This window comes from Phragmites australis, chromosome 11 (assembly GCF_958298935.1).
Source record: "Phragmites australis chromosome 11, lpPhrAust1.1, whole genome shotgun sequence".
Lineage (NCBI taxonomy): Eukaryota > Viridiplantae > Streptophyta > Magnoliopsida > Poales > Poaceae > Phragmites > Phragmites australis.
The window spans coordinates 10,995,205-11,067,293 of NC_084931.1; the positions used below are offsets into that span (position 1 = coordinate 10,995,205).

Below are 72,089 nucleotides of genomic sequence, written 5' to 3' on the forward strand. Positions count from 1 at the left end.
CTAATAAATTTACATATACATTAACTATTTTCGGTGTGCACTAGTTAACCCCCCGTTGGTATAGGCTGGCAGTCAAACCGGATTGGTCATGGTTAGACCGCTGGGCATCTAGCTCTAAAACAAAGATAATATGTTACAGCTGTCAGATCAGGTCTCTCTAGGTAGAAAGATCAAGCTGATGAACCATATCACCACGGAGGCAAGGGATATCATCAAGATGATCGCCAAAAGTCAATGGTGGAGATCTAAATGCTCGACTCTACCCCCATCCACTGCAAAAGCTAAGAGCGTCCTTGAACGGAAGCTTGGCTCCATATCAACAAGATAAGACAGAAGTGAAGCCACTAAAGAAGAAGTGGTCAAAGTGACTGAAGCCCACTCAACTTGTGAAGAGTGTGTGGAATATGGTCACGTCCAGAAAAATTGCCCCAAAGAAGTCAATTTACTTAAATATATGAAGGAAGGATAGAAGAACCACCTGAAATTCCCACTATGGAAACAAGGGGAAGTCCAGTTTCACTATCAGATCTTCACTCCAAAACATCATTCCCCTTTGCATTTATTCAAGGTCAATAAGGAGGTCAGTGCTAAGTTCAAGGCTATTAATGACCATGTTTTTTGTAGGGATTGACATAAAGGTGATGAAAATTGGAAGCTCTAACCAGCAGGTACTTCACCTCATTAAGATACTTGACACCCAAATCACCAAACCCTCTGCAAGTATCTGAAGGGATGGTGAAAAACTCACAAGGTAGCCATAGAAGCCTTCTAAAGCCTTAAAAGTTATTGCTACTCACTTAGGGAAAGAAATCAAGGATCCAAAAATGGCAGTAGGTGCAAGAAAGCATGTTGCTGATCGGCATGCCCCCTATGCCGATCGGTAACACCCTAAGGAAATAGAAGTTGAAGAACTAAACGCCCCTAAAGCTCCTATACCTCTTGTTGATGATTCTAAAACCCTACCTTTTAAGCCACGCTTAAAATATAATCAAGATGAGAAATTCACCAAGTGTGTTGAAGTGATGAAGAAGCTTTATATCAATGTTCCTCTCTTTGATGGGATGCAAGTCCCAACTTACTCGTGTGATTTGAGGGACATCCTTAGTAGCAAACGTAGCCTGCCTACAGCTAAAGTGGTAAAAATGACATAAGACTTCACTGCCACTATCACCAATGAGAGACTGGAAAAGAAAACTTGGGGTGTCCTATATGATCTGGGAGCTAGTGTGTGTCATGCCCAGATGGTTTTCATGAAGCTAAATCTATTGGAACTTGAACCAACATCTATGTGCATCAAATTAACAGACAATTATATTTGCTAACTTGATGGGATTGCTGAAGACGTATCCATAAAAGCTAGGAATTACCTTGTCCCTGTAGGCTTTGTCATCCTAGAGATGGAGAGAAAACACAAGTCCCTGATGATATTGGGAAGACCTTTCCTAAGAACTGCTAATGCAAATATTGACGTTGGAAAGGGTGACATTAAGTTTGACACCAATGGAAAGGATTACACATTAAAATTCCACCCAAGAATTGAAGTTTGCAGCATGGTAGACACTAATTATAAGGAAATGCCCAAATATGTGCTACCTCACCGACATAAGACACAAGCTGCAAAGAAACCGAACCCAATTGTGGAAAACCCCAAAATTGAACAGCTCGTAAAAGAGAAAAAGAAGGTGCTAGGCAAATCCGTTAGAAGTTGAGTGGAAGAAAGAGCCAGTAGGCTCAACATCAGCAACCCCGACTGATGACACTGGAAAGAAGAACTAAAGGTACATGGATAGTTTTTAGCTGTCCTTATGCCTAATAAATCCACAAGTAGCCTTAGTTTCACGAAGGAGCATTCCTGGGCATCGAATCCACGAGGAATGAGGAGTGGTTCTAGGAACCTAGCCGATTTTAATTCTAAAGGTGGAGGTCAAGCAGGCTATATATTGGAAGAGAGAAGTATGAGATGACATATCTTTTGTCCTGGACTTCACGAGATGGTCATTTGTCTTTATGTATTTAGCGATAAACTTGTTTAAGTACTTATTTACTTCACGAAAGAATATTGGACCTTTTACAGGCCTACCTTCTACGGTCACCTACTAAAATAACTCGGACGTAGCTGATTTCATGATAGTTGTCACCTATATGCAGTCTCCCATGGGGGCTATGAGCATTCCAAGCTAACCTATAACTTAGGCACCACACCTATGTTATAAATTAACACTTTGATGAGCATGGAAAAGCAAAGTAACTAGACTTAGCAATGTAGATTAGCAATTGCAAATAAAATAACCAATAATATGAAAATTAAATAAATAGAAAAGATCACATAGAAAATTAAATTAAATCTCTGACACCTTCTCCAACTCTCCTCTCAATTCTCACTACTTTCTCTCTCCTAATACAATCTCTAAATAATGGAAACGTATAGTGAAATTAAGTGTAGGGTGTAGAGTGTTTGGTGAGAGTGAGACGGGAGCCCTAAAAATATCCCCTCCCCCAGTGTTGTACTGTTGCACATCCAACAACGGTACGGTGCAACTGACTCTGCAAATACTTTGCCCCTAAGATGCGATGGCATACAACAAACTCATGATTTGATTCTATATATTGTAATCCAGTCTCCATGATTGGCGCAAGAGCTAGTTTCCTTTTGTGTTAAGTCCATTCATGTAACCTATGTATTTCCCTCACTGACAATCAATCGAATTATGCAAAAAATTGAGTAATGTATGCAAGTGGAAATATGGAAAGAACACCCTATACAGAGACCAATAATATCTCTACCCAGAAGTATATCCTCAAGTATGTGCATCTAACAAATCAGGGTGATCGTAGACTGAAGCCATATGCATGGAGTGAAGTTATTTCTTGGTAAAGAGACACCACAAGAGTTTTATGTCTATCCTAAACACGTTCGATGATAAATCACCGCACATAACGCCTACTGACAGATAAATATCTCTATGTATATATCGTTTTGACTAGCAAGTGGTAACGTATTTTTTACTATGGCACGAATTAACGTCTGGAGGTGAACAAAAAGGATGGCAGGCAAAAGCAAACATTAATGCAAGTGTGCAACCGCAATTTGATTGCCTAAAGGACAACTTGGTGGTTCTTTTCCATCTAGAAGTACACTAGTGCTGAGACAGAGTCTTCTCTGTGAATCCAAAAGATAACAAACTAGATTCTTGACATGAATGTTGACTTGGACATCAAATTTAATCGATAGGAGCCACTTGTATGCCATGTTTTTCTATGGAGAATAGATGCTAGATAACAAGTTTGTCAAATATAGTCTTGACGTACTAGATAAAGCAGGTTCCAATTAACAGTTGCCATCCTAATGGCACAAAAGCTGATTTTCAATTAATTCTGGACCCTAGCTTGCACACACTAGCCTGAATCCTAATTTCATTCGAGAATTTTTCTAATTTCGTTTGTTTTTTCTTCTTAGTTTGTAAATAAAAGAAAAGATACAGGGCTCTAATCTTGTTCCTAGAGAATTCAACAAAAAAAGAGTTCATCAAAAAGGTTGCTTCAATTGATTATGTGTACTTGCATGAACCATGGACTAACATCATTTGATTGGTGTTCCTACCTGGAACAAACAATTACACATCGACAAAGCGAACAATAGCCAAGTAATCAAACATTTGCTTAGTCAAAATGTCACCATACATTTGAATCACTCCTGACTGGACCCAATAAAGCAAACCGTGATATGTCTTCTGACCAACAAGACTAGTGGTCACTAGCAATTTTATTCCATGCCACCACGTACACACACGTAAAATTAGCACCATAACAATATAAGACAGGCATCTAAAAGAAGGCCTTCATCTCATTCTTGAAGTCCATGAGATGCTTGTCCTCCACACACTGCGTCATAATACGAGTCCCCTTCTTAGGCACAGGTGGAGCCCCAAGAACAGCCACTGCCATGTAATCTGCATAAGTGAATGGTATGATATGGCTTGGTGCGCCCCACCCATAGTCAACCTCAAAGAATCCTAGCCTCGTCCAATCAGAGACAAATAGCACATTGTGCTCAAACGACAATTGGTATGGGTCCACCACCTTCACATCCCGTGACGCCCACTTGGCAAACTCCTGAGGAAGCCTAGCCTTCCCATCCCGAATCATCCTAATCACGTCAAGCAAACCTGCAGCAGTAACATCCTCGGTAGTAGCCGTCACAGTCACAGGGTAGAAGCAGTTACCATAGAAACCTCCGTCCCTAGGTAGCACCTGTGTGAGGAGGTGGCGGGTGTTGGCGAAGAAGCAAACATGGACCTCGTTCTCCGGGTTGTACTTGATAGCCCGAGTCCTAGCCTGCCAAACCTTGGCAATGGCGACATCAAAGGAGGAGCAGTACTGGCCAGTGGCCTGGAAGTACGCAGCCTTGACATGGGCAATACGGTCAGAGGTCACATCCGTGGCAAAGTGTTGGAACCCAAAGGACTGGAACGACGGTGGTGGCCCAGGAGGCAGCTTAGGTGGGTTCGGTATCAAGGCCCGAGCCCATACGGGTGCTATTGTAGGCTTGTCTAGTTCACGGGCATACTCAGAGATCGCGTTTATGAATTGAGCTGCCCCGAGGCCATCAGCAAGTGTGTGGACTGCTACAAGCCCGACAACAAATCCTCCACAGGCAAATTCTGTCACCTGGTACAGAGTTAAGATTTAGTATTAATTCGGATGATAGGAGTGTCAGAAAAAAAACTACTTTAGATTCTTAATGGATGTGTTAAGTAGGAAGTATGCAAGATTAAAACTAAATGGATGGAAAAGTTGGGAAATTTATGACATAATGACTTGATGAAGGCATGAAGATAAGATGTGGATATGCAAATGCATCATTGTTTAGAGTTAGTGGTTGTGAGGATTCCGACTACAAGGAGCAGGAGACAGTTGTACACTACCTAAAGCAATGACTTGTTAGTGCTTCATCAGTGGTTGAAAATATGGGGGCTGGCTCGTACTTTCTAGCTACCCCTATCAGGCGTGCACGATGGCACAATTTTCTAATCTCAAGAATTGTCTGGTACTTCCTGTGTGTTAGCCTGTTAGCTGTGCACATTTTGGAACTTCTGATTTAGGTCAATGGCGTTTTGGTAATATACAGATCAAAAATACATTTTCCTATGTAATTGATGATATTTTTGTTACTGAAAATATGTTGTCACTTGCTCATGGAATTATTAGAAAGAAACACATCGTGAGTAAAGTTTGACAAAGGTTGGACTAGCCACACAAAGTGTGAGGTACCAGATCTGTTGGAATGGTTGGCCTTATACGGAGGCAGGAACACGTCTCACTCTAATCCTAGTCACCTTTTGTCCAATATAATAGATGTATTAGACTTCTTGGCCACCAGAGATCAGTTTTTCTCTTGCACGCAACGGAATGACAATTACCCCATGAAAAAACAGCAAAGTAACTGCTGCAAGTGCATCACTCTCGTTTGTATACAAGACTACTACAAAACAAGACTACTCGGACATCGGAATTGCCAAAGTCTTCTAGATGACTGTAACATATATTCTCTGACTACAAAGTAGACTTCGACAAAAATTGACATCCAGTTGTCACGAATATTCGGGGGCTCTAAGCGATCACGAAAAGACGTATCTAGGTGAAAGCCCCAGTATTATTGAACATTATACCTATGACAAGGTCCCGTCGACTAACAACATGTACCATAACCTTAGAAACATACACCAAGCAAAGATTAAATAATCATGCCATATCAAATACAGTGGTTATCATGAGCACTAATAAGCGATGGTGATGATTTGATGTAATATGCACCATGTTAGACCTCATTGTGCGACAATAACTTGACTTTAGTGCGTCAATTATCCTAGCCCCCTTTCCAACATAGAAGAAGCAAAATCTGTGTATTACTGTTATTTTTATGTCCTTTTGAGGACGGAATACATACACAATTAAACACGAACGAGGCGGATGCTACCTGGACCATGACATCTCTTCCTAAAATACAAGCACATATTTTGATAGGCTTCAGGTGATGTGTACCTATGTAGTGGCTGTTGACATAACAAATTTGAATTTGCTTGCTTCCAATGATTGCATAAGCAGATGTCAATGATGTCTATTGTCATGGCTAACTATTGTATCTGGTAAACAATACAATGTATGGTCGGAAGTATGATTGCTGGCTCTTATTATACTCGGAAGTATGATTGCTGGCATCGAGGGTCTCAAGGACATATTTTGACTAACGGGTAAGTAATACTTCAAAATCTAACTGCTGCAGGGAACTGCCAGATAATGCTTTGGTTGTGGCTATAACACATTAATGAAGCCAAAGTACGTGCCATACATTGTCCTGACCCAAATATTTTCATTTAAATTTAAAATCCTTAAGTATGTGAGATTTGAGAAAACAAAATAGTATGGAGCCACACTTATATATCTTTTATCTAATTAAGCACGGAACCTCATCATTTATTGTTTGTTCATAGCAAATATTCCCATCTAAACTCAACGGAACACTTTGTGTTGCTGTTTTTTTCTTTCCCTGATTATCTAGCCTTTGAATGTTCAACACGTACTAATTAGAGAGGAACCGAGAATAATCTTATCATCCTTTTTCACCTCCGTGAAGTTCAATAAATATGGATTATGGAGTTTAGGATGTGCAAATGGCTCATGCCTGAAAATGCGACTTTTCTAACATCTTTGTGGTCTCCAAATGCAACTTCTCCACTAAATATGGAATAATATATTTTGATATTTTCTGTAAATTATATTTCGACCCATAATATAATAAAGGTATTATGAAACTACGTCTCAAGGTAAATCTACACATATTTTTTCACGATATCAAATGTACAAGTCAAAAAATATATTGATAGTCTAAATTTACCATGTTTGACTTATGCACCCTAAAACATTACTTTTTGGTAAGTAGTGTGAGCATTTGTATATTATGTCTATCATTTTCTTCATTTGATACTCTAAACATTACACACTTATTAAGAAAAAGCATAAGATGGCAACGTGCCCCTATTAAAATTATGTCTCTTACTGCATCATTAGATCCATTTGTCTCCTAAAACACTATTTTAAATGATGAACAATAGGACCGAGTCTTGCAAACTTATAGCACTCAAAAGGTAAGAACAATATATGAAAATGCGGATGTCTCTTCTCGAAATCCTTTAACATATAATAAAAATGAACAGAGGGAGTAGTAAAATTTACAACACAAAGTAATGGCACTAGGATTTTTCAAGGTTGATTTTATCCAACTACTCCTGGTGTATTTGTGAAAATTAGGATAAAACCACAATCAAATGATTTAGCTACTTGCAGAATGCAGCCTATTTCACAAAATATGAGATAAGTTGCTTTTTCCAGTGATATGTTAGTAATAAAATTGCTGAACGATGCTTGAAAATTTATTGCACGCTCCTTGATATCCATTATTTAATTGTGCGAGTTTTTTCCCATTATGGAAATTCTTTACACGAAAATTAAGAAAACTGGAAATTATACTCACATGAAAACCATCATGCATACCCTTTTTCAAAAAAGGAAGTTCGTCATGCAAAAGCAAAAATGGACACCACTATGATATACGCTGATTATCTAGTACCATCTAGTAGAGGGCGAAAGCTTAAAAGTTTTAAAGAAAAACTGTGATCAGTGCGAAGACATGCCTGCATCATGATCGGAATGCTGGTAGGGTCAACACCTTCCTCAGGAGCGGGCAGCAGGTCATCCTCGGAGACCATGAGCGGGTAGTCAAGACCGTTCACGTCCTCGAGGCTGCAGTTCGCGACGGCCTCAACGAACCACGCACCATCGTCGGTGCACTCGACGCAGGCCTCACCGGCCACCACCGAGCCCACGAAGCGGCCGGCGAATGGACGATAGTCCACCAGCGCGCGGGACAACGCCACGCGGATCACCTCGGCCGGCCTGGCGACGTCCCGGCGAGCGGCATCCTTGTGGCGGAATACGTGGAGGGATCGCACGGTGTGGCGCAGGCCCGGCACGCGGTCGATTGCCGACAGCTCGAGCGTCATCTCGGCCGGCGCCGGCACCGCGGACGGTGGCGCGACGAATGACTGGGACTTCCTTGTCACGGTGATGGTTACCATGTCGGCTAATTTACAGATGTGCGCGCTGGCTTTACTATGGTGCGATGGCCGTGCAGAGACACCACTGTGTGGGTGCGTGTAGGTGGTGCGCGCGTGAGGCTTCGATGCTGTGAACGATGCGTATTTATAGACGGGAAAAAGAACGGAAAGACAATCTGTGACCTCAGGAGTCAAGTGAAAAGTCACAGGTTAGGGCTCTAGTTACGCCTCATCTCCAAATTACACATTTGGAGACTTAACTATAATAAGAAAAAAAAATTCCTTTTGAGATTCCGCACAAAACTTATAACCAAACAGGTTTTTTTTATGAAGTTCAAACGAGGCAGAAATTTAGAGAAAATCCAGATATACCGAAAATATACACACACCTTGAACAAAATTTCTACTTCTCAAAGACGTGTAAAGCTTCTTTCCACATCTTTTTTTTTCTTTGAGAAATCCTACTGTTCGGTGCAAATTCAATTTGACAGGATGAACCATCTAATCCATATCAGCATACGGTTGAACATCACCATGTGTCCACTTGAACAGTCGAACTCCTGATCTCCAGGATGCAACTATCAATACTTCAATATGTTTTACCATAAATATATAAATGTACAATGTTATGAAAGTATCTTTGACAGTAAATATATTATATAGTAGTACTATATTTTTTTGGGATCCAAACACCTCGAGTAACTTGCAATTTATCTACCTCAAAATTGTCCCAAGTCTCAACAACACAGCTCTAAGAAATGTTTCAACGAAACTAAGGTATATTGCATATTTCTCTTAGAAAACTCTATGTTTGCACCGGATGTGTAGTACCGAGAATAACGACTAGAGGTAGGTAAATAAATGCATTATTAATTTCTTTTGAGACGGATGATCTTCTCCTATTTACTAACCCAATACACCTTAAAACAAATAGCTAAAGCAAAACCAGAGAGAAAAATATATTGCAACTAAACATATCAAAGAAGTCATATATATATATATATATATATATATATATATATTTGTAGATTCCTTTGAAACTTATTTTAAGAGTCATAGCCATAAAAAATAGCAACTAGAAGGAAAAACATTTAAATCAAAGAAAGAAGCACCTAGGAAGAAACTCTCCAAGTTGATAATTTAGACGCTAGAAAATTCAAGACCTAATTGTATATATATTTATATGTGAATTTTATACCTATAATAATAAGAAGAATTACTCCAATGAGATGAAAATTTTCAGCATAATAATGAAAACAAAAATCACCAAGAAAATCACATAACTTGCAACCAAAATAAGGGAGGTAATAGAAAAAGACTAGAATAAGATGAACACAAGCATGAGAGAAATCACAAGCTTCATTACCACTCAAATAGGAACACCCTATTTTTGCTGATTACAAAGTGTATTTGTTCTAAAAAGCTCTCACTTATTATAAAGACTAAGGTCTCCTCTCTTCCTCTCCTAAAATTCAGCCACATACAACTCAAATTGTTTGCTCACCCTCTCCCAACAGTCCTCCTACTCTTTTATTTATAAGTCTTGAGAGCTTCCTTGGATGCCAAATTTCCATATTCTCAAAATATACATCTTTTATAGTACACTTCTACCTACCACTGAGAGTATTTTGGTCTATTTTTCCTCCATCCATCAGACGATCATGGTGCCTTCATGACTTAGCTTCGTCTCGACGCAACTTTCGCGATGATACCACGTGCACTTCATCCTTTCTCAAAGCGTGACTCATTGCCACTTGTTTTCACCTGAATCAAGCATCCCGATATCGACACATATACTTTATTGTTGCGATCTTGACTACTGATAAGTCTATCTCGCTCCTAATCCCTTGGGTCGCTTTGTCATTTACACCGGCATCCTCTTCGCTTGACTTTGTCAACACATCGTCCTCATCTATCTTCTCATGATTTGCTTGACCTCCATATATACAACTAGGATCACCCTTGACTCTGTCTGACCTTCTTCATCGTCCGGCACCAAGCACCCTACTTGATCTCGATCACATCCCACCATCGACCACCAAATCGTATCTATCACCTGCACAGCATAAGACAAGCAAACTTGTATTGCCAACTCCATTTAATCTCATAACAAGTTAGTCGGAATCGAAATCTCTGTTGCAAAGCACATCCATAGAAAACGTGAACACTGGATGATACGGTGTTCACTCCTTCTAAACGTCGGACCATCCATCATATGTAATGTGCTCAACCAAACCACCTGCAATCTCTCTGGGAAAATTAGTTCGACATGCAAATCATCTCGTCACGTGACCATCTGGCGTGTACATCTCTACTAGACAACCATTTTGCAATCTCTCTGTTCACTCCTTTAAGCGCCGGATCATCAGGCGAGTGTAACTTCACCAGAGCCAACTTGCAACCTCTCTATAATAAATGCTCTAGCGTGCACTGCTGCCTAACGCCGAACTATCCGGCGTGTACTTCAACTTTTTCTTCTGAGTTGAAATGTTTCGGCGTAAAATCCTTCTGAACGTTGGACTATCTGGCGTATACGAAATCTCCGGTGAAGACTATCCGACGTGTATAATTTTCCTATGCTAAAAGATAAAACCGTCGACTCTATTTTCTCTGCAATTTTGATTAGTAAAGATCATGATTGCAGCACATAGGCAAGTTTATACAATCTTGAAATTATCAAACCAAATTAACAATATTATCAATCACAAATCACATATAAATTAAGACATATTTTAACTTGTTGTCATCGTATCATCGAGAGAATGCATACTGGCCCATTGTGTCCCATGCGTCGAAGATCAGCCACCCTCTCGATCAGCAGCCTAGCACCATAGCAGCGGAAAGCGTAGCTGGGTCGCATTGCTTCTGTACGCACAAAAACTTCCCACGATCAAGTGAGAACGCCGCAACCCAATGACGAGTTGACATCATTAATATCTCCAGAGTGCCAACACACGGGAAACTGTTCCGTAACGTCCAACCAAACATTTAGTAGTCTATTTCCCTGTGTGTTCTCCGTGGCATCTACACACGGAAAGGCTGTTCAGATTGTTATCGGCCTGTCCCGTATGTTTTTGCACCTTAGTGCTTAGCCTCCACCCTAATGGATTCATAGCTTCTGTGCTTGCTGCCGACTAGCGGCTCCTTCAACTCTGCACTGCTTTGAGGCTGACCTCACTTTCCTGTTGCCACATATATAGGCTGAATTTTTTAGCCACCGAGACAATGCAGCACATGCTCCCCTGACCAGACTCCTTCGAAGCTTGCTCTACGAGTATTGTCCCCATACCCTATAGCCACACCAAGCTTGACTACTACTTTTGGAAGTAATTCGGTGTCAAGACTCATGATGGATTGGGTGCACTTGCTCACCATAACACCTAGTCAACAACCCAAGAATTAGCTTTTGCAAAACAATGTCATTTCTAAAAGCATGGAGTACTTTTTGGCATGCACATATGTTGATCTCGGGAGAAAAAAATTGGTTCTCCGGATGTAGTATTTTAAAAAAGAATTATATATATAGATATAGTACTTTTTATACTCCCTGTATTTGTGTATATATATCCGGAGAACCAATTTTTTTCTCACGAGAACCAATTTTATATAGTATAAAAGGTATTAGATCTATCTATATATATAATTCTTTTTTAAAATACTATATCCGGAGAACCAATTTTTTCTCCTGAGATCAACATATGTGCATGCCCTTCATTTCTTATTATAGGGTGTATTAGGATTTATTTGACTAATTGTTGATTAAAAGTTACAAAGTTTTGAACTTTTCAAATCCTAATACGCCTTATAAAAAGAAATAGAGGGAGTATAAATTAGCACTGTTATATTTGTTTTGTCCTGAACTTCTTTATGCCAGTTGAAGAATAAAGATTGAGTTGTGTGGCCTCGCGATGTTGTTTCTTTAGATGTAGTAGTTGTGGAAACTTTGAATAGGTTGCCACTGGTAATCAGTCAAGACTAGCTACCAAATTCGACCTTATCTCATCTTATTTTGCTTCGTTTTTGGTTTAGTAGTTGGTTTGCTCACTAATCACAAGTGTTTGTATGCATCCACAAAAGAAAAGGGCAATTTAGGTCAACGGGAAGGATAAGATTTGGTTCGAAAACTAGGATTTTTGGTGCAACCACCGAACGTTTTGTTTTGTTGCATGTCAAGCATAAAGACACACAGCACATAACACTCCCAGTTTGTATATCATATTGGAAACTAATATATTCAGTGAGAGAGTATGTCGTAGTCGACTGTACTTATTCTTTATAAATATTTGTACACTACAGTTTGCGTGTCAAATTTATTCAGCTTTGACAACCAATGTATTATAATTATATGGATGGCAACATGAAAGTTAAAATGAATAGCTGAAGATGTCAATTCTACGCATATATACATTCATATGCATATGTAATTTTCCAAAATTCTTAACTAAAACTTTTTAGCACTATAGTTTTTTTTTTTCAATCTGAGCATCGACTCCATATGACTAATTTAGTGATCCTGATAGATAAGATAGCTTGTTTGTGATTTATGGAAGCAATGACTGGAATATTTGAGGATGCGTGTTAGGTTCAATTTGGACCAAGTACTTGACTAGCTACCAAACCTTGCCTAGCAAGAGTATGTGTTTGACAGACACTACAGTTACCGGATTACTCCTCATGGACTGCAATTTTATTGACGGGCCTGGCCGCACGGGAGACGCTAATATAAGGAATATTGAATTCTCCCGTGGGTTAAAGCAAAACTCAAGAAAATTAAACTTTCATGTGGGTTACCCGTCAGTCATCAGACAGTTGGAATTGTTTGTTCGTTCTAGCCGTGACAGGATTTGTCCTGTTAAAGGAAATCCCTGACAGTATCTTTTTTTTATTCACCATACAATTTTTTTTTACACTACTACAGAAAGGATTATCAGTGCCAGCTCAAAAACGCCATCAGCGGTAATTTTTTAACTAGCACTAATTACTCGGGACTATCTGTACTAGCTCGAGAACCGGCACTAATAATAAGTATCGATGTCGGTTTATAATAACTAAGAACTGGCACTGATACTCAGACTATCAGTGCCAGTTTGTGGAACAAATCAGCACTGATAGCCCCTCCCCCACGGTATATAATCTAGCTAATCTAATTAAAAATTACACATGCATCACAAATAGTTATCACGTACATTCATATCAAGAACACATATATATATCCAAATACTTCAATTTAACTCATGTCATTCATACAATATAGTTATACATACATTACGTACTAATCAAAATATCCATACATCATTACATTTGAGCATTTGCCTCGGCATATAACCTGAGATAATTTATATAGTTGAAAACTACAATATTGTATCCTAGTACTTCATCGATATATATTAGTGCATGAATTAGTGCACTCTCTTTCGTTTTAGATGGATGACCCGATGCTTTACCATAGATAGTAAATAATATCTTATTAGTTGATTCATTTTATCCTAAATGAAACCTTATATCATATCTAGAAGTTGCCTTCAGCAGTACGGACCCCTCTGAGGCCATATTAGCTTAACCCAAGTTGCTCCATAGGTTGAGCTAAGATAGCATGAAAGCTAACTGCTGCAAAGGTATCACCAAAAATATCCTACAAGCAAAGAAAAATTATGAAAATAATACAACCTAATAGTCATGTGTATCAAAACAACTAGATTACATATTATTGTACCATATCATATTCATTGAACTAAGCAAGCCTCTCACTGATCGAAGCAAAATCCTCTTCGCTCTCCTTAAGCGCTTTTACTTGAAAAGAGTTATAATTAGGCAAAAGGAACCTATGCTCCTCAAGCACTTTCAGATACCCTTCCATGATAGTTTTTTATATGCAATACAATCGTTGATGCATTACCAAATGCTCTAATAGTGATATCCCCAATACTTTCTCCCCTTGCACATATGTTAAAAGAGATAGGTAGCTTCATAAAATTCCTTCCATCTACCGTGGATTGCACCAAAGGTACAGTACCACCTATCGGACAGATTACCTCTTTGAGACATATTATCGGATTTAACACCTACATGATAGGATGATATGAATTGAGCCTAATGTACTATAAACTCAATTAAATTATTGTATCTTAATGAAAGTAGCAAGACCACATTCAGATCACAGCTTAGTAGATGCTACAATTACTAGAAAAACAATGAGGGAGAAAAAGAAAAGAGGTTACTATGCTCAGGCTCGTGCGTGGCCGGCGTGGGGTCGTCACCGGGGATGCCGCTAGTGGGGGAACACCTAGAGGGTAGTAGACACGTGACGCTTGAGCTGATGGAGGAGTCGTCGGGATTCATCCAAGACCACCACAGCCACAGTCTAGGCCCCTGCCGCTACCTTGATCCATTGCCCTAACCCTAGTGGGTGAAGGGGGCGACGTCGGGCTACAGTGGACGGGGGAGGATGGCGATAGAATCAGGTGGTGCAGTGCGAACGGCGACGGTGGTGGGAGGAGAAGGGCTCGCGCATCAGCGGCGGAGGAGGAGGGGCGTGGACGTGAGTGAAGATGAAAGTGGTCAAGAGAGAGATGAGTGGATGAGAGTGGTTGAGATGTGAGTGGAGATGAGCCGGCCAAGCGGACGGGAGCTAAAGGCCGATTGAACCAAAATTTCGGGTCCGTTCTAACCATTAGTGTCGGCTTGAATTATAAACCGACAGTGATAGTATCAGTGCCGGTTTTTCTCAAGAGCTGACACTGATATTGAGTATCAATATCAGTTTAACCTGGAACCAAAATTGATCGAGCACGGGATGTTACAAACTCAACTGATATTTCATCAATGCCGGTTCTAGCCGGCATTGATGACCTGGCTCAGATGATCTATTTTATTGTAGTGTTAGAAATAATCATGTATTCACTATTCTGGTAGCGAGAGTTCACAACATTACTCCGCCAAGAAAACTTGCTCAGATAAGCTGTAAGAAGAGCAATCACATTCGCTGTCTTATGTAGCTATCACATTCCCAAGTAACTTTTGAGCAATGCTTGTACATTTTCTTGGAACAGATGCGCTCACTTGAAGAAGGCAAAAGAATTAAGCACCCCTCTTTTCTAATCGGAAAAAAGAACCTGTGAGACCTTTGCATGACCTTTGTTTGAAATTTTGAAATGGTAAGAAGTTGCTGATTAATTAAAATGGTTGTTTATTAATTATGCGTGCTATTGAAAGGTTCAGGTAAAGTCTAAACTTCACAGATCTCGACATCTTATCTTTTCTTATTGGATGGTTCTTCCCTAGCAAAGCTTTGAGGGCAAGGGATAAAAAAAAAAGCATGCCATAGTGGTTTTACCATTGTATTCAACTCAGCTCTCTCATGTTCGAACATCTTGGGTTCGATACTAGTTTTCAGATCATTAATAGATTATAATTTATGACAATGTCGTTCTGTAGATACATTGTTGACTGCAACTTTGATTCTTGCGACATTATCCAGAAACATTACGTCGATCATGAGAAGATTTTTTTTCCTTTTTTGTACCTGCTACTTTGTTTCACCTAGCCTAATCATTTGCTCATACATTGGGATAATAAACTTTTGTGGCACTAAAGGTCAAATTTTTCAAATAAAGCTCCCAATGATGCTTCAATTTTCTTACAAAGTCTAGTTTGGTGTGACCATCTGTACTATTGTTCCCTTGCAGTGCTGTACGCAGAAAGTACCTTTTGTGGAAAAGTTGAAGTATGAATTGAACAGGGATCAGTGGGTTTTACTCTACTACATTATCTTTTTTTAAGAATCAGCTTAGCTCATATTACTAGATAATTGTACCATGCGGTCAAAAGAAATACTAAAAGGAGATTAATCTAAAGGGATAATTACTTCATTCTGTTGGGGCTCCCTTGATCATATTCTCTACCCACAAACTAGCAGACTAGCTACCAGAGTCTAATGGTCGGAACTCTAGTGTTTCGAGGAGGAGAAACGTCCTCCCTTTAGGTATGTTTGATTTATATATCACGCGGCGTGCCAATATATAAAACATTTATAAAATGAGTAAAAGATAATGAAGGAAGGAAACATTGATCTTTATTAATTCTTTTCAGAATTACAGAGTATAAGTTTTCATATTTTACATAGAACTACGCCATATAACATTTTCCTAACTAACTACAGACGATAACGTAGTTCTTGGTTACTATTGTTTCGTGAAGCCTCTGGTTAATTATATCTGCAGTGGAAACAATCTCTGATTAAATTGTGCTTGATGGTCGTCATCTCCGGTGGTCTCCAAGCCTACATAAGTTGTACAAGAGAACACAAGCATAAAGTTAAGATGCCAAAACCTCGTTGGTTCTTTATGTTGTTGAGTAGCAACGTTGGCCATACGTAAATATACTCATTATAGCATCATCGGTCTCAAAACATCATTGGCCTCAGCATAGAATATTGAGTCGCTAATCATGGGCCTCAGGCGAAATAATAGGCAACACCCACGAACTAGGAGCACAGTGTAATGCACAACATCACCAGTATCACAGGCGAACCTGCAACCAGGAGCACAGTATTGCACATAGCATCACTAGTTGTTTGATCTCAACTCATCATAATTGGTCAAACATCAACAAGGCAACAAATATTCGCAAACTAACAAGCAACAGCACCCCTAGACCTCAGTAATTATCATTGGCAAGCGAGCAGTTGATGAGCAGCAGGACCCATATCAGGCAGCAAAGAAACTAACAGCCAGGCACATCATCAACAGAGCAACCGGCAAACCATCAACAAAGTAACAATTGGCAATAGGCCTCTGTCCATAGCATGACTGGCACCAGTTCATCAAAAGTGTAGCAACACTAGCAATAGGCAGGGATCAACTCGTATGACAACAAAGGGATGGTGCCAGGAGCAGCATCGGTCATCGGCCACCACAAGCAGCAACAAAACAAGGCTATCAACAACACATGACCTCTTGGCAATAGAAGGAGCACAACAGCATCAACAGCGGAACAGGGTTGCCTGACAACAGAAACATGGACAAAAGAGATAAACACACCACACCAGTCGATTGGCATATGGCACGACCGTGACAGGCATACATCATCGGAGGCAACACCATCACCAGCGACCCAATGCACAACACTGATGGCAACAAATCAAACATAGCACGGCTAGTGACCAACATACAACATCGATAATAGAACGGACCAGCAACACCATCACCAGACTTAAGTCAACAACAGGAGCAGTGGCAATGTCAGAACTGTCCAAATCACACTCAGCTTAATCGACAGTGTTGGCTATCTATAAAGATAAGAACTAGCACACACCCGTAATTTAACGTGTCGAGTGCTAACACTTATCTAGAAACATCTATCGCAATCACTATTCAATTAAATGAGAGCAGTTCCGGTAATCCCGATATATGCTCAACGAACCCAAGATCATAGCATATATCATTTACAATATAGTTTCATCACAAGATATAAATAGAGTGTAAATGTCTAACTTATTACGTACCTTATTCACCATACAAGTTTCTACTTAATATCGTATTTTTCATATATAGCGGAAAGTATAAATAAATAAAAAAGACCAATGGTGCCATTGCCCAAATGGTCCCACTGTGATTAGCTTGATTAGACATCCTCTACTCCTGTCCATCGTCAGCATCGGCAAGATAGAAATATACATACACTAGTTCGTCAGTACCTACAACAACTTAAGGGCAGCACCCTAAGTATGACGTTACTCGCAAGACTTACACAATATGAGTATATTTCCAACTTCAAGGATAATACATTTAGATTAATAGCAAGGAATAAGGCCAGAAGTTAAATTGATTTAGCAAAAAAGCACTTTAACCAACATAATGACCTGAACAACTAGCATTAATCATCAATGATCATAATCTCCAAGAAATGTAAACTTGCTCAACTCAATAAGCATCGTCAAATACTTCTGAACAACCCACATAATCCCGTACCACAAACAAATGAAACTTTACGATGATTCCCAATGGACATTAAGCGTGCTCATGACAGAGAGCACGGATATTCGAATAGTTCTTACACCTCGTAGGGGAGTACTTCTTGACCCACATGACACGAGGCCATCCTCTTGGCACTCATGATAACAGTTCCTAATTAAGGCCTGACCGATAGGGACATGCGCCTCTCAGTGTGGAGGTCAGCTAGGTATACTCCCAGAGCAACCTAGATGCCTCTACAAGCCGCTCGCTCACACCGTAGACGTTCAAGCCAAAGGGTCACAAATACAAAAGGTATTCAGCTCATCCTTACCATATTCAGATATGTGGTAGTACAAAAAAGTGCTTAAGCCAAATAACACCACGTTCGGTGCTTAATCGATTCAAACAGGCCTATGATATCCGGGACTCCTTTCCCTAACTACCCCTACCACCTGCTCAAGTCTCTTCTCAGACTCACAAAGCTCATCATCCCAACTTGTCAATTCTCGTGAAACAATAATTGACAGTCCTATGACTCACGAACAATGGTGACATCCATCGCTTGACTTCTACTGAGGACCTATGCAAGGGCTAAGCAATTACAGCATCACTTTTAAGTTAGACCATGACACAAATATACCGAAGTTACAAGGATAAGGATTAACAACTTTATCAAGGTAGATACTATGCAACAAATAGGATCTACCCATATTCCCGACATCAACTCACTAAACATGCATATACGACACGTAGTAGTATCTAGCAAATTGACCAATAATTCACCAAAATATAGGAAAAATATGATAGATGCTTGCATGGTGCTTCCTATTCCTCACTCACGAATTTCACTGGTTTGTCTTCGAGTTCAAGCACATGACTCTTCAAAACGTCATTTTCTAAATAAAGGAACGATGCATCGCAATGTGTATGGTTGATATGCGATGAGAGATGCTCCACAATGCATGCTCCACATCATGTCATGAGTTTATAGCATCAATGATTTCTTAATTTGGGTTACCGTTAATTGTTTAACCTTTTTCCTGGATTGATTAAGCTTAAACCAAAGCTTAATCCTAAACAAAAACTTAATTATGTTTTATGTGAGGGTGAGTATTTTTAATGAACAGGGCAAAATATAACAAGATTAACAAAACTAGTTTCACCAATTTTGGACTTACCCAGAATTAATTATGAATTACTGAAGCTTAAACATATTTCATCCAAAAAAGGAATTTCAGTACATGTTTCATAGTTCCTAATATTTTTAATATGTAGAGCATGATTACACAAAGCTAACATAAGTGGCTTCATGATTATTGGAGCAATATACAATTCTCTATCCATTTTCTCAACCAATTTACAATGTAACAAATAATCTAGTTCACATTTTATTGAAATAATTGAACTAAACAAATTATCTAAAGGCCAACATTCCTTTTGCACCCAAAGCTAGCTAGCCACAACCATGACCGGTGGGGCTAGACCTGAGCTGACAAGGTCAAAATTGACTTGGGCCTAGCTCGCATAGTGTTGGTCATGGCGGCGGCACTTGTAGCTTTCGCCAGTGGCGAATGGCGGCTGAGGGCACCAAAAGCTAAAGCGCACCATTGGGAAACCGTCTAAGCAAGGCTCTACCAGAAGGCCTGGCCGAAGCATAGCCAGCGATGAGAAAAGAGGCAGCGACGGTGGGTGGCTCACGCGGATGGGCGCACCGGCGATGGGCCAAGACTAAAAACGCACGAGCAAAAGCTTCATGAGGGTATAGGGAAGCTCACCAAGCTGTGGATTCGGGAGATGGAGCAACGGAGAGACGACGTAATGGTGAGTGGCGGAGAAGGTTTTTCTGGCGCTGAGGAAGAAGGCGTCGATGCACCGGATCTGGTCGAGGAAAGGACTCAGTGACCTTCCTTCGTGCTCCATGAGGCTCGGTTGGGGCAGACATTTGCTTAGCGTTGCGGGTTTGGGTGGTGGATGCGTGTGCTCGGTTGGTCTATTAAGAATGGCCGAACGAGAGAGAAGAAAGGGGAGAGAGAGAGAGAGAGAGAGGAAGAGATAGAGAGAAGTAAGGCGGCAACCGGCCTTGCTTAGGGTCAGAGAAAGCGGTACCAGCCTGATGTCCTGAGTAGCTCCGTGGTAGCTGTGGTCGGCAAAGGGATGAGAAAGTCCAACGGTGAACAAAGAGAGGGAGGGAGGTGGGGATGATGACATGTGGGACTAAATGAATTGTGCCCAACATGAACCAAATATCTCCTTTCTTCTTTTCTGATCCAAAAGATCTTTCCAAGCCACAAAATTTTAGGAGAATTTTTGTGGGATACTATAGATTACTAGCTGAAGTGCCTACGCATTGCTATTGATCATAAATAAGTGTCTTCCAAATTTCTAAATTCAAAACATGCAAATTCCCTTGTATGATGTGATGACTTGACATCTTGCGACAATTTACCTTTACATAATGAAATTCAATATCCATTTACATGACTCCATATTTACTTGGCAAAAAATTGTTCCCTACTATAGTATTAGCCTTTTTAGCGTTGTTTGTCACACTCAAGCATATTTGGTCAATCAAAACAATTACTGAAAATGTAGATGCTCCAGAAGAAAAGACAAATGAGCTTAAGAATTTCAGCTATCATGCAGTACTCCATGTGACCATTTTGCAAACTCAATGTCTTGCAAACATTATGTCAGCATCGATGATTTGCTTTCTCACAGCAATAAACATAATAGTCAGATAAGCAGTCACATGAAGAATTATTTAGCTTGAAAAACTATTCACTCCCATACATAAATCCAATGTACTCACATTTCTGGCATCGAATATCATACAGGAAATAACAATAGAAACTACCATAACGTTCCACAAGCAGTGATAGTTCCATGTTGCTATAAAGCATTACACATCAAATCGGCCAAATGCAGCCGCTGCTAGGCCTTGCTATCCCTGCGATGGATAGTCAGAGGTTCCACTATGTTTCCCGTGCTATGCAGCATGGACTTTTATTGAATGTTAGTATAAAAAAATGATATATGAAATGTGTCTTTGTGAGGAACCGTCCAAATAGTATTCTAATTAATCATCAGGAGGATCATTATTCATAATCACAACCTCGACGATTAACCAGAATACCATTCCGGTAGTTCCGGCACGTGTTTTGTGCCCAGGATCGGAACACATGCCTTCCAACTCAAATATCACAATATAGTTTAATAGAGAGCAAATAATTAAACTGGATTATCATTATTAAACATGCAACTGCTTCCACAATTTACAACAAAAGAGGAACAACAACAACTACGCAGCGGAAGATAAACCTATACAATAAAAGAATATGGAGCCGTATGCCCTTAGGCTCCATACCACAAGCGCCGGAGTTCAGAGTAGAAGGTGCTACTTCTGCCCGTCACCCTGATCGGCAGGCACAAAGTAGCCGAACACTGCCTCTTCCTCGCCAACCTGCGAACCTGAAAGCAACTTAAGGGCAGCACCCCTTAGTACGAAGGTACTAGCAAGTCTTACGCAGTATGAGTATATATATTCTCGACTCCAAGGATCATGCATTTAAAGCTGTAGCAAGGATTAATACATGTTTAAGTTCATTAAGCGGTAAGCAACCTAGACTCTAAGTGTAAGCAACTGACTTAACCAACCACCGACTCAAACCCTGCCAACCAACTGATCAGAACAGATATATGAACAACAAGTGTATAAAAGCAAAACATTCCCACCAAACCACCAACCACATACCGACCAAACCACCCCAATCCAACCATGCCACAACCCACATCGAAACTCTACGACCAAAACATGGTCGCTCGGTGGAGATAAGCGATAGCGATGCTCATGACCGAGAGCGCGGCAGTTCGAACTGATTATACACCCTGCAGGGGGATACTCCTGGACCCACACGACACAGGGACCATACGGCTTGTGCCACCCGCTAAGATGCGCACAAGGGGGTACCCGTGACAACCTTTCCCAACCAGGCCCAACCATGTGGATCAACCATAGCTCGGCGAGGCGGTATTAGAACTACTCCCCGAGCAAACTAATACCGCTAAAAGCCCGGACTCAAACCGGACTCACACCGTCTATGACGAGGCCCACATGACCACGTCTGCGAAGGTAATCAGCTCGCCTACCATTATATCAGCATGTGGTGAGTAAGGTATGTGCTAAAGCCGACTACACCGATGATCGGTGCTTAACCGGTGCAAGCGGTCTACGGTGTCCGGGTTCCCTCCCCGAACTGCCTGAGGACTCCTCGTGAGCAGATGACACCCCTAACACCGCCCACATCTCGTCTCAACTCACCACTCACCAAACTGACTCATCATCAACACAACCATAAGTGTAAACAAGTAATAAGTCCTAGGCTCGCGACAACGGTGGACGCCGTCGTTGACTTCTACCGGAAAGCCTAAGTACCACTAAGCATAGCGAACTAAAATTAGACCTCGATGACACCACTAGGCTCCTAGGAACAACACATGACACGTGACCGAAATGGGATAATGCATCGGCATAGGTTCTACCCAACTCAGTACCCGACACATGCAATGTATACATAAGCGTAGATAACATATTAAATTTTTAAGTAGACACGGTGCAATATGAATGATGCTTGTCTTGCTGCCCTGGATCAGAAAGGTGGGACGCCTCACGATCGCCCACGGCCTCCGGGATCGACGGATCGGCGTTCACTATAGAGAGCAACGCGTGCAATGTAATGAGCATGTATGAAATGCGACCATAAAAGAAAAATATGCTCCACAATACATGAAAATATTTTTCCCAGATCGTACTGTCCAAACCAGAATTTTCCAAGTGGTCTCATAAAGTTTGGAGTTCGTACGAATTAACTACGAATTTTACAAGCTATCAGCTATCAGGAAAGCCTGATAAACCGTGCTCAGGGTGCCCGGGATGAACAGTACTCGCGGGGTACTCGGGATAAACAGTACCCGGAGTGCTCCGGGTGAACGGTACCGGGGTGCTCGGGTGAACAGTAACCTGGGTGCTCGGTGAACAGTGCTCGGGGTTCGGTGAACAGTACCCGGGGTGCTCGGGAAAACAGTACCCCGGGTGCTCGGGTGAACAGTACTCGGCGCTACAGTAAAACCAGCCTCGTGCAACTCCAGAATAGCAGCTATTACGAAGGGAAAAACTAGGCTAAACTAACCTGGGAGTCTCTCTAAATCAAAGGTAAAAATGCCTAGAAGGGTGTACAGGGTCTAGACTTTGCTCAACCGTCTAGCAACATGATTCCTAACTCAAATCCACATAAATTCTCATTTGTTCCCAGACTGAAGAACTTTACAACCCTAGTTCCAGATTCAAGATCTATCCAACCAAAAATGAGCATACTTGCCATGGGAGCCTAGCAGACTCACCCAAGGTCCTTTGCTGAGATTGGTGACCGCCAGTTGAAGGAGGAAACGACGGAAAATGGCTTGGAGAAGAGTGGAAAAACTGCTGCTTCCTTGCTTCACCCAAAGAACACCAAACAAGTTCAGAACCAGCTCGAATTCCTTCGGGGAAACTGAAAATGAATTGGATGGACGAGTAGTCCTTGAGCTGGTGGTCACGTGAGTACCACATACGTACCTTGATCTTGCTCCCAGAGGTAGGGATCCAAAAGGGGAAAAAGGGAGCCTAAGAGAGAGAGTGAGAGACAGCCAACTCCAACTTGCTTCCTCAAAAAGCCTTATCTGGTGGAGTGGGTGAGTAGTACGTATGGGCAAGTTTCTTCTTTTTAGGGGGAGAGAGAGTGTTGTTGCCCACCTATAGAGAGATATTTTCCACCAAAGTGGGCCCCATTTACCTAGAGGAAAGTCCACACTTACTTCTAGCTCCTTTATTTCTCTTAGTTTTCCTTCTCCCACCTCATTGATTCAAAGTGAAGTGCTCCAGTGACCCAAACTGGAACATGAGGCTGAAATTGCATGTTTTAGGATTAAAACACACAATTACGGATTTCAGGACGTGACAGTCTTAAAAGGAGATGGTAGGGTAATGATTTTACCTTTTACCATGCGTGTTTTGGAGTCATGCTGGTCATACCTTCCCCTGTAGGGAGGGGGATTTTTATACCCCTTTGATTGGCATGTTGTGCCTTTTTAGAGGCTAGTGGGTTTTGTACCCCTTCGGCACAGAGGCATTAGCCTTCAAGATGTTAGGTATCTTTTCCGCCAGGTCTTTTCAGAATCTTTTGGCCCAGCGGAGTTTTCAAAGAAACATCTCCATCGTGGGGGTTTTTTGGAAGTCTCTCCATGGTGCGGAGGTTTTTGTGAAAGCTCTCCGTCGTGCGGGGGTTTGTAAAAGGCTCTCTGTTTTTGCCGGAGGCCTGTGAAAGGTTCTCCGTTCTCACTGGAGGTTTTGGTGAAGCTCTCCATTTTTACTAGAGGTTTTCATAAAGCTCTCCATTTTTACCAGATCTTTTGGTGAGGTTCTCTGTTTTTACTGGAGGTTTTGTAAATCTCTTCATTTTTACGGGAGGTTTTTGGTGCACCTTTCCGTTTTTACCGGAGGTTTTGGTAGAGCTCTCCGTATTTACCAGAGGTTTTGGTAAGGTTCTCCGTTTTTACCGGAGGTTTTGTAAGGCTCTCCGTTTTGACGGGAGGTTTTCGGTGAAGCTCTCCTTTTTTGTCGAAGGTTTTGAAAAGCTCTCCATTTTTACGGGAGGTTTTTGGTGAAGCTCTCCATTTTTACTGAAGGTCTTGGTAAAGCTCTCCATTTTTACCGGAGGTTTGGTAAAACTCTCCGTTTTTATCGGAGGTTTTTGATGAAACTCTCCGTTTTTACCGGAGGTTTTTGGTGAAGCTCTCCGTTTTTACCGGAGGTTTTGGTAAGGTTCCTTGGCATGAATTAAAGCCGAAGGCCCTACACACTATCGGAGCTACGTAATACCTTCCAGGAAACATAGGCAGTCTTTCCTTCCAGGTGACTTAGGCATGCTACGCCCGCGGTGTGTAGGCTTGGCGTGCTCCCAAGGAAACGCCCGGGATGCACCGCCACACTGTCCACCAAGGATGTGCCCTGGCGCGTGGCATTTATATGACCGAAGTTGTTTAATGCCTTCAAGGGCACCCTGGGCATAATCTACCTTGCAGGTGACCTAGGCACAAGCGGCGCCCGTGGTATAGAAGCATGTCATGCAGAGAGGATTCCTTGTGATAGCATTCCTCAGAGCACTGCATCCTCACATCAGGGCAGTCCCCTGATATGCAGCATTCACACACTATCGAGGCTACACAATACCTTTCAGAAAACCTGGGCAGTCTTGCCCTCTAGGTGACCTAGGCATGCTACGACCGCGGTGTGTGGGCTCCACTTCCGACCAGGGCAAAGCCTACCCTGCGGAAAACCTTTTCAGGTGACCTTAGGTTTAGGCAAGCGATGCTTACTGGTGCGTGGGCTTGTCACACCTCCGAAGAAATCCCCCGAGGGTGCCGCAACTACATTACCAAGGAAGTTCCTTGATAATCGGCATCTACACACTATAGAGGCTACACAATACCTTCCAAGAAACCTAGGCAGTCTTGCCTTACAGGTGACCTAAGCATGCTACGCCCGCGGTGTGTAGGCATGTCGTGCAACGAGGATTTCTTGCGACAGCATTCCTCAGAGCACCGCAACTCCACCAACGAGGACATCCCCTGGGGCGTGGCTTCGACACCAGAGGCTATGCAAATGCCTTCCAGGGCACCCTGGGCATAATCTGCCTTGCAGGTGACCTAGGTATGGGCGGCGCCCGCGGGTGTGGGCCTCACTGTCTATCGAGAATATGCAATACCTTCCAGAAAATCTATGCAGTCTTACCTTCCAGTTGACCTAGGCATGCTACATCCGCGATACATGGGCTTGTCACGCCACCCGAAGATATCTTACGGGTGGCACCGCAACACGGTCTATCAAGGAAATCCCTTGATACGTGGCAACTACACTTCTGATATCACACAATGCCTTCCAGGAAACCTGGGCAGACCCGCCCCACAGACGACCTAGGCACGATGCATCTGCGGGAGTGCAGGGATTATGCATGGTTATGCTAGCTAAGTTTTGCAGCCTACTGTTCGCAACAAGAAGCTATTTGTAGCATGAAACATAGCTAGGTTAAACAACTGCTCATGCTAAATGAGAATGTAACTTAAGTTCTACTACATCTACTTAGTAGCTATCTATTTCAAAAAAGACTTCTAACAATATAGTTGGAGGCCCCCAACAGACTCTAACCTTGCCGCATGAAAGATGGATCACTAGGTAAACTACTAGGTAGTTGACAGTGGGCGTACCTTTGTAGGAATAAGGTCTCTATGGTGAGGCTTGGCGGCCTCGAAGCCTGTGGCTAGGCTGGGAGAGGCGGAGCTTGACCCCTTCCACCTTTAGCCGTTGCCCGGCTCCGGAGGTAACCCATCTGGAGCCTGGTAGCAGCACGTGGGAGGCATGGTCGAAGGCTAGTCGGGAGAGGCGGTCCTCGACCGCCTCAGCCCCCAGCTGTTTCCCGCCTCTGGAGGTACTTCATTCGGAGCCTAGCGACGGCATGTCCCCGACTTAGTTCTCATTGCTGGGTATGGTACCGTTGATAGTGGGGTTGGTGGTGATGGTGCGAGGTTGAGGGGCTGGGGATTCGCTCGGGAGTTTACCCTAGGCCCCCGAACTCCGCATCGTCCTTTCCCGGCTCCTTCTGCGGCCAGGTGTTTGGCTTGCCTTCCGAGGTAGTCCTCCCGGAAGGTAATGAGGGTACAACAGACATTGGTGTTTTGGCCATGCACTGGTCTGTGCAGGATGCACCTGTATGCCTCTAGGGGCACCAGACCTTGGAGTTGTCATTGGGGTCACTGTCGAAGGTGGTGTGCCCCGGAGCCTGTGGTTTCCCCAGGGTTTCCTTTCCCCTTGCGAGACTGTCGAGGCCGCCCGGTGAACTGGTTTTTGGAGCCGAAGTGGTTCTGACTATGCCTCCCCAGACGAGGTGGGCTTGGAGTTCCCTATGAGCGGTTTGCGTTGCGAGCGCGGCATCAGAGGCGCTGGCGGGATCTGCACCTCCTGGAACCCTCTATCTCCTTGGAACCCTTTCTTTCCTGAGGGGCCCAAGGAGGGCTCTCGGTGGACAGACTTTCAGAAGATGTTGGCTCGCTCGGGGTATTCCAGGTGTGATCAAAGGGGATACCTGGGGACCAAGCCCAGTTGGGAGCATTCCTGGGTTGGACCGCCCAGAACCATTGGAAGGCGGCCTGCTTGGCTGTGTCTTTGGTCGTGTCCTCTCCTAGGGCAGTAAGGTCTTCATTATGCAGGGGCTGGAAGGCCTCTGGGCCGTCTGAAGTTCCTGTACCGACCTAGGGTTCTGGGTTGGCCGAGGTCGGAGTGTCCCACACGGCAGCAGAGCTAGAACATGCATACGGTGCGTATGGCTGAGATAGCCATGCATATGGTTGCATGCTTACAACAGTGGGTATGGTAGCTTTAGCCGATTCTCTGGTGGTTTTCCTGGTGGATTCCTACCTCTCTTAGCACTTCTATGTTCGAATCCCCACGGACGGCGTACTGTTGGAGTAAGAGTTTATCTTGCCCCAGCAAATACGGCGAGAGTTTCTTCTAAGGAGGAGACTCAAGATTGGAGACAAAGTTTGAGAGGAAGGAACACCATGAGTATATTGATGATAGGAAAAATGGATTGATCTAGGGGGAGAATAAATGTTTGTTGTGATGCGAGTTCTGTGTTCATCGCCACCATTTTTGTTCGCCTGTCCCTCCATTTTTTTCTCCTTCGTCCCCAGACGACCATGGCCCACTATTTATAGGGTCATGTGTAGCTTGGCGTAAGAGATATCATAATGTACAAATATTTGGGACCCGACTGAATTACTGGGCTTTATCCCAGATAACTACTTTCTATCCAATCGAGGAGATAAATATCCACCATGGTAACTATCGTGGTGCCTGCCCCCTGGAGTGCGGCAAGCCGATTGCCAATTGCGGCCCGGCGCCGCACTGTTAGGGATGTCAGGATTGCCTCCATTACGTTAGGGTGTCAGAGTGGCACCCATCAGCCTAGGCCTTTAATGCCGGTCACTTCTTGGCAGGCAGAGCACGATCGGCGCTCCCCTTTCGGTAGATCTTCCTAGGGACTGCTGACTCACCCTGTTGTCTTCGGGAAGGTGGCCCGATCGTCCCAAGGCGGGGGCCTCGGGAGGCATGGATTTGGGAGGTGAACGCTTTGTGAAGCAGGACTCCGGAAGATTGGGGCTTCGAGAGGCTGAGGCTTCGAGAGGCTGAGCCTTCGGGAGGCCGAGCCGGTCAAGCCAAGGGAAAGCTTCGCAGGTACAAAGAGGTACCGTGAAGAGACCTGATGACTTTGGAGGTTGAGCCTTTAGCTGAGGATCCGGAGATCAAGGCTCCATGGGGACCTGGATAGTAATCTTCAACCATTATCCTCAAGCTGGCTTATTTTCCCCCCAACAATGACCCTTAGAAGAAATGACTAGCACAAGGCTAACTTCTTTTGTAGGCACCAGTAAAAAATTCTTTCTGAAAGTATTTAAAAATGGCTTCTATAAGAAAGCTATAGCGCAGACCATACTGCATACACCATTCATACCAATCTGAATCTGTAGCATTTCTAAGGTTTGGAACATGGTATAGATTTACCCATACTACTACTATCTTTAGTGTTTTCCTTAGTTTTGGTCATATGCATTGCCTATTTGCCTATTTTCAACATGGCATAGAGATACGGTATAGATAGAGGGATGAATGCATGGCAGTCTTCGTTCAATTTTGAAAAAAAAAAGCAAATATCATACAAAACCCCGTCATTGTCATATACACTAATCTAATTGTCAAGTTCATTGCTTTCAAGGGAGAACACACCAACATTCTCAATTGAGCAAAATGATTTATAAAACCAACAGTACATAACCCTAATAATACAACAGGACACTGCACTTTCATTGTAAAGTCCAACTCAACATGTTGGGATAACAATGTTACCGACAATTCGGTAAAACTAAACTGAGGTCATCAAACAAAGGTATCACCTTGCTGTTGCCAATCGAAACTCCTCAGAATTGTACGTTTCTTTTGTTCAGAAATTTGTAGCCTTGTTATCAAACATAATCTCTTTATGCTCTTAAGATTACAGTTAGTACTCAAGGCAATGAAGGAAAAAAACTAATGATTGAAAGAACATACCTCAATTGTAGAAGGAGGTGTCTTGCTCAAGAGCAACATACTGTATTTTATATATAGTGGAGGCAAGGCTCAAAGAGGATATGAAGCTCCACATGGTCCTAGCATGCTTTGACATTCATCACCTCCCAAAGCATGCCTGCAGACTGAAAATCAATCTAATGCCTGTCTAGTGGATGAGACGAGGTGAGCTAGTGCGTGCACGCGTAGGACTGAGAGAGATGGGGGGGGGGAGAGGGAGGGATAGGTAGCAGAGCAGATCAGGTGGTGACAGGAGAGTGAGATGAGGGGCATGGAAGCTAGCAGGACTAGCCAACATGCCTATGCATTTCTACAGGTATTAAAATGACTTGTATTTTAAAAGTCAAAACTTGCAGGTGTCCTTCTAGAGCATGAATTAAACCATAATGATATTTTATGTTGCTTAACCAAAAGTTTTTCCTAGAATCCATGCGTAATTACTTTTTTCCTAAAACCTAGAATCCATAGCTCTACTGTTGGCTCACCATAGATAAAATCAAATACCCATGCTCACATAGTCACATTTCCAAATCAATGATTACCATACATATAAGATGAGAAAACAATTGTAATGCTCCTAAAGAACCAAGCATGATTAAGTATTCATGTATTGTGATTAATGATGCTTCCACAACCAATTACAGCAACATGGGCATAAATTGAAGAAACACACAGAAGGGGCTAGGATCTTTGTACTTTTAACATGTAAGTAGTAAAAGAAAAACTCCTGACAAAACTCCCAAATCTCTAAGAGAAAAAGGACAGTTGAGTAGCCCTCTCCATTACAAAGTTCTTGTCCAAATCCCACGATAATATAATGAAGGCAAATCTCCCCATCTCATACACATGCCCAACTCAGTAGCCCACTACCCCCCCCCCCCTGGGCATTCATCCATCTTACTTCAGCAGACCTTAGGCGGGCTAGTCGGTAGAGCATGCACTCTGATGACGTCAACGTCGTCTGTGAAATTGACCTAGCTGGATGATTAGCAAAGCTACCTAGCTATCATTTGCTCAGGATTTTGATGAGCTAAAGCTACCAATTGAGAATGATCTAGTCACCCCACATAGGCATATTACCTTGAGAAACACATGGATCTTGTGAGCACAGACGGATCTAAGAGAGAGGGGCTAAAATCAGACGAGAGATAGGAGAGGTACCAAACAAATCCGGGGACGGAGAATGAGATATCATAAGTAGAGACAGATCTTGTTGTTGAGAAATTCATGAAATTATAAAGTTTCATGGGCTTTCCTCAGTTGGATCGGCTAGTCCTTTTGGCCTTTGTTTGGCCTAGGCCCATCCAGCTAGGAGTACAAGGGTAGGGGCGTCGGTGCAGCTAGGGTTGAGCGGATAAAAAATGATAAAGAGTAGAGGGGAGCGGACGGCGTTCAGGCGGTGGCGGCGTAACCGCCCTCCGACCCTTCCGGGGGCTCGAGTGGTGCTGGAGGCCGCTATTGCCGCTATATGGAGGCCTGTTTCCTTCTCCTGTTCATCGATTGAAAATTCTCTTTGTGTTCTTGCTCTCACACCTTTATCTTTTTTGGTTTTGGGGGGTTCACCTCCTGGGCAGGACATTGAAAGTCCTGAGGCCAATTGTTATGCTTTTACTGAGAGCACTTTTATACATCATATGTATCTACTGTCCAGCTTTTGAGATATACATGAATATGGAATCTGATAGTTCTGCTTTCCTGCATTTACATTCAAAGGTCATGTATACTTGATCATATTGTTAATTTCTTGTTTTTATACATATTGAATAATATCAAAGCTCATATTATCGTATTATATACAATAGTTCAGAAATCCTATTGCTTTTGAGATGGCTAGTTCTAGTTCCTTTGTCCTACCACCATCGTCCTCGGATGAAATTAAGTCTGAGAGTTTCAATGGAACCGGCTTTAAGGCTGGTTGACCCGGACGAGGCTATGGTTGATGGAGCTCAGATTTTTTTGGGTCCTCACCAAAGAACCGCTCCCTCCTCCAGGGGAAGCCGTGTAAGACGAGGTCGAAATAACGCATCTCGATGTTTTAAGGGCCCATTGGGAGAAGGCAAATGCCTCAGCCTTAGCACGTGTCTTGGCTGTCCTATCAAACAAGCTCGTTGGGTTCAAGGAAGCACAAAAGGTGTGGATAGAGCTGAATGAAAAGTATGCTAAAAGCAAAAATGACAACAAGTCCTTCATGGTGGCAAGCTACCTAAACTTTCGTATGGGAGATGGCAGATCAGTCATGGAATAAATCTATGAGTTGCAGCTGATTGTGCGAGACTTAGGCCAGTACAGTTGTGTCCTCCCTAAGAGTTTTTAGTTCAATGCCATTCTGGACAAGCTGTCTACTTCTTGGCATGACTTTGTCACTACACATCGGCACTTAAAGCAGCAATTGACTACTAATGAGCTCATTGCTGCTATAAATATCGAGAAGTCTAAGGCAGGTTATGGTGGGGGGAAGATGCCTGCTCAAGCTAACCTTGTCGAGCATAAGAACCGGCCTAGGAGGAATATGAAGAAAGAGAAGACCAAGCCTGTCTTTTCGGGACCGAAGGCTAATGATATGAAGAAGAAGAAGAAGCCCGAGATTGTTTACTACATCTGCGGAAGGTTGGATCACAAAGCAGAAGGGGCCGACACCTGAATAGCAGAAGGCAGCCAAAGCCCAAGTGCATGTGGCAGTTGCAACGGCCGAGGATACCGGCAAAGGCGACTCCACCAGTGGGTATGTACCTGAGGCCTTTATGGCAATTTTACTAGTAACTTGGTGGGTTGATACAGGTGCTATAAGGCATATTTGTGTTGATCTGATGTATTTTACTTCCCTACAGGGCATAGATGGTGGATTCGTACAGATGAGGAACAGGGTATCGGCAGCAGTACGCAGAGTATGACAAGTGAGCCTAAAGCTAAATTCCGGCAAGACTCTTGCCCTAAAGGACATGCTGTTTGTGCCTGCTACCAGTAATCTACCATTAATCTACTCAGCAAGGAATAAAGCTGCTATTTGAGTCAAATAAAGTAATAATGACCAGATGTGGGTCATTTGTAGGAAAAGGCTATGAGTGCAGAGCCATGTTCCATATTTCTATTATTGATAGTTCTGCAAACATTTTCTACTCTTCATATTCTAATAAGAACATTGATATTTGGCATTCTTGTCTTTGTCATGTTAATAATGAAGCAATAGTGTGTTTGAGCAAGATGGATCTTATTCCCTCATATAATTATGACAAGAGCCATAAGTGCGAGGTGTGTGTGCAAGCAAAGCAGCCCCGCAAACCGTTTCACTCGTTCGAAGGGAGAAGCATCTTGACACTTGAGCTGATCCATTCTGATCTGTGTGAGATGAATGGAATTTTCACTAAGGGTGACAAAAGATACTTATTTTCTCTTATAGATGATGCTACTAGGTTCTGTTATATCTATTTGCTTAGAACAAATGATGAAGCTTTAGAATACTTTAAGATCTATAATGCCGAGGTGGAAAACTAGTTGGGGAAGAAAATAAAGAGACTAAGGTTTGACAGAGGTGGGCAATATATTCCTAGGTATTTCTTCGAGTTCTGTGAAGAAAGTGGCATAATCCATGAATTTACACCACCATACTCACCACAGGACAACGGAGTAGCCGAGAGAAAGAACTGAACATTTTGTGACTTGGTTAATGCCCTGTTACAAAGTTCTGGAATAGCTAACTCATGGTGGGGAGAGGCTATTCTCATAGTTAACTATGTCTTGAACAGGGTCGCTACTCGAAATCACGAGGTAACCCCTTATGAAGGATGGAAGGGAAGAAAACTCAATCTGTCCTTTCTTCGCACTTGGGGTTGTTTAGCTAAAGTACATGTTCCCTTGCCGAAGAAAAGGAAATTAGGATCAAAGACTGTCGATTGTGTATTCCTAGGGTATGCACACTAGAGTACTGCCTATATATTTCTAGTGGTCCATTCTGAAGTCTCAGACATTACCGTCAATTCAATAATGGAGTCTCGAGATGCGACATTCTTTGAGCACATCTTTCCTATGCGAGTGAAGGAAGCTGATATCCCGGATCTTTTAGTTGATGACCTTGCTCCTCAGAGTGTCATCGACACAGTTCCTGAATTGGATCTTAGGAGAAGCAAGAGGCAAAGAATTGAAAAATTACCGGGAGATGACTTTGTCACCTATGTTGTGGATGATGAACAACGAAACCTTTCAGAGGCATACGCTTCTCCAGAAGTGGAGTACTGGAAGGAAGCAGTCCATAGTGAGATGGATTTGATCATCACTAATGGAACCTGGAAGTTAGCAGACCTCCCTGTTGGTTGCAAGCTGGTCGACTGCAAATGGATCTTTAAGAGAAAGCGCAGACCCGATGGTACTGTCAAAAAGTACAAGACCCAATTAGTGGCTAATGGTTTTACGCAAAAGGAAGGTGAGGACTACTTCGATACATATTCTCCTGTTGACATATTGCCCACTATACGCGTACTCTTAGCGCTGGCAGCTTCGCATAATCTCCTTGTGCATCAGATGGATGTCAAGACCGCTTTCCTTAATGAAGAGTTGGATGAGGAGATTTACATGCAACAGCCAGATGGATTCATGGTAACAAGACAGGAGAGTAAAGTATGCAGGTTAATTAAATCCCTGTATAGTCTCAAATAGGCCCCTAAGCAGTGGCATGAAAAGTTCGATACTACACTGACCTTGGTCGGCTTTTGTGTTAATGAAGTTGATAAGTGTGTGTATTATCAATATGTGGGGGATGAGGTGTCATTCTATGTCTATACGTGGATGACATATTGTTGTTTGGGACAGACCAAGAAATGATCAACCAACCAAGTCCTTTCTATCTCAGAACTTTGATACGAAGGACCTGGGAGAACCTGATGTAATTTTAAACATCAAGCTACTAAAGGGTGAGAATGGGACAACATTAAGTCAACCCATTATGTGGATAAGGTGCTTACACGTTTTGGAATGACAAACTGTAAGCATGTAGCCACGCCCTATGATCCAAATTCTAAGCTGAAGGAAAATGTAGGCCACGGAAAAGATCTGTTAAAATATTCAAAGGTGATAGGTTCCCTAATGTATTTGGCCAGTGTAACTAGGCATGACATCTCGTATGCAGTATGCAAGTTGAGTCGTTATACATCCAACACAGGAGATGATCATTGGATAGCACTGGGAAGGATACTTAAGTATCTAAAGGGGACAAAGAAGCTAGGGATTCATTATTCTGACCATCCTAGAGTCATAGAGGGATTCAATGATTCTAACTAGATCAGTGACTTGGATGATATGAAGGCTATGAGTGGATATATTTTCACTCTATCACGTGAAGATGTATCCCAGAGGTCATCTAAACAGACCATCCTTACTCTCTCCAAGATATAAGCTGAGCTAGTAACGCTAGACTAAGTAGTTGTAGAGGCAAAATGGATCTGAGAGCTCCTTTCTGACCTGCCGATATTGGATAAGCCAATTCTAGCCGTTCTCACCTACTGCGATAACCAAACCGTTCTGGTTAAGGTGAAGAGTAGGAAGGACAATATGAAGACTTTGAAGCATATAAAATAGTGACTCAAGTCGCTGATGCATGCAGTAGAGACACGTATAATCGTTATGGATTATATTCAGTCTGAAAGGAATCTTGCATATCCTTTCACAAAAGGAATGGCTAGAACAATCATTTAGGCAGCGTCAAGAGGAATGGGATTATTACCCGCTAATAAGGTTCACACCGGTAGTAATCTATCCTAGGAGATCGAAGATCCCATGAACTAGGCTCTAGGAAAATAAGCTATGTGGATATAAGAGCAAATTGATCCCACTTGCTACTTTGTTCTTCTGTAGCAAAGGGTGAGCTGTTGGCTCTTAATGAATTCAGTGTTGTATGGCAATAGATGTTGTCCTATAGGACATTTAGGAGAATTCACCTGTGTGAGTGTGATTGTGTGGTCGTAATCATAAAGAAGTTGGATACTTCTCTAAGTGGGTCACATGAATTAAGGTACATGGACATGACCATAATGTCCAACCCGAGAGCTATGGTAAAAGTAGCCTCGCATAGGGTGTTGTATATGATGAGGCTCTCACATCAAGGCTGAGGATCAAGTATATGTCCTCCATATCCTATGTGAGCCAAGTTATATTCAACTGGGTAAATTGTTCAACCCAAAAGGTACTCGTTTCTCAAATCTTGTATATCAAACCAATAACTCCAATATTAAAATTTTGGTGGGGATTGTTGAGAATTCATGAAATTATAATGCTTTCATGGGCTTTCCTTAGTTGGACTGGCTGGCCCTTTTGGCCTTTGTTTGGCTAGGGCCCATTCGGCTGGGAGTACAAGGGCAGGGGCATCGATATAGCTAGGGTTGAGCGAATAAAGAAAATGGAAAAAGAGCAGAGTGGAGTGAGCGACGTTCAGGCAGCGACGGCGTAACCGCCCTCTGACCCTTCCGGGGGCTCGGGTGGTGATGGAGGGCACTGCTGCTGCTATATGGAGGCCGGTTTCCTTCTCCCTGTTCACCAATTGAAAATCCTCTCCATGTTCTTGTTCTCACACCTTTATCTCTTTTGGTTTTTAGGGGTTCACTTGCTGGGCTGGATCCGAGTGGAGCTCATGCGATGTGGTTGCCAAGGCTTGCTCACACGTGCTGACGCGGTGCAGTGAGGCTCTATATCTCTTTCCTCGCCAGTGGAAATGATGACGAATAGGATTTCTGGGATAGCGGCAGGTGTGTCGTGCCTTACCTCGCTTCTCTGTGCATTTGAGGAAGTCACTTTGTGAGTATTTTGCCCTTTCTATGTTCTGAACAGTAAGTTCATACTTTTGTATGCTCGAAGATGATTCATTGTTCTGAGATTGGGATTGTTTACTGAGTACACTAGCTTAGTCTGTGATTTCTCATGTCATATGGTTGAATTTGGTAGTTTTGGAGGCTCAGTGGTGTGTGCATCGACTCTGTTCCTGTTCACAGTGATACACTTATTGATTTGGGTCCTCCATATACTACATGTTATTCTTATCAATGGATTAGTGCTGCAATGAGTTCTAAGTGCTCTTTATATGTTTGTTTCTAGTTGGATTGCTAGTGCAAATTGTTGTCTCTGTTCTGTGTAACTTGCTGTATAATCCAATATATGGCTCAGTAGTGATTTGTTTCTACTATTTTGTTTATGAGCACTCTGATATTGAATTGCATCACTGTCCTTGATGAGCCTTTAGAACTTGAGAATTAAATTCGGGTTATTTTGCTAGCTGAGATCTTAGAAACATTTCTCAATCGATGACTTCCTTTCTAGCACAATTAGGAGCAGGACATTGAAAGTCCTGGGGCCAATTGTTATGCTTTTACTGAGAGCACTTTTATACATCATATGTACCTACTATCTAGCTTTTAAGATATACATGAATATGGAATCTGATAGCTCTGCTTTCCCGTAATTACATTCAAAAGTCATATATACTTGGTTGATGTTGTTAAGTTCTTGTTTTTATGCATATGGAATAATGCCAATGCTCATATTATTGTATTATATACGACACTTGTGGCTGCCCTGTTCGAGGAGCAGGGGCTGTCGTCGCATAGTGGAACATGGACGCGCTGATGTGCTGGTTCTGCTTCTCTCCAATCTCTGCCTCGGCTCGTTGGAGGTCTCCTCCAATGCGGCCAGCCTATCTTGCCGTGAGCTCTACACAGGGTTCAAAAAACCATCGGTAACCGCTCAAAAATCGCGGTTACCGACCTTCCCGGTCCGGTCCGGTTTAAAAACCGCTCGGTAACCGAAATTTGAATTCAAAAAAATAAAAATAAAATTCAAAAAAATTCAAAAAATCTTAAAATAAACTAGACATAATTATAAGAACTTCTGTGAAAAAACATTTCAAAAATAATGTCGTTTGCATCATATTCTATAGGGAGAAAGTTTGAAAAAAATGAAAAAAATTGAAGCGTGCGGCTCAATTATTAACTCACGTTAAGGAAAAGTGTAACATGCAAACACATATTTTTCTTGTATAAAACGTATTTTAAGAGAATCTTTAAAATTGATTTCACTTTATTTAGAGTTTTATTAAATTCTCTATGATTTTTACAAAGTTCACAAGCATAAAGTGAATATGTTAAGAAACATCATGTAATTAATTTTTTCATGTCTACTATTATTTTTTCTACGTAAATCATAATATAAATAAGCTAATGAAAGTGGTTTCACTAATTTTTAAGGTGTGATGGGTCAGTTATGAATTAATCTAGTCGCAACACATTTACACAATCATGCATGTTACAATAACTAATTCATGAGTTCATATATTTTTAAAAGATATAAGATCATGTAAGAAGACTAATAAAATTAGTTTCATGATTTTTGGATTAGCAAAGAGTAAACTATGCATTTACCTTGGTTTAACAAATAAAATTTCTCACAGAAAATTTTGAACTTTTTTATGAGTATAAATACTTTTATCATGTAGATCATGTTACAAGTAAGCCAATAAAATTTGTTTCACTTGATTTGAAGCTCGGAAGAATTAGTTATTGATTTTACAAGATTGAACCCTTTTTTAGGTTTTTTGTTGAACTGCGCTGAAATTCGATAAAACCGCTCGATAAATCGAGAAAACCGAGCGGTTACCGGTCCAAACCGCTCGGTAACCGACCGAATCAAAAATACGAGAAAATCGCTCGGTAACCGACCCAAACCGCTCGGTAACCGACCCAAACCGCTCGGTTACCGAGAGGGCAAAAACATGATTTTTTTGCAAAAATTTAAAATTTGTCAAATGAATTTTCTCCGAATTTTTTTGAATTTTTAACCGGTAACCACGGTTATCGCGCATTTTCGGTTACCGCCGGAGCTCGGTTACCGAGCTCCGGTCGGTAAATGGAACCCTGGCTCTACACTGCGCTACTCTGCGCTAAGCTGCTCGTCTCCTACGTTGCCTCTGTAGGCCATACATGGGCTTTGCTCCATGGGGGCCCACCGTGTCGCCTCCTTCCGTGACCGATACGGAGCTCGCCATAGCAATTTTGATCCGTCCGCTGCCTTCCTTCTCCCAGTCTGCTTCTTCTTCTGCTTCCCCGCCCGCCATCTTTCCTCTCCTTATTTTCCGAGCTCGACGCCGGCCCTCGGACCCGCTCTAGTGACGAGTGGATAGAAGCCAAGCCGTCGCACCCCATCCGTGCACGATAACATGCAAGAGGCCGAGCCCCCACCGCCTCCCCTCGCTTCACGTGCAACCAGCAGGGAGCCTACGTCGCCTCGTTGCTCACAGGTGGCCCCCTGCCGAGACGCCTCACACCGTCTGTTCGCGACGGCCACCGCGGACTTGGCCAGATCTAGATGTAGCCGCTCGTGCGTAGACCGCCGAGGAACCAAGGCCCTTGCTTCATGGAGGCTGAACCTCACCGAGGGGAGGGCTTGAGGGGGGCGGCGGGGCAGGGAGTCAGGTGCCGCCAGAGGAGATCGAGCGAGTTCTGTCTATTTTTTTTTTTTTGTTGAGAGAGATGTGGACGGGGGTGGCAGAAGGGGCATGGTGCTAGCCTAGTTGGGGGCCCACATGTCTGCGTGAAAATCAGGGTGGAGGGGCGACTGACCACCACCAACTCGAAATTTTAAGATAGTAGAGATAGAGATGAGGGGAGCTGGATTTTGAGTGAGGCAGAGGTGGCCGTATGAGGGGCGCGTAGATCTGGAGTGGGAAAGGAGATAGGAGTAGGGTGGCACCTTGGGAGCAGGAGGGTGAGGTGAGAGGCGCTGGTGAGGTGAGAGGCGCTGGTGAGGTGAGCCAGAAGAATAGGAGGGTGAGATGAGAGGCACTGGAGGGGAATTTTAGGGAGCCATTGTTGTGCAGAGCAGTGCTTTTTTCTGCAACAAGTAGGGAAACAATGATACATACGGGCTACTTCGTCATGTGGAAGCACACCAATGGTCACATGTCCAAGTCCCAATTTCTAACCCACGCCCCTGCTCCTGTTTCGAATCCATTCGGGACACTTCCAACAATTCCTCAGATGTCCATTGGAAATGCTGGATCTTCTCCTTCAGTTCAATATGGAATATCAAGTCTGCCGGTTAGTTTTATTTTATCTTGGTATTTCCGATTGCTTTTATAGAGTGGGTGGACAGTAGAGATAACAAGATGGTTCTTCATTCGCAAAGTGTGGTACTAAGGGTGCTATGAGCAGGTATAATAAGAAAAGAGTTGCTTGATTGCAACATTTTACTCAGCAGAGAAGCCTCTTCAGAGCAAAACATTATCCATGGTGGTTCCTAGGCATTTGTCACAGAGAAGGATAAAATTGTTCCCAAGAAAATATAACCCGATACCTGATGGCTAGGTAATGACCTGTAAGCATAGATAAATTTTGTGCGCAAAGTTTTGTTTTATGATTCATTCATAGAACTTGTGAAAGCTGCCATTAGGAAAGGATTGAATGTGCTGAGTTTCTTTTCTTATCCCTGTAGGTTCCATTCTTTGCTGATGATGAAGAATCTCCTGCAATACCAAAAGCAGATGCTTTCTTCATCCCTAGAGAGAACCCGATAAATTTGATAATTCTTCCAATCGATCAGTGGCCTTCACGGAATGGAATTGAAAGGCAATCGGTTCCGAAGGGTTCATCTGATTTGGACAAATATAAAGGTAACTCTTGCCATTACAGTACTGGGATTCATCTATCCCCTTTAAAATAACACACCATGATCCATGACGTTTGAAAGAAAAATTTAACTGTTTCTTTCTAATTATTATGTCCCTTTTTCTTTTTTCTCAACTTCCATGCAGTACGAAACTGTTGGGCTGTGGATGTGGCTTCATGCTAGTGTTTGTATTTCTGGGAGCCTTGTAAGTGCTAATTTCAGTTGCTGATTTCGGGAATTTGTGCACATGCCTGTGCAGAAATTGAGCGTGATAAGGCTGCCATGTCACCAAGCAGGCCTTCTCCAGTGGCAAATGGCACTCACCGTGAGCCCAAGGCTGTGACTCAGCATGGAAACGGTGCTTCAGTTGAGAGGCTGATGCCTAAGCTCCCGTATGTAGATTACTTCACGGAGCCCAGCCTAGAGGAGCTTGGCGCCAAGGAACGTGCTGAGCCAGGCTACTGCAGTCGGGTGAGGGACTTTGTTGCTGGGCGTCATGGTTACGGCAGCATCAAGTTCCTGGGGAGACGGATGTGAGGAGCCTGGATCAGGAGTCAATTCTGGAGTTCAATAACCTCGAGGTGATTGTGTACAAGGACGACGGCGAGAGGCCCCAGGTGGTGAGGGGCTGAACAAAGCCGCAGAGGTGATTCTTCTGAACATCAAGTGCAGAACAAGAAAACTGGGGAGCAGTACCGTGAGAGTCCGAGGGTGGACAAGCACAAGGAGATGCTGGTGAAGAAGGCGGAGGAGCAGGGCGCTGAGTTTGTGTCTTTCGACGCAGCCAAGGGAGAGTGGAAGTTTAGGGTGAAGCACTTCAGCGCCTACGGGTTTTGGTGAAGGTGCACGCAGCAGTAGACTTACCACTTAGTGATGTGGCTTTTGGCACAGTTGAAATTTATAGTCTTTTGTTGAAAAATAGTTGTTACTGAAAGCTGTTTATAGCTTATACCAAAAGTTGTTGGTTTTATGAGAATTTTTTAGATTCTTAGCATACCAGTTTTTCCAAAAAATCAATTTCAGCCAACTTATCAGTTTTTAATTTATTTCATTAGAAATCAGCTTTTCAATTTTTTAAAAGTTAGCAATAAGTCAGCCTTTTTATTTCAGTTTATAGCTTATCAGAAGCACAAACTAACAATAAACTATGCCAAGTAGAGCCGGTTTCTTGTTTGCGTTGTTGGAGTAGGAAATCCAAAGGGAACTCTAGTTTTTGCAAGCTGTGCTGCCAATGTCATACACGGGTTCTGTTATTTCTTTTCTCTGTACAGATCAGATTGATGGTTGTTCTTGTCGTTGTAATGTGTTGCAAATTGTGCTTGTACTCCTTGCTGCTAAAGAAAGAATAGATAGGGGTCCCTCCCCTCCCGTTGAGCTGGTATGAATGAGTGAAGGTGATGCCATGAACGGAAAAGAATTGCAGCAATACTGCTGCGATCATCTTATCATATGTTGATTCCGTCCGATTGGGGAGCGTGAGCTGCTTTTGGTGTTGCAGGAGAGTGCAAGAGTGGTTAGCGCGCGCGGTGCTGTGGATCAAGGCGGGTCCACTGGGAGTGCAAGAGTGGTTAGTGCGCGCGGTGCATTTGAAATTCCGTGTGCTGCTACAGAAAAGATCTGATTAATAGAAATCATGGTTTATATAGTCTCCATTGCATTACACAACAATAAGATTTCATGTACAATACATTAATTTGGTTCCAACCAGAATTCCTCCGTTACACTCCACAAGCACAGTGGTAGTTGCATGTTGCTCTAATACGTTACACATCAACTCGGGCAAACGTAGCATCACCTCGGCTACATAGTAAGAACTTCTTTGTAGACTATGTTCTTTGTATGGGTCCTGGTAAACATGGATTGATCATCATTTTTCTTCTCTGGGACAACAAGAATCTTGATGTTACTCCTTGAGATAGCTCTAGAAAGAGCAACATAGAGTTGTTTGTATGAAAACACTGGATTAGGGAGGTAGATACCAACGTTTGGAATAGTCTATCCTTGTGCCTTGTTTATGGTCATAGCAAAGCTAAGTCCAACCGGAAACTGCTTTCTCTTAAACCTGAAGGGGAACATCTCGTCGTCGGATGGTCAAAGAGGAATTCATGGAAGGAACACCCTCTTACCAGCGTGCTGGCCAAGCACAATCTCGACATCTATTGCATTCCTCATAGAACCCCCGGACTACTAACCTTGTCCTGTTGTGTAGCCCATTCGCGGGGTCAATATTTCGCAACAATATTATAGGACAATTAATCTTCAACTTTAGGATATGAGGAGGTAGCCCATTGGGTGTTAAGGAATTCAAGAATTCCATGAAGTAGTAGTTAAGTGGATCATCCTCCGCACGGTTAAAACTGTGATATATCATCTCCTCCTCGAGGAATTGCTCAATCATCCTCATATTGATCTTGTCAACATACTCATTCCGAATTGACAACATTGCCCGAGATGTTATGTAGTTTGGATCCGAGAGGTTTTCATCTAGCATCGGAGAAACACTTTCTATAAGCATGTTAATGTCAGAATCTGTCCCGGTATATGGTATGTAGATCTCTTTTGGAAGCTATATATAATTGTTGGCGTAAGAAGATATCTTGCGTGAATAAGTGTGGCGAGAGCTCACTCACAGGAGTGGCTCAAGTTTGGGGAAGTAGTGGAGAGAGAGGAATACCAAATATGTTGATGGTAAAAAGGATCGGTCCTTAGCCTGATGGCCAGGGGTTTGTATTTATAGTACCAGCAGGGTGTGAAACGTACAAGTATACCCCTGTAGAGATGGCGATACAAATATTGCCATATCGCTTGGGTCTAGAACAGGCCGAATCACACAACATGGGTCTAGATGGGATGCGCTTACTCCTAATCGGAAGATATTCTTCTACTACGACAACACAGTGGTGCGAGTGGCCAGGGCGCAACCAGTCGCCTATTGCGGCACTGCACTGCCAAGATGTCAAGATAGTCTCCATTTGTGTAGGGGATGTCAGGATAGCCTCCACTTGTGTTGCATTAAATGTAGGTCACTTCCTTCCAAGGGGAGAATAGTTGGTGGGCCCTCTCTCGTTGATCTTTCTCTAAGGTCTGATGACTCACCCTTGGGACTTCAGAAAGCCTATCTAGACTTCGGAGGGCAGGGGCTTCAAAGACTGGGGCTTCGGAGGGTTCCGGAGCCTAGTGATCTGCAAAGCCTCTGGTGACCCATTTGTTCACACCAATTGTTTGGAAGGTCCCGGCCCAGCTGGTTTGGAATTTGACCACCTGATGACACCTATGAAAAGGGGTATTAAATGCAACCAGCGGTTAGTAGGTGATGGGGAGTGCACGTGGTGCCTCGTCGTAGGAGGGTCATGGGGAGCGGTTCCACTCCCCTATGATTGTGGCCTCGTGGGTGAAAGGACGGAGCATGTGCAAGTTTCCCCACGAGTAAATAACTCTACCTTATCTTTATAAGGAGAGGGTCTTGGTCAAGAGACGGTTTTTCTCAACACCTTGTTCTTATCTTCGTATGTCTCCACATCCTCTTGCCTGTTCTATCGTAGCGCTTACAGCCTCCACGGTCGTTCAGTGTTTCTCACCACCTCCTTGGGGCCCTCATGGCCAGTTCTAGTGCTCAAGGCGGGGCCGACATATCGTCAATGGGCGGGGCCAACGAGGTGCACGGGGTGGCCAGTACTCAGCGGCGTCGATTTCTCTACCACTGCCTACGCTTCCACCAGGCGTTAAGCTTCGTCATGCTAACAAGAAGTATCCCAAGCAGACCAACATGTTGGGGGAATCTGTTGTTGACGATGCCATGCTTGGTTGGATGGTCGAGGAGGGGAAGATCCCTTCCAGATCCATCGTCCGGGCTATGGGGGAGAGGAGATTCTAGAGCCTTAGGGTCATGAGACCGTGATGTTCGAGACTTTTCTTGGCATGGGTCTTGGCTTTCCGGCCGTGCCACTCCTTGACAGGGTGCTCTGCTACTTCTTCGTGGAGCTCTCACAGCTCCACGCCAATACCATCGCTTGTTTGTCCATCTTCGAGTGTGCCATGCGAGCGGAGGGGTGCGAAGGAAGAGCAAACCTTTTTGCCACTATCCATTATGCGAGATGTCAACCGAAGATGCGGATAGAGGACAGGGTGGTGAAGACCCTTAGCTTCGGCAGCGCCAACTTCCAGATACGGTTGGAGTATCATGACTTGTTTTCAGCGAAAGCCATCAATGGTCGATGGTACACTGGGTGGTCGGAGAGGTGGTTTTACTATGATATCGGCCTTGGGTACCCCCTCTGTTCTACAAACCGCGAAATTGAGTACGTCTTGACTCCGGTGACCGACATCTCGGATGCCTAGCTTGTTGCATGGTTTATGCTCCTCCAGTGGGTGGCACGGAGATGAACATGCGTGATCTCACAGAGGAGTTCACCATGCTGTGTGTCTGACCCCTTTAGGCATATTGAAACTGCGTCTTAGAACTAGGTGGGTAGGAGCCGAATGTGTACTCCGATCCCACCATCATTTCTGGTGAGTCCTCATCGTTGTTTTAATTTTGAATCAACAGATGTGAGCGAGCGGCCAAAGTCGTAGAAGTGTTCTTGGGTTCACCTACTACCGTGGAGCGGGACCAATGTGTGGGTTTGGTCGGGAGCTGAGAGCGGTACAACCGCATCTATCACTATCTCAGAGGGGATGCTCTGGTGTGGCCAAACCCGCTGGAGCCCAGGGTTGCCGAGAAGCGAGGGCATGTGTCGGTGTATCAGGAACTGGGGGTCCCCGAATCCCGAGGCCAGGCCAGCCATCCGCCACATGGCGCCATCCCATGGAGTCTCTCCCGCAAGGTGAGAGAGATCGAGTCCCGGGAGAGGGCGCTCGGGGCCACAGTCGGTGGCCCCCGAGTACCCCAGTTCCCCAATGATCCACGAAAGCTAAGTGCCGGGAAGAAAGTGCTCGGGAAGGAGTACCGTGACCCCCGAGCACCCTAGTCCCCCGACGACCAGGAGAGCTAAGTACCGGGAGAAACGTGCCCGGGGCCACCGTCGGTGGCCCCTGGGCACCCAAGTATCCCGAGGACCCACCGAAGGAAGTTCCGGGAGAGAGTGCTCGGGGCTGCGTGCAGCAGCCCCCGAGCACTCGGTTCCCCGAGGATCCGTACAAGAGTGCCCGGGAGAGAGTGCTCGGGGAGGTGAACAGTACCCCCGAGCACTCGGTTCCCCGAGGACAAGAAGGGGCATTCTCAGGAGAGAGTGCTCGGAGAGGTGAATAGTATCCTCGAGCACTCAGTACCCCAACGACCCAGAAAGCCCCCTGGCAGAGGCCCCCGAGGGGCCCACCGATGAGGTGTTAGCCAGTCAAAGGCCCGAGGCCGCATTTAAAGAGCATGCATGGCCTGTCACCTACAACTACTCCCGCCGCGCTCAGCGTCAGTTCCTGCCACGTTCTGGCAGAGAAGCGTGGGGTCATTAATTGCACGGGTCCCGTCCCGTGCCATCCGGCTCGTCTCGGGATAACATCGTAAGGGCCGAGGCGTTCCGTCTGCCGCGTTGTTGTGGCAAGGAAACAAGACAGGGCGGGCACGCCGGGCCGCTCTGCGACTGCCCGGTGGGCCCTCTCCACGGCGCCCGTTGCCAAGACATTTATGGTGACAGATGACCGGGCGTGTGCCGCATTTTTCCACCCCCGGTCACTTCGCCCAGAGGAAATGATGACGCTCTTTCCATTTATGGTGTCTCGAAACTCGTGCCCCCTCCTGTTCGTGGCACGTTGTTGCTGGCAGGTATTTAAAGCAGCCGACGGCACAGAAGGGAAACATCTGGAATAGATCCTTAAGCTCAGAAGAACACAGCGCAAGAGAAACACGGCTGAGAAGTGAGCAGCACGAGACATGCTGAAGAACAAAGAACCCCAGGCTCTGAGATAGACAAACATTCTTGTAACCAGCAACATCCTTGAGGGACTTCCTCAGGGCATTTATAGTATCCATACAGGAGTAGGGTGTTACGCCCCCGTGCAGCCCGAACCTGTCTAAATTCCGGTGCATTTACTTCTTTCTGCACTAGGCCAATTCCACCACCACCGGCCGTTGCGTTCATTCCCATTTATTTCTCCGACGAACAGACTCAGGATCATTCCCCCGGCCGAATCTCTAAAAAGGGATCTCTCGGGATCCCTACGACTGGAGTTGATCCTCCGACAGCGTGCAACTTCTAGTGTTGTGGCCTTCGTGATTCCTATGAACCCACTCCGGGCATGGCCCGCACCTGCCTCCGAGGGCTCGTAGAACAGCTCGGTGGCTGAGTTGTCTAGAGCATCACTGGACGATATGAAGCACTAGAGGCGGGTCGGGAGCGCAGGCAGTTTGGCCAAAGATAAGGCTCAGCCCAGAGGGGGTGACCGAGGAAAGTGTCTAGTTCTTTCGGACCTCGCCGGCCATGACCAGGGCCAAAGAGGGTGTGAGGCCTCCCTAGATTTTGATTGGGGTTTCGTCGACTCAGATGATGAGGATGTTACAGGCCCCTTTGCTGGAGGAGGAAAGGGCCCAGGTGAGACGTTATTACCTCGTTGGTTCATATCATGTTGTAGTGATGCGCTAGGATCCTAACTTATGCTCTCAGGGTGTTTTAGTGGTTACCGAGATAGATCCATTCTCAGCCCCCGTTCCAAGGGCCTCAGAGCCCCAGTGGGAATCGATGATCCCTCCAGAGGTGCCCCTGACAGCCACTCTGGAGGGAATGGTTCCGTCACTACAAGAGGCCGAGCTGGTTCACATTTTGGCTTTGACAGCCGGTGCCAATGAGGTCAAGCCCTCTACAGGGGCTGACTTTGCTTCAGTTAAGGGGGGCCTCAGCCTTGAGGCCCTGACCCCAGATGACTTCACGCTATGCCCAGAGGCATTGAGGGCCTTCACCTCGTCTTCGTCCCTCCTCAGGAGCGGAGGGATAGAACATTTGGTGGCCCGTGGTCTCCTTGAGGGCTTGGAGGCACGCCTGGAGGCAACGGTCCTACAAGCAGGGAGTTGACCGAAGCTTCCCAGACCTAGTATCTACTTTTGGGTGGCTCATCTTATCTTTCCTATGTTATGTCTTGCAGCAATTTATTTTGACGAGGGCGATAGGATGCGCGGGGCGCCAAGCCCTTGCTGTGGCCCGTGAGGAGGCTCAAGACGAGGTGGTAGGGCTCCGACAGGCCTCGGAGGAGGCCAAGAAATGGGCAGAGTCTGCAGAGGGTCATCTACAGGAGGAGGCGATGCTTCACAAGCATTATGAGAGCCTTCAGCGGGAGGAGGTGGCAAGCAAGAGCGTGTGAAGGCTGAGGAGCGAAAGGCTGTCGAAGCCCTCTGGAAATTGGAGGCATCCTTTGTGGCGGACTCCGTGGCCTGCACGATAGCAGAGGGTGATGCCGAGGTCCTCTGGACGACGATGACCAAAGTCGAGTGGGAGCTAAGGGAGACTAGGGTGGCGGAGGAGACACTTTGTAAAGAGTGTCACGGGTTAGTAGAGCATGCGTTGGAGGCTGTCCAGGCTATTTGCAATTCTCTAAGGGGTCTTGGGGCTGAAGGCTCGCCCATCCCTTCTGTCTTGGAGGCGGCACCAGTTCTGATGCTCTACTGGCTTCGATCTGCTGCGAGGGCGATGAACAACACTACCAAGGCCTATGCGAGGTCCAATGTATGCACGACATTGACTCTCCAGTTGGCCTTGCTGCATCGGGTGGGGCTCCACCAGTTTAAGGCATTGGAGCAGCAGGTGCCAGACTCCGCTGTCGAGGGTTGCCAGCCAGGAGAGCCCCCAATGGAAGCTCGTGTGGCCCTGGAGAACTTCCGTCGGGGAGTATGGGCGAAGCATGGGGCCATGAAGCTGCGTTATAGGGCAGTTCATGTGAAGCCAAGCATCAGAGGGGCTCCCTGCCCTGACTGCAAGAGTAGTCTGGGATGCACCACCACCATCTGGAAATCCTTCAGACCCGGTTGTCACTCTGCAAGAGTAGTCTCCTCGTGTGGACGATGCTTCTCGGGATTCACCTCTAGAGGTGTAGCTCTGAGTAGGCTCCTTTTTGTTTTGCTTTGTTTGTTTTTTCTTTCTATGAAAGGCAGGGGTCCTTATTTTGATCACCTTCTCCTATTTTGTGAACTTTTGACTTCGTTTGTCTAATGGGGGAATGTTTGCCTCCTGTTTGTAAGTACCTATGTTTTTGTTGTTGATGGAGTATTTGCATCATGCGACTAACTCGAGTAGGATTTGTGCATACAGGTGTGGCGGCCCGAGGCCAAGTGGGGCCACACCCCTGTTTGGGACGCTTCCCCCGGGGAGGGGTCTAGTGCGTCTCCAGCGTCTGGGACCACCTTATCTTTTGAGAGGTGGTGGAGGGATCGCTTCATTGTGCCCCGTGACTCCCACGGGCACTTGGATCTGAAGGTGGCCACCGACATCCTAGTTAAGGAAGAGCTAGAGGACCTCAACACTTTCGCTTCTGCCCTTGCCTCGGAAGTATGCTTCATTGAGAAGGACGCCTAGTGGACAGCTTGGGAGGCTGTTGTTCCACCTGTCTCTCATTGTTTTGTTCTTCCACGGGGCCCTGATGGAAGGGTGTCGTTAGAGATCCTTGAGTTCATCATGGCCAAAGTCAAGGCAGAGGATGTGAATGCAGCAGAGGCTTCGATGCATACCCCTTCCCGCCAGATCCTTCATCTTCCCAAGTCGGAGGGACTCTATTTTTGGCAGGAGGTCTTCGCACCAGGAATACCCACGTCGCCACATGGTGTGCCACTACAGGAGTTGATCCTCCACATCTCAAGGGACTTCTGGGAGGCATAGCGGTATGGCGCCCCTGTCATCCCATAGTACTTCGGGCAGGCGCGGGAGGCTAGCACACTGGCTAGCCTAGATTCTATGTATGGCAGCTAGCCAAGCATACATTTGTGTATGTCATGTATGAATGAATCTTGAATTTGTACTTGTGTTGGATTTACTCTTTTTGCCTTTTGATTTTGGTCGTACTTACGCTACATTTATCTCCCCCTTCTCGCCACCCTCCCATTTTGTGGGTACTTAGTGGCCGGAGGGTGCGATTTTTAGGGAGGTTAGTTGCGTTGGGTTCGAGTAGAGCTAAATGCTTCGTTGGCTATAAGATGCCAGAGGATGCATGCCGCCACTGTCACGGAGGCTAGCTAGGCCTTCAAGATGACGCGGGTCCAATGCTGCTCTGGCGCAGAGGCTATACCTTTAAGGCGCCAGAGGATGCATGCACAACTGTCACGGAGGCTATGCCTACAAGATGACGGATGGTCTAATGCTGCATGCCATAGTCCTCACAGAGGCTATGCCTTCAAGATGACGAAGGGTCTAATGCTGCTCTGACGTAGAGGCTATAAATTCAAGATGCTGAAGGGTGCATGCCACAACCATCATGGAGGCTAGCTAGGCCTTCAAGATGACGGAGGGTCCAATCTTGCATGCCACAGCCGTCACAGAGGCTATGCCTACAATATGACAGAAGGTCCAATGTTGTATGCCACAGCTGTCACAAAGGCTATGCCTTCTAGATGACGAAGGGTCCAATGCTGCTCCGGCATTGAGATCACGCCTTCAAGACACCAGAGGGGGCATGCCACAGCCATCACGGAGGCTAACTAGGCCTTCAAGATGACGGAGGGTCCAATGTTGCATGCCACAGCCATCATGGAGGCTAGCTAGGCCTTCAAGATGATAGAGGGTCCTATGCTACTCTGGTGTGGAGGCTATGCCTTCAAGACGCCGGAGGGTGCATTCCACAACCATCACAGAGGCTATGCCTTCAAGATGACAAAGGGTCCAATGCTGCTCCTACGCGGAGGCTAAGCCTTAAAGACACTGGAGGGTCCATGTCCGCGCTGGCGCAGAGGCTAGCTAGGCCTTCAAGATGCTGGTGAGTCCATTGTGTTCTGACACATAGGCTAGGCCTTAAAGATGCCTGAATGTTCATAACCCTCCAGCTCAATGCTGGAGGGTCCATACCCCTCTGGCTCGATGTCGGAGGGTATTTTCAGGAAGAATATAACTCTATGTATGTTTGTATGTACTGTTATGAGTGAATCACTAATTTGCGGTAGAGACCATTCCTAGCCCAGTTGGGTATCTGTCGGTGGATGAACACCGCAAGCGGGGATCCTGAGGTTCCCCCTTTGAGATTCAGTCGCGGGGCTGGTCCTGGATCTACCTCGTACGTAGGGTTAATGCGTGTGTATGGGACTTAGGCGGGATGAATGATCATCGGCTAGTAGGAGTAAATGCACCAAGGATTTAGTCAGGTTCAGGCTGCACATAGGCGTAATACCCTACTCCTATGTGTCTAGTGTGTTATTAATGCTCTTTAAATGCCTTTCTCTGGATCTCTAGCACTCTCGTTTTTCTCTGTGTTACAAGGAGCTGCTGTTCTATCGACTGTTTTCTTCTGTCTAGGTCGGGTCAGGTGCCTCTATCTATCAAGTCCCCTTTCTACGAAGTGCTCCCCCCCCTTTATCTACCGGGGGGGAGGCCCTCTAGGGAGTGCCCAGAACAGGGGCACAAGTTCCCGTAAATAATAAATGGAAAGCAACCATTATGGGTCTACAGTTTGATGTTACAGAGGGTTGAAAATGCATCCCTTGGACGGTCCCATCAGGCTTCACGTCCCAGCTTTAGCAGGCGCAGGGGCGCCCACCGGCCAGCCTCTGAGTACTCTCTCATGCCCGTCTGGTCAAAGTAGGTCTGACACGGTCTGATGCAACAGGGCGATAAGCGATAAGCCTCAAGCCCATCGAAGATATCTTCAAGCCGTCTGTCACCATGGGCCCCGCAAAGGGACATGCGATGGGACCCGCTGCATTAATTGTTCCCACGCTCTCCTGTCAGGCGGTGGCAGGGACTGACGTATTCAGTACGACAGGCGTGGGGGACAGTGGTTGGATGTGACCGTTCATGCTCCCCCTTAAATGCAGCATCACGCCTCCCACCGATCGACACCTCATCAACTGCTCTTGGCCCCGAGCGCCCACTCCCGGACCTAGCTCTTCTCGGGTCCTCAGGGAACTCTGGGTACTCGGGGACCAACTGTTATTGGCCCCGAGCACCCCCTCCCGGACCTGGCGCTTCTCGGGTCCTCGGGGAACTCTGGGTACTCAGGGACCAACTGTTCTTGGCTCCGAGAGTCAATTCCTGGACCTGGCTCTTCTTGGGTCCTCGGGGAACTCTGGGTACTCGGGGACCAACTGTTCATGGCCCCGAGCACCCCCTCACGGACCTGGCTCTTCTCGGGTCCTCGGGGAACTCTGGGTACTCGAGGACCAACTGTTCTTGGCGCCGAGCACCCCCTCCCGGACCTGGCTCTTCTCGGGTCCTCAGGGAACTCTGGGTACTCAGGGACCAACTGTTCTTGACCCTGTGCACTCCCTCCTGGACCTGGCTTCCCTCGGGCCCTCGGGGAGGTGGTCCCCGAGGGAGGGCGCCATGTTACACTGCGCTGTCCTGGCCTCGGGACTCGGGAACCCCAGGTTCCCATATCACCGACAGTATCCCCAGCATGCATCAACCTAAGGCTATTTTTTGCAGGCCATGTAAAAGGCCAAAGGTTAACTACCATGCTGGAACTGGATCGGAGAGGTGGACAGTATGGCGTACCTTATATGGGTAGGGTCCCTTTGAGGAGTCATGAGCCAATGGGCCCCTAGATAGTTCGGCGGCAGGTTTGTCGAAAAAGGTGAGGAGTGCAGAGGATTCCTACACATAGTACTTACGAAGGGTTTCTGAGTTCCAACTGTGCTCTAGAGGGGTCCCTTCTGTGTTTGCCAGACGGTAGGAGACATGCCTGTTGGACTCAAGAACCAGGTAGGGGGTCTTCCCATTTGTTGTGCAACTTTCTTGGAGCTAGGGCAGGTCGAAGCACAAGTTTTCCTGCGCTAGTGGAGCCATACACTCTGTTAGTGTATATAGTCCACACATCTTGAGGAGGGGTCACGGAAGGTCCAGTGGGCGCTACCGTACATTCCTCAATGAAGTCAGCTAATACCTACGACATGATGGCCGTCCGAGCCACAAATTTTACTGTGAAGAGGGCTAGTTCCACAACCCACATGCCGATGCATCCGGTTGCCTCCTGATTGCGAAACATGTCACCAAGTGGGTATGAGGTTGGTGTAGTAATGTCATGGGTGAGGAAGTAGTTCTGGAGCTTGCATGAGGCTATTAGGAGGGCATATGCCATCTTCTCAAGCTCGGTGTAGTGTGTTCTGGCCCCCGCTAGGGCCTCCGATACATAGTACATGACTTGCTATACAGAACGACCTTCGTTGTCCTCGTCTCATATTAGCGCAACACTTATGACGGAGGTGGAGGCGGATAAGTTCAGAAGGAGCCCTTCGCTGCGAAGGGGTATCATAAGTGTCTTGAGGTCAAAAGGTGGGCCTTAGGGCCTCAAAAGCGGCTTGGCACTCCAGGGTCTATCTAAAAGGCTCGGAGCCCCTTAGCATTTTGAAAAATGGAAGGTTATGCTCAGCGAATTTGGCGAGAAAATAGCTAAGTGTTGCGAGGCGCTGGAATTCCTTCGTATTGGCTGGGGGTGACATTTCTGTGATGACACGGATCTTGCCAAGGTTGGCCTCGATGCCCCTCCAGGAGACGAGGTATCCCAGTAGCCTGCCAGCCTTGGTGCCAAATACACACTTCTCAGGATTAAGCCGCACGCCTGCAGCCCGAAGGCTGTCAAATGTTTCTTGGAGGTCAGTGATGTGGTCGCCCTTCAGCTTGCTCATAATGACAATGTCGTCAACATAAGCCTCGACATTGTGTCCTAATTGCTGCTCTAGAATCTTGTGTACCAAGCAGCAGAAGGTGGCTCCAATGTTTCGGAGGCCAAAGGGCATCCGAATGTAGCACTATACCTCGAAAGGGGTGATGAAGCTAGTCTTGCTCTAATCCTCAGTAGCCATTCACACCTAGTGGTATCCGGAGTATGCGTCCAGGAAGCTCAGCAACTCATAGCTGGCAGTAGAATCTATTAGTTGGTTGATGCAAGAAAGGGAGTACGGATCTCGAGGGCAGGCTTTGTTAAGTGAAGTAAAGTTGCCGTACATGCGACATTTTCCTTTGTGTTTCTTGACTAGGACGGGGTTCAAGAGCCACTCAGAGTGTATGACCTCTCGGATAACATTAGCCTTCAACAGCTTCTGGACTTCCTCCTTTGCGTCCTTCACTGGCTCAGGGGAGAGTTTACAGAGCCCCTGGTGCATCGATCTTGCCTTCGGGTCAACTCGGAGGGTATGCTTGATGATGCAGCGGTCAACCCCAGGGAAGTCCTATAGGGAACATGCAAAGACATCTAGGTTACCCCGTAGGGTGGTCAGGAGCTGGGCTTCCCGCTTCGAACTGAGGTCTACCCCGATTTGGAAGGATTGATCGGGCTAATCCAAACATGCTGGCACAAATTTCACTTCCCCCTCTGGTCGTGGCTTTAGAGGTCCACGATGATTGGGGTATGCTGAAGGGGGGCCTTCAGAGCTCTTTGTGGCCACGGTGTCCGAGATGCCCTTAATCGGGGACTTGGTTCAGGAAAACCTCCAAAAATAATCCTGGAGGATATTGTCTGGCTACTGTTTAACATTGAATAGGCTTTCGGAGGTCACCGGCTCGATGAAGGTACCCTGAAACTTGTTGCAGAAGAGGTCTTAGAGCTGGACCCAAGTGTAAACAGTCCTGTGCTCTAGTGTCAAAAACCATCAAAGGGCTAGCCCTTCCAGGGCAAGGGGGAAGAACTTGTCCATGGCAGGTTGTCCGCCTCTATTGGCTTCTAGAGCGAGGGTGTATGAGCAGACAAACTCGTCTAGGTCTGAGTTGCCCCTAAACTTAGGCAGCTTCGGGGTCTAGCAGCCCTCCGAGAAGGGTGCGGCTTGTAGGTCTGCCTGCAGGGGAGAATCATGATCTTGTACCGAGGCCTCGCAATGAAAAATCTGAAGCACTAAAAACTGTGCACTGACTGCAGAGGATGCCTGGTGGCAATGAGATGTGGGGATGAAGCCCTTACTAGTCCTCGGAGCCAGGGTCAAGATGGCGCTAGCCGTTAAGGGAGTGGCGATGAACCCATGCGCTAGCCGTCTACAGCTCCTCTAGTTGAGTCTGGAGGGCCACAACATGCGACTTTTGCTTGGCAAAGGCGGTGTTCACAGCAACAGTGCCGTCTGCAGCCCCTGGGGATGCGGTGGGGCCCTCGTTATGCTGTTGCTGCAGGGCCCCTGAGGCAGGGCCCCCTAGCACCAACCACAGTCATGGTCGCGACCGGGCTGCCAGTGGCCACAGGGCCCTCGTTCCTCTTGGCTGGGAGCTGTCACTGGTGTGGCATGTGGTCCTTCACACAGGCGTGGCCAGGGCATCGACCTCCTACGCTATGGCCCCGATGGTCTTCTTTTCAGGTGGTATCTTACCTCTTTAGCACTTATATGTTCGTCCCCACGGACGGCGCGCTATTGGCCCAAAAAGATATCTTGCACGAATAAGTGCGGCGAGAGCTCACTCACAGGAGTGACTCAAGCTTGGAGAAGAAAAAGAGAGGAAGGAACACCAAATATGTTAATGGGAAAAGGATCAGTCCTTGGCCTGATGGCCAGAGATCTGTATTTATAGTACCAGTAGGGTGTGAAATGTACAAGTATGCCCTACAGAGATGTCAATACAAATATCGCCATATCACATGGGCCTAGAACCAATCGAATCACACAGCATGGGTCTAGGTGCGATGCGCTTAATCCTAATCGAAAGATATTCTTCTACTACGGCAATACAGTGGTGCAAGTGGTCGGGGTGTGGTGCACAGCCGATTGCCTATTGCAGCGCCGCACTGCCAAGATGTCATGACAGCCTCCACTTGCGCAAGGATGTCAGGATGGCCTGCACCGCACTGCCAAGATGTCAAGATGGCCTCCACTTGCGTGGGGATGTCAGGATGGCCTCCACTTGTGTTGCATTAAATGTATGCCACTTCCTTGCAGGGGAAGGACGACTGGTAGGCCCCCTCTGGTTGATCTTTCTCCAAGGTGTGATGACTCAACCCCGGGGCTTCGAAAAGCCTGTCCAGACTCCGAAGGAAAGGGGCTTCAGAAGGCCAGGGCTTTAGAGGGTTCTGGAGCCTAGTGATCCACAAAGCCTCCAATGACCTGTTTGTCTGCAAGCGCGAGCTGGTGGGGCAGGAGCGTCGAGGTCCTTAATGAAAACCCCCAAAAATAACCATCATCCACAGTATCTTCGATGCCATTCCTAATGCGCAAAAGATACTTGGAAAACCATGGATTGCTCTGAGCCCTCATATTATGAACAAGTCTAAGTTGTTGCATACTCTCCTGGAGATAAGACTTGCGTAGCGTTGCATCTGTTATTTGTGGCCTTGTTCCCTTCCAAACAACAGGAAACACTTGTCTGAAGTCTCCCCCAAACACATATATCTTTCCACCAAACGGCAGATCACATCGACCTATGATGTCCCTCATGTTACTGTCAAGAGCCTCAACTGCTTGTCGCTTTGTCATGGAGGCCTCATCCCATATTATTAGGGATGCCCTCATAAGAAGCTTAGTTGTCTCACTTTGCCTGGTAAAGCTACAAACCCCACCATCTTCAATGTTTAATGGAATTTTAAACCTTGAGTGCACAGTCCTACCTCCGGGCAAGATGGAGGCAGCAACGCCTGACATCACGGTTGCCACGACTATCTTATCCTCACTACGTACCTTAGCAAGCAATGATTTGTATAGATAAGTCTTTCTCGTGCCTCTCGGTCCATCAACAAAGAATACACCTCCGTTCCCACTATCGACTTCTGCAAGTATCTCATTGTATGCATACATGTGTTCCGGGTTAAGGGAGTCTTCCAGGCAAATGTGTTCTCGGTCCACCTCGATCATGGACTCCTCTATGATCTCCCTGGCCTCACTGCTTGTAGCGTCATATGACTCATTAATTTTTGGAAGAGGGAATGATGATATGTGCTTCCCCATTGATTGAAGCATATTCCTAATATCCAACAAAGCCTTCGGCTCGACTACATAGGGGCACATGCGGGATAGTCGATAGTCCTCTGTCATTACTTCCAAGTGTCTGTCCCATAGGCCACGCACATCGCTAGGCTCACAAAAGACCAAGATAGTGGATAATAGCCTCCGAAGTGAAGATGACATCTGAAAAACCTCAGCCTCATTAAGGCACTCGTCGATAGTATTATCAGCCTCGATAAGACCCCTCTTTTTGGTAGCTTCATGAAACATTGGAAAAACAACACCATCTACTGTTCTTAGGTCTTCAAGGAGGTAGAGCCTACAAAATGGTTTAAAAGAACTCTGAGATAGTACCTCTCCCCTTCCTGGATGAGCAAACACGATTATCCCAACCTATGTGTGTTCATCCCTCTTTTTCCAATACTTTCCGCATGAGACCCAAACAAAAGACACAGGAAAATCCCTATATAAGATTCTTCGAGCCCACTCATATTTCTTGTTTGCCTCAAAATATTTAGTTAACATGGTCCTATCAGCTCCTTCCTGAGAGAGGATGTCATTCAAATAAGATCCCACTGGGTACAACACCATGTGCATATTCGAGAGATGGAGTTGTAGTTGCCTAACTAATGGAAAGGTCTCCCCATAATGCTTCCAGAGGAGTAACCCACCTCGAAACTCTATATTGCTTTATCTCATCAATGTTTCCATTATTACTATCTACCTCATCAATAGAAAACGATGCTCGGTCATGCCCCTTATATATGTATTTGAAGATGTACTTCGCGGCCTTTATGCTCGAGCAAACCACGATATTGATATGGTGGTTATACCTTCTTAGTAGGTAAGGATTGTATGGAACAACCCAACTATTGTCTAACAGATGATCCCGTACATGTGCACTACGTCCATTATCTCTCCTCCTATATATGGGATATGAGTCCTTTCATTGGAGGGTTTCTACATTAAAAGGGCGTGGATAGTAGTTTTTGCTGGTACCATTCTGCATGCACAAATTTTCTGTGTTCAAGACTCCACATGGGCCATGCATCATGTGCTTGACCACCATGTTGTATAGTTCGAGATACTTGTATTTGTCTGGCAACTCAGCAGATATGAGATAATCATATTGCTCTGGGCATGTTAGCTTATAGCTCCCCTCCATGATTAGGAGGAAGTGAGAATGCGGTAGACCCCTTTTTTGGAACTCAACTACATAGGCATATGAAGCTACTTACCGAGAATATGCCCGTTGAAAAGTTGTATCTTGAGGTCTTCCAGCTTTGCTCTAAATACTCGTACGATGAGATCAGGGTGATCATGTGGGGTTTGTTTAGGCTCAAGCTCACTTATTATCTCATCCCAATTCAGGTTGCAAGTCATGGTTAGAAAGATGTCAGGTTTCCCGTACTTCTACACCAAGGCCATGGTGTCAAGGTATCTTCGTTTTCTATCTCTTCTGCCACCAATAAATGTTGTAGGAAATACATTCCTCTTTCCTACTGCATCTCCATGGTTTTCCCAGCTTGAAGGATATCAACAATGCCTTAGTATAGATCAGCATTTTGTTTTTTGGTGATATCATTCTTGAGCTTTCAACCTTGATGTACATGTCAACCACATACTGTTGGAATAACTGTTTCCCATATAGCATGGTGTTAAATATACCATGACACATTTGAAACTTGTAGCAATAGTAGTCTCTGACAGAGACGCATAATTGACTACTTGTATATGTACCTATAGAAATAAGAGATTAAAAAATTATTAGGATAAAAAGTACAGTGAGGATAAACAAAATGAACACATGCTAATTCTGTTAGAATAACTTGGACTCTGTCGGCCATTGCGACGGGATCAAAGTATCTCATTCAAGCTGACACCATCCTTTGGGATCTCAAGATGTCAGCCAATCTCCCCTCTTAGGAAGAATAAAGGATAAGACAACATATCATAGCAACCATAATATGGTTGGATGCTATATCTCTTGTTGTCGTTACCGAATAAGACTATGCTACGATCAAAGAGCATACAGAATTCATTACTCTCGACTCAAATAGCAGCCACCTCGATGATATAGGCATGTTATATCTTCGTTGGTCCAACCTCATGTCGGTGTTCAGTTCAATACAATATTCCTCAAGGTCTTCGACTCCACCTAGGTTCATGAACGTCTAAGAATATGGATTATCCTTGAGGATACCGACAAGCCTTCGAATGACATGTCGATCTAGGTTCGAGGAGCACTGAAACCTATATTGTAGACTAGGATCATCATCATAGAAGTAGAGCTCCAAATGCTTAGGTGCATCTTGCGGCAAGCCAAATGAGAAGACATTGTGGTAAATCTGATCATGAGCTCGGAATGTATACACTAACTCTATTATCTAGATTGACTCCAAGGGTGATGAATGAAAAGTGTCCATTGAAGTAACGAATGTCATCTCTAAAATGGACAGCATTGGGGTCTACACTTGTGTATAATCTCTGGAGTTCCAAGAGTGGTTCTGAGTGTGCTAATTTAATGTGTCCAAACCGATAACAAAACCCATTTGTTTCATACTGGAACCTCTTTATGCCACAATGCCTGCAATCAGGCTTTGGCACCAGCATGTGAGTACTATCTGGTATGTTCTAGTAGATCATACAGGTTAGAAATTGTGGTGTCTGCTACAAAAGCATCTACTTGGTCGTCAAAGTCTTCATCATCCCCTAGATTAATGAGATGAGTGATGTTATATAGGTTTTGCATTTTGCATTTTTGTGCTACATGTTGGAAGAGAAGGCATCCATGACATCAGAACTACCTCCCAGCAAATATGAAGTACTCCTCGTCATCTTCTTCAGACATGTGAGAATTACCATTATCTGTAACAAAACTTTATGTTGACGAATCTGGGCAGATGAAGTCATCAGGGGCTGATGATGGATTGTCCACCAATATAGATGTAGGACATTACATTTTGTGTTCCTTGCATCGGAGAGTATCATTGTCATCTAAATGTACGAAGAGCAACGACGTTATTACACCTATGCCAACAAAAATGATATTCTCTTCTTCCACTTCTTGAGGTATGCTTTCTAGATTACCTGTTATTTTATTTGACTATATAAATATTGGTTCATCTTTAGACAAATTAAAGAAATATGTATGTGAGAATTACCTTGAGTCATAGCAAAAATTTGTGCCAACGTACTTAAACAGCTAAAAGAGTAGGAGCATGACAAAGGATATCCCACCAATGAAGTTAACGGGCACTGAAATGAAATGAATTTATCACATGGAGTATCTCGTCTAACTACATAGCTTGCATTACGTTGATCTAGAAGTGCCTACCACTCCTCAGGTGGTAAGCTTTTCCTACGTGCCCTTCCACGTGCATTTGCCTCTTCCTTTTGTTCCATTGGCAAATTCCACCGTTGTTCTCATCATCTTGCATTCATCATTTGCCTGTCCTCATGTGTCAAACGTTACCTACACTCCTTTTGATATGCATTTCTATCCTCAAGTATCAAACTATGTCTAGCCACTCTTCTGCAAGTATTTGTCTCTTCGCTCTCCTTAGTTTGAAATTTTGACGGTGTGCTCTTATGCGAGCATTAATTTCCTCCTCTCCTCAAGTGTCAAATTTTGACGACGCACTCTTCTACTAGCATTAACTTCCTCTCTCCTCATGCATCAAACTTTATTAATCTCGCCTTGCATTTCATTGTTCAGGTGTATGGTTTATATTGTCTGATTTTGTTGTTCATATGGAGCAATGGTTAGTTCAGTGTTGCTTGATTTTGTTGTTCATATGGAGCCATGGTTAGTTCAGTGTTTTTTGCTTCCTTTTGCTGTGATGCAAAGCTAGCATAGCAAGCGGCTTCACGAGAACGCTTTCGTTATGAAATAATCATTACATAATTACTTTGATGCTTAACGAAGTTACAAAATATGCAGAGTACGATGATGATACCCTTTGAACTTTCTCCTTGTTCAAACATGGCAGCTGGATTGATGATACTATGAGTAGTTGAAGTTGTAGCTGATTGAATTGGCACATCTTTCTCCGTGGATGCATAAGTCCGTGTTGTTGTGTTGTTGGATGGCTCACTGAATTCTGCACTGAATTGACCAAAATCAAGCATACAGAATCATGCATATAGAAATCTGACCAACTTTGGCATACAGAATCGTGCGTATTGATTTCTATATACAGAATCAAGCATACAGAATCGTGCATATTGATTTCTATATGCACAGAATAAAGCATACAGATTTCTATATACAGAATCAAGCATATAGAAATCTTTGACCAATTCTGCACTGAATTGACCATTTGGCAAAATGAACTTGAGACATTATTGCAAAACCAAGGTACATGAACAAATGATCATCACTAAACAAACGATGAAGAGCGAAACATGGCCACTGCCGAACAGAGTCTGTATGCATTGATATGCATATGAGAAGGTAATTCCAGGTAGTAGCAACACGTGGAAGACAAAAATGAGAAATAAGATGATATCACAAGTCACATGTCCAAGAGCATGCCACATCAAAATGAGAGTAAAATGATCCAAGATTACACTTCAGGTGGCCTTCACCTAACCATATCAACAAATAGATAGTCCGCAATGAAAAAAAAAACCACTTCAGGTGGACTTCAGCTAGTTGGATGCCCATGCGTTGCGACGGATGAAAAAAAAATTCTCACTGGAAGTGTAGTTTAGGTTGAATAATTAGTTGCTACATAATCAGTTGTATATTTCATTGCGGCTTGTATATGCACTCATCTTTACAAAATTTCTGTGATTTGATTAGAACCAAAAGCCAATTGGAGTTGTAGCTGCTACATGATGTTTGCTCTATCCAACGATACAAAAACGGGAAGTGCTTGTGAGCAGGTCACAGTATTCCGATTCTTTGTTAAAAAAGAACTCTTTAAGGTACTTAATTCTTCAAACAGAATGTCTCATTCCTGTCACAAAACACCATGCTTAGCATATTAATCTGCCAAACCTTGAATGCAACGTTCCAAAGATGTCTTCGATAGTAGGTGTGGTACAAATTTCGCAGGAAAATCTGGTTCAACTTAGAAAGATCTTCAAGTTTCTCAAGTATAGGCCACTTTTGTCTAGATTCTGTAAATAAAAAAGTTACTATGCATATAAGATATAGTATATTCTTTTGCCTGACAAGCATAAAACATTTAGCATTACCACCATGAAAACATGGATAGATTATCTAGTAGGCTAGTAGAAGAATGATTCAATGTTGTGATGTGAAGTTCATACTGAATAAATGTCATATGAGATGCTGCTGCCAGTGCCTCCTACTGCTACCTACTCCAATGGATTAGCTACTTAGATATAGTAGACACAAGAGTGGTTCTGATTGATCATTACACAGCTTGACATCACCTTTGTTGTCTAGAAGAATCTATGCCATTTATATAGTTACATGCCTGAAGAACTAAGACCTGGTTGCATCATATGTACTGTCAGAATAGTCTTTACAGGCATATTGGAAACTTTAGTAGATGTACTTGATCCTTGGTGAAAAGAAGTTAAACCTATTAGCTCGAAACATTAGGCATCTAAAATAGAAGTATGCACAGGAGAGTTTCAGTAGGATATACAATCAGGTTGTGAGGAGGTGTGAAAAGCTCCTGCTCACTCTCAGTGGTATCACAATCAATCTAATCCTCCTTAGCTATCTCCTTGAGATTTTTCAGTTTAGTTTGCCCAGAAGGCTCAGCTTCACAATTAGCTTTCAAAAGTGATCAAGTTCAGAACTGAGATGAAGGTACATAGGTAACAGCCACAATGAAATGATTTTGAATAAAAGCATTATCCACACAAGCAGATTAGTCTCGAGTTACTAACACGTGTTACACCTCTAATTGGGCAAAAACAACATCACCACACGTTCAAACATGCAAAAGTACTAAAGTAGTGCTACCTGTAAAAACAAGGATGAACAATGAAGTATCTTGGTAGTTGACGCAAGCTTATCGTTTAGCTTTGAGCTTGCTGCACTAATTCACTTATAGGAGACCAAATAATGCACTAATTCAGACTGCGAATACTTGATAGTTGCTATCAGAGACCAAATAATGATCTGCCGGAAAGGAAGAAAAAAAAAGATGTATCAGATAGTCAGATGCAACCACAACTCAGAACATCGGATATCAGATAACTTCACCACCTACAAGCTGTCAAGCTCTCAACTATAGGTTGTAATCTTTTAGGGTAAGAAGTTGAGAACTTCTGCTTTCATGTTTGAGGAAAGAGAATTCCTATCCCGCGAATAGAACAAAAAAAAACGCAAGCAAAACCAAAGGGAAAAACCTCTTCCGTCATATTTCATACGGTTCCTTTGGGTTTTCAATGTTCACGTAAAGAAGAATGCAAAAGATCAGGGACACTGCCTGACCCACCAAGGCAAAACTTCACTCTGTTCAGCACAGGCTTGACCTGGAGCGTAACAAAAACAGCAGCACTTGACAGTTATGGAAAAGATTGTTCATAACTAGACATGAAAACCAGACATGAAGCTACACATGGGCATTCTTCACAAAGGTTTCAAATAATTGCTCAACAAGCTTAGAACCATCAGAAAATGTGCATGGCCATACCTTGATCCTTGACGAATCGGATGAGAGGGTGAAGACCAGTGAATCCCAGCTTCTGCTACCCCTGCTCCTGGCACTCGTTTCGATCGGAGTGATTTATTAGAGGCGTGAGGGCGTGACCTTGAAGTCCCATCTGCTCGCCACACCTTGATTTATACTGGGCAGCAAAAGAGGTTCCAGAAGGTGAGGCCAACGCGTGTGGCGCATTTGGATTTCAATGTCAGAAAATTTGAATTTGGGGAGCGGGTGCATTGGATGGGGATTGGGGAGGGGAGATGGTAGCAGAGTGTCATACCTCTCGGCCACTGCAAAGCCCGTCCAGTTTCACAGCCGTTGCTGCTCCGCGCCACCTGGGTACCGCAGGTGCCGCCGTCTTCCTCACCATCACTTTGACGCCCGCTGCCTCCGTCATCACCATGGCCAAAAGTCACCTCCGCTTCCATGCCGGCTTCTTCCTCCTCCCTGTTTTCCTCCATCCACCGAGACGACGTGGTTCTTCTCCCGGCTGTCCTCCACGTTGAACCCTCCGTCACCGGCCCTCCACCTGGCCAGCGTGCATCCGAGTGGGGAGGCGGACGACGATGTCGAGGCATCGCCGTGTCAGCACCATGCGGATTTGCCTGGATCTGGAGCCTCCCGGATCTGGAGGGGAACGAGCCAACCGAGGGAGATCGAGGTTTTCCCTTTTTTTTCATCACAGACATGGAGGAACCGAGTGGATCTAGGCTGTTCTGAATCTTACTCTAGAAAGGGCTTCAAAAATGTAGTAAACACGGTATCGCTAAAGTCTGTTGTTTGTGTGCTTCTCTTGAACTAGCACCGCGCTGACTAATGCATGCGAATCTGCGATATTTAGGAGTAGTGCAGCCCCTGCTGTTGGACTGGAAAAGGTAGTAAGATTGACAAGGTACTTTTTTAGGACTTCGAAGGCGGTTTTCTGCTCTTTCCATCGGAAGGGGTTAGAGCCTCGGAGTGTCATGAAGAAGGAAGGATTTTTTTTTGCCAGTCTAGCAATGAAACAGATTAATGCAACCAACTTACCAGCCAAGCGTTGGGTGTCCACACGTCTTGGAGGCTCTATGTCAAGGACGGCTCGAATCTTTTCAAAATTTGCTTTCATCCCCTTTTTCAATACCAAGAAACCAAGCAGCTTGCTAGAGAATACACCGAGGACATACTTCTCAGGATTCAGGTGAATTTCTGCCTTCCGTAGATTTGCAAAGGTTTCCAGGAGGTCATACAGATGGTCAACTTTGAGTCTGCTTTTCAAGATAATGTCATCAACATCTGCTGTCACATTTCAACCGAACTGAGAAGACAACACCTTCTTGACAAGCCGTGTGAAGGTGGTGATGTTCCTGCAAGAGCATCGTTACAACGTACTTTCACCTGGAAGTATTCAGGCTATTGAATCAACAGGGAGCTTAAGTGAGAATTGTGTTTCAGAGTCGTATGCAAGCCTGTAAACATATTAAATATGTAACATAAATAAACGTAGAAAATAAACTAAGCAAATAAATGCAGACAGTAATATGGAATGGAGAAAATGACAGTTCTTAGGCTTAGGTTCACTAGCACTAAGTATCTAGACATTGGTGGCTTACTCTACTGTCATCAAGCGGTTTCCCTTATATAGCTGCTAACTCACTTATGGTAATTAGCAACACTATAATCCACCTTCCTGACCTCTTATTCAAAGCTATCATTCTGGTATTAAGATGCTACTCCCTATCTATCCCCACTTTACAGGTGTATCGCTAGAGTCAAAGTATTATACAAAAGGGCCTCATACTAGAGAACGCTTAAAGATTAGTGGATTAACCCTTTACCCTTAGATAATTCTGGATCTTCTTTCGTAACCGGGCCTATCATCAACGGAATCAGTGGTTCAAAAAAAATCTATCATTATGTTTTGGTGTGTGGCCTACACCGATGGATTAGATGTCTCCAATCACAAATCAATAAATAACATGTAGGTAGAGAATAAACAATAAAACAATTAGCGCCACCAAACCCTAATCAGGCTAGATCATCATAGGTTTAAGATATAACCATATACTCATGCAAAACCTAGACAACCATATAAAAATAAATGCAATGCAACACAGACACCATGTAGATTGTAGTAACAATGTATTACAAACTACTAGACCGATCAAGAGTCAAATCTATAAATAAACAAATGACAAGAACACTGTAGCAACCCCAACATTTCCACTACCAAGGTGGAACGTCCTTGTCCATGGTCATTACTTTGGTAAGCGGAAATTACTGAATATTGACACATTAGAGTAGTACAGCAGAAGCAAATAGTGGATTCATAGACAAAAATCACCAAAACTAGATTCTCCAAACATGGGAGTTGTCCTTATTTACAAGAAAAGTCAAATGATACAAGTTACACGGCACTCGGGTGGGTCAAAAGCCTACCCATCCTTCCTCACTCTAATTCTTAGTATTAAAGCCTGATTCACTGGATACTCCTCCTAGTATTTGACACCATACTGAACTTCTCCTTCGTAGGTCATGGCCTTCATCTCAGTGTATTCTTCATTCCCAACCATCTGATAGGTCTAGTTGAGATCTACATCTTGTCCCTCTATAATAAGGAGAATACAAGTATAAGTACAAAGGTAATCACCAAGAACCGTATCGTAATCAACAAGAACCATATAGCAATCCGCAATCAACATGAACAAGGGATGTTCTCAATGTTATCACAGGATAACATGATGCATAGATCAAAATAGTGTGGTTTTGAAAACACAAAGTTTTAGTCATCTTTACCTACTAGATGAACACCACAGGTTAGAACCAAGTAGTGGTTCCCTTTCCTACCGTGTACATAGTTTTCAATTCTGTCCTAAAACAGGGAGTGAAATCATATTTAGAGCTCTAATCAAAGGTGCATTACATTTCTCACATAATAGCAAAATAATCTCTATACAATTGTGTGTAGAAAGGTCATATTGGATATGATCATATCTCACACAACTCGAAATTGTCACGCCCATTGCCCATTGCTTGAGTATTTTCACTATATACATCTCCGGAAAGCTAACACCAATCTCATATAAAAGATGATCTGAGTGGATGTGTAGCATAGAAAAGATGATCTATATGTTATGCAGGCTAGAAGATAAGGACTTATGCGCCTTCTGTCTACAGACGAGCAGGAACTTAATCACTATATATATAGAAAGGTAACTAACCAATTGTGTGTAGAAAGGTCATATTGTCTACAGATGAGCAGCGACTTAATCACTATATATATCAAGGTAACCAACCAATTGTGTCCACGCCCATTGCCCATGCCCCTACTTAATCACTATATCTGTCTTCAAAAATTGTACTATTTTCCACTGAAAGATGTGGGGCGGGAGTAGCCAGGGCACCATCTGGGTTTGAGGAGGTGATGTACAGTGGCTGAGCAGCAATCACACTTTCCTTGTCCTTGAAACCATCTAGGTGCTTATTCAGGCACTTGGAGCGAAACAGGAACTCAACATCAAGTGGAGCTTTCAGCTTGCGTGCATAGCTTGCGCTCTGCATGGTCACCACCGGGCCAGGAATCTCCATCACCTCATCATCACTTGGTTCAATCACAACGTCTGCACTAGCCTCCAGCAGAGCGCAAGAACTCGGAACACTCAGATCAGGCAACAGCTTGACGATCGAGTGCAAGTCGAGCTACGCTCGATTGGTACGACTCCCATCGAGGAGCCGACCCGCCCGGGCTCAAACCCGGGCATGCGCATGCTGGGGCGCTGCCCCTTCATGGTGCATCCTAGGCCGTCATTGTGGAACCGGTGGGCCCTATGTGGTCCCACTAACCTGGAAAAAAAGGTTGATGATGGAGCAAATAGTATTGGAGCCATCAAAATAAGATGGCAGAATCAAACCCAAATTAAGATCCAATCTCGACATGACAGAAATATCAAACGTGAAGTGTTGTGACAACGGCAACTAGGTCCTAGTGAAATCAGGTGAGAAAATCACATGAAGAGTGACGTTCTCCAAAGGGCAGAGGACCAGAGCAGAGGAAGAGCCAGGAGCCACCAACTGAATCATCACATTCTGTGCATGGATAGCAAGCTCCAACCATGGCAAGACTGGATTTTCAAAAGCACACACATTGGGGACTGGGCTCCCAAGATCAAGCCCGGCCTTATTCTGTTCCACCGGAGAAGGATCAAGAGTATCGACCTGGATTCCTCCTGAGGCAGCAAAGTCCTTCGCTGCACCAGAGAAGGTATTGTTGCCCAAAGGAGAGTGATGGACAGCATTGACATCAGCACTAGCATGTTGCCCCAGATCCTAGACATCATCTAATCAGGAGCTTCAATAGCAAAAGATTCTCCCCCATCCTGAATATCATCACAAGGGCCCAACCAACAAGGTGCAGGTAAGGGTAGGGGGTGAAGTGGTCCAACTGGGGGTAAAGCACATTCATCAACAGGAACAACGGCATTGTTGGCTTGGAGGACATCGACCAGAACTGGCCAAGATCTCATGAAAGGAGCTTCACCAATTGTGTCCGTGATTTCATCTGGGATTTGAGCTTCATCATGGAGCTGGACTTTGACAATGACTCTAGACATATTGGTCGGTTCGTGCAGGTGCAACAGAATGGCAAATCCCGAGAGAGCCTTAGCGATAGCTGGGATAAAGAGGGCATCTAAAGAAAAGCTATCAAGGATTTGTTCCTAACAATGTATCTGAAAATAACAGGATTATCTTCGTGGATCAAAGTGTTGGAGAACGGGCAAGCTAAAATTTTCTACCATATTTATCCAGAAAATCATGCTAGTATGAGATCATAGATTGTTACCGTTCGACGCGCAGTCTAACGGAAGAAGAGTTAGAGTAGACCGATCCAACGCCGTGCTCATCAAACTCCTCGAGTAACTTCTCGATCAGATCCGCGACCAGCCCCGCGCAGGTGGTCACGCTCCTCGACCAACTCTGAGCAGATGGTCGTGCTCCTCAAACAGGGTGGTGAAGATGTTGGGAAGCGGGATCCCGGAGGGCTGGGACTTAGGGAGGCCGAAGCTTCGGAGGACCAAGGCTTAGGGAGGCCGTGTTTTGGAAGGCTTCGGGAGGTTGAACCTGTGAAGTCAAGGGAGGGCTTCGTAGGTGCGAAGGGGTACCGTGAAAGGATTTGATGATATCGGAGATAGAGCTTTTAACAGAGGGTTCAGAGATCAAGGTTTCGGAGGGACCTGGATGATGATCTTCGACCGTTACTCTCAGGCTGGTTTATTTTCTCTCCAACAAAATATAGCATGACATCTCATTATCATAAATTTCAGTAAGATCAGGTTTAATGGCAAACATAACATACACTTTCAACTTAATTGCTTTGGACATAGAATGTGTTGTTGCTTTGCCCTTTTTGTGGATAAATATTTTTCGCTATTTGCTAATTTTTAGATTCATGCTCACGCTCTTTCATCTTATTTTTATCTCTTGTTCGTCCTCATCTTCTGTATAGTTAGCTGCAAGAGCATACTTATCCTTAATATCACTAGCATTTACATACCCACAATTTTCTAATGTAATATAAGCTCGCTAATTTGGACAATCTTTCATAACATGAACTATTCCCTTCATTAGCAATTAACAACTTTGAGAAACCTGAATTTCAAAGGACATTTGATATTTGCTTCCTGGAAACGTAATATGCCGAAACTCCGAGGGCCAAACCGCCAGCCCACCAAGGACAAGGTCCTTTTCAGAAACTCCCCGAGGCGGTGGTAGTGGTGGAGTCAGTGGCCGGGGGTGCGCTACAAATACCCCGGCCACGTGACGCCACCGGATGCAAACCTATTTATATTCTCTCCTTAATTCCCCACCTCTCTCGTCCGCCTCCTCCTCCGCACCCCCTCCTCCCCCGACGCCTCCCCCTCGCCTCCGTCCACCAAAACCCTAGCCATCTCCGCCGTCGCCGCCATGGCGAGCAGCAACGTCTCCAACGTCTACATCTCCGTCATCGACGACGTCATCGCCAAGGTCCGTGAGGATTTCATCACCTATGGGGTCGGCGATGCCGTACTGAACGAGCTCCAGGCCGTAAGTGTCACTGATTTCTCGAGTTCCTAGTGTTCATCCTCTCGAATTTCTCTTTGATTTCCGCGATTTTGACGTTTTCCCCTCGGATCCGGTCGGAAACCCTAGCTCTGGGAGATGAAGATGCTGCACTGCGGCGCAATCTCGGGTAGCATCGACCGCTCCAAGGCGGCCGCCGCGTCCGCCGGAGGCGCCGCTGGCACGACCCCGCCCGTGCACGACCTCAACGTGCCCTACGAGGCCACATCCGAGGAATACGCCACCCCAACTGCCGACATGCTGTTCCCGCCGGTGAGACCAAATATCCCGATTACTCCTTAAAACTGGTCCGATCTATGTGATTGCCATGCGAGGTTTTGACGGGGTTGATTGTATTTCGGTGCAGACGCCGCTGCAGACCCCGATCCAGACTCCGTTGCCAGGGACGGATACAGGGATGTACAACATACCCACGGGCCCTTCGGACTATGCCCCATCACCCATTAGCGATGTGAGGAATGGGATGGTGATGAATGGAGTGGAGCCAAAGACTGGCCGCCCAAGCCCCTACATGGTAGAGTGGATTTTGATTTTCTGTTTCATATGTGGATGGGATATATTTTTTCTGTTACTGTTGGCAGTTTGTGATGTTTGGAAGTTTTTTCGCAGCCACCACCTTCCCCTTGGATGAATCAGAGGCCGCTGGGTGTTGATGTGAATGTTGGTATGTGCATGCTTATGTCCTCTGTTTGTTCTCCACATGTCCTCTGTTCTCCACATGCGTGCTGCTATTTTAGTTTAGTCTTTTGGAACAATAACAATTGGGGAAGCAATAATGGTTTGGATAATTATTGTGTTTTACAGCTTACGTGGAGAGCCGTGAGGATCCTGACAGGGGAGTGCAGCCTCAGCCACTGACTCAGGTAAAATATGAGTGCTGCTCCCTGATGTTTTTGTCAATCAGATTGCCACTGTATAAACATAACACGTTCCCAAGTTAAAAGTTAGAGTGGTTGAAACTTTGCCATTTACTAGTGATATTAGCCTGTTTGGTAATCTTGGTAGAAGTAACATTAGTGATTGGGTTGTTACATCCTTAGATGGAATTTAGGGTTATTTGATATTTATTATGCTTTCACAATTGATGTACTCTTGTAATATTGGTGATGGAAAAAACGATTCAAAATCTTGTTCTCAAGTTCTTTTGAAATAGTTACAATTGTTCTTAAGGTGGTAAGGCGAGGTGTGGTGACCAACCACCTTCCTAATGCCTAGGCATTTAAGGACTACGTGTGGGCCATTGTAAATTGTACATCCCATTAGCCAACTGAAGCCCAATACAAGTCCTACTAGCAAAGTGCCTGTGCATTGATAGATATTGGATATGGTAACATCAAGCACAAACTCAAGGTATGGAGATGTGGATGCGCCATGGAGCACTGCCGAATGAATATGCAGTGAGTGATGTCATAGTTTTATTTCAAATAGGATTCGAAAGAGGAGGATGGATAACTTCCCTCCTAATTTCTTTATTTATTTTCATTACTAAAACGGGTCCCATATCCGTAGCTGGTAATGAGGCGGGGAGGCTGGAGGACGATGGTGGATGACAAAATTGGGTAAATTAATCGAATTTTAGAGGTTTTTATTAGATGGGAGGAGAGTAGGGAGAAGAGGTGATGCGAGAACCAACTCGTGTTTTATATAGTAGTGGAGATTAGCCCATAAAACATCTCCTTCCCCTCCTATGCCCTAGCAGTAGCACCCTCTCCTGGCTCCTGCACATAGCAGTCGCCTCCTGTTCCATTCTGTCCGCACTCCTTAGCACCCTTCCATGCCTCCTGACATTAGCAGTTACCTCCCGCCCGTAGCAGCATCCTGTTCCTCCCCTCCTGCAGCAGGCCCTCCACTCGCATCCGTAACAACAGCCTCCCATGCCCTCCCAACGGTGGAATCAAGCTGGCAAAGGGTGGGTGACAGAGGAATCGAGTTGGAGATGGCATAATCGAGCCGGTAATGGTGAAATCGAGTTGTTGACTGTGAAATTGGGCAGGCAACGGCATGCATGTAAGGCGGTAGGGCGACACCTTGCCCGTACCTAGTTACGCCTTATCACCTAAGCGACAACTAGGCATTGCCTATGCGACGCATTAAAAACCATGGTAGTTACTTCATTTAAGATAAGCATATGTCTCAAGTGTTTGTCTTTCCATGATGCATTGTATGTTTGATTTTGGATTGGATGCATTACAACCATCAGGAAGCTATAGAAAATGTTGTCTTCCTTTCAACAAGTAGTTGAATAGGAAGAGGAATATGAGTTTGGTGGTGATGACTTCAGTGTATTTTCATTCCATCTCATAATTGGGCGTTTATGGACACTGCAAAATAAAGTGGCTTTAGACTCGTATGTTGACCCAAGGTCAGGATTACTTACCTCAGTTTTTTTGGGCAATGCTATATTTGTTGGTGCTAGTCATAGTCTATAGTTGGACTTCAAGCATTGCTTTGTTTCTTGTAATGTTGCTTGATGTCTCTTCGTATAGAAATTTCATAGCATTCCTATTTAGAGCTATACTTAGGATTTTTTTTTACATGTTTCCTTGTTGGTTTTGTGTTCTCAAATCTATGTTCTCTCTCCCCTCTGCTCCTTAAAAAGATGAAGTCTATGTTATATCATATACATAATGCATCATTTAAGCTATTATAAGGTTTAGCATGCCTTTAAGCATGAACTATCTCGTGTGGAGTTTAACTACAGCTCAAAATGGTGCAAAACCAATTAGACATTACAGCTTTGAAATAGGATTCAAATCATTTTACCTGTATTACCAGCTGCTCAAGGGAACTTATCCATTTGCGTTATTAGATTAGAGTCCTGATTGCAGTAGTTTCATATTTTGTTCATTTGGTTTTCTAGGATTTCCTGATGATGTCTTCTGGAAAGCGCAAGAGGGATGAGTACCCTGGTCAGCTCCCTTCTGGTTCTTTTGTACCGCAACAAGATGGAAGTGCTGATCATCTAGTAGAATTTGTTGTGTCAAAGGTAACTCAATTCACTATCATAAAATTACTTTTCCTTGTTTTACCTTATATGTCAATGTGTTTGTGCTTCTTGGAGCTTGGTGGGACTTTGGATGCGCAGATGGAGGATTTGTTCCCCATTTCCTAGTTGCTGGAACTAAGCCATATCCTCTTAATGGAAAAAAAGTTTACTATTGGAGTTCAGTTAATATACATGCTTGTAAATATACAACCATCATTTATAGAACACATGGGTCATGTAAACTAGTTACAACGAACAAAAAAGATGTTGTAAATCACATCCTTTCTCTACTATATAAAACACGAGTTGGTTCCCGCATCACCTTTTCCGCTACTCCTTCCATCTAATAAAAATCCCAAAAATTCGAATAATTTACCCACTTTTGCTATCCACCCTTGTCCTCCAGCCTCCCCGTCTCGTTACTGGCTACGGATATGGGACTGGTTTTGCTAATGAAAATAAATGAAGAAATTAGGAGTGAAATT

The 72,089-nt window shown here is 44.6% G+C and overlaps 3 protein-coding genes and 1 pseudogene across 3 annotated transcripts in view; 2 read left to right on the forward strand and 2 right to left on the reverse strand.

Annotated features, from left to right (window-relative positions):
* Positions 1-3,583: 3,583 nt before the first annotated feature.
* LOC133885605 (acyl transferase 5-like) lies at positions 3,584-8,245 on the reverse strand. Its single transcript, XM_062325336.1, has 2 exons — positions 7,692-8,245; positions 3,584-4,668 (listed from the first exon to the last, which is right to left on the reverse strand). The coding sequence occupies exons 1-2, from the start codon at positions 8,133-8,135 to the stop codon at positions 3,826-3,828; spliced, it is 1,287 nt and encodes a 428-aa protein (XP_062181320.1). The 5' UTR covers positions 8,136-8,245; the 3' UTR covers positions 3,584-3,825.
* Positions 8,246-33,260: 25,015 nt separating this feature from the next.
* On the forward strand, positions 33,261-41,298 carry LOC133884009 (nuclear pore complex protein NUP98A-like; annotated as a pseudogene).
* A 13,731-nt stretch (positions 41,299-55,029) lies between these two features.
* LOC133884010 (uncharacterized) lies at positions 55,030-55,953 on the reverse strand. Its single transcript, XM_062323416.1, has one exon. It carries the CDS (start codon positions 55,951-55,953, stop codon positions 55,030-55,032), a length of 924 nt encoding a protein of 307 aa, XP_062179400.1.
* Positions 55,954-68,324: 12,371 nt separating this feature from the next.
* LOC133884801 (uncharacterized) overlaps positions 68,325-72,089 on the forward strand; it is a 9,174-nt gene continuing 5,409 nt past the window's right edge. The window contains exons 1-6 of the mRNA XM_062324359.1: positions 68,325-68,582; positions 68,688-68,870; positions 68,965-69,132; positions 69,228-69,282; positions 69,423-69,481; positions 71,479-71,604. Of these exons, the coding sequence (XP_062180343.1) occupies positions 68,463-68,582; positions 68,688-68,870; positions 68,965-69,132; positions 69,228-69,282; positions 69,423-69,481; positions 71,479-71,604 (711 nt within the window). The 5' untranslated portion in view covers positions 68,325-68,462. The remainder of the gene's footprint in view (positions 68,583-68,687; positions 68,871-68,964; positions 69,133-69,227; positions 69,283-69,422; positions 69,482-71,478; positions 71,605-72,089) is intronic.

Coding starts and splice junctions, on each gene's coding strand:
- LOC133885605 (XM_062325336.1), bottom strand. CDS start 8,135: ATGGTAACCATCACCGTGACAAGGAAGTCCCAGTCATTCGTCGCGCCA. Junction 4,669..7,691: donor GCATTCCGATCATGATGCAG/GCATGTCTTCGC, acceptor ACTCTGTACCAG/GTGACAGAATTTGCCTGTGG.
- LOC133884010 (XM_062323416.1), bottom strand. CDS start 55,953: ATGTGCCCCTATGTAGTCGAGCCGAAGGCTTTGTTGGATATTAGGAAT.